Here is a 61939-nt window from a genome sequence, read left to right on the forward strand (position 1 = left end):
TGTGTACAAGTGTTTTGCCTTCATGTTTGTATGTGTGCCATGTGGCCACATGTGTACAACACTCTTGGAGGCCAGAAGAGGGCGAATCCCCTAGAACTGGAGTAACAGACCATAGTAAAAAGCAACATAAATGGTAGGAATCGAACCTGGGTCTTCTAAAAGAGCAGCACCTGAGCCATCTCTCCAGCCCGTCTCTGTCAACTTTGGGTCCATCGTCTGTGATCATATTACCCTTCAATATTGCCTTACCATCATTTTAGCTTTGGGACTTTGAGTAATCAATGAATAAATATTTACTTGAGCAAGATCCAAAGAGTACAAATGTGAATAAGTGGGGTTTTTTATAGATAGGGAGTTATGTATCAGAAGCTGGTCTTAAAATTACCATGGAGACCAGGATAACCCTCCACTTCTGTCCCTCCAGCCTTCAGTTCCTGAGTGCTTCATATGTGGTAAGCAAGCACTCAACCCACTGAGCTACATCTCAGGCTCTAATTACTTTTCACTTATGTGTTCTCAGCATAATATGTACATAATATGTATACATTTACATAAATACATGTAATTGTATATTAAGTTAATAAATGTAAGGCTTCTTATAATAGAGGTCTGAAGGAACAGAGCCCCTTTAAATAATCAATATAGGAGCTAGAGAGATGACTCAGTAGTTAAGAGCACTCATTGGCTGCTCTTCCAGAGGACATGGGTTCAATTTCTTTCTTTTTTTTTTTTTTTTTTTTTTTTTTTTTTTGGTTTTTCGAGACAGGGTTTCTCTGTGTAGCCTTGGCTGTCTTAGACTCGCTTTGTAGACCAGGCTGGCCTCGAACTCACAGCGATCCACCTGCCTCTGCCTCCCGAGTGCTGGGATTAAAGGCGTGCGCCACCACCGCCCGGCTTCTTTTTTTTATTTAAATTCATTTTTAAAATTTATTCACTTTACATCCCACTGGGTTCAATTTCTAGCATCCACGTGTTGCCTCACAACCATCTTAACTCCGGTTCCAGGAGAGACTATGCCCCCCTTCTGGCCTCCTTGGGCACTGCATGCATGGGGTGTACAGACACTGAAGGCAAAACACCCATACACATAAAATAAAAAATGAAGGGAAAAATTTAAATAACAAATATTGAAGCTGGGCGTGGTGGTGCATGCCTGTAATCTCAGCATTGGGAAGGTAAAGGCAGGAGGATCAGAAGTTGGTTACATGGGGAATTTGAGGCCAACCTGAACTAACTAGATCCTGCTCAAAATAGAAAACGAACGATTTCGTAAATAAATGAATGACCAACATCTTTTATTTTCTTCTTTCTTTATTTTTACTTATTTATTTATTTTGGCTTTTTGAGACAGGGGTTCTCTTTTATCCCTGGCTGCCCTGGAACTTTCTCTGTAGACCAGGCTGGCCTCGAACTCAGACTTCCACTTGCCTCCCAAGCACTGGGATTAAAGGCCTGTGCCACTGCCAGCTTGCTTTTCTTTTCTTTTTTAATGATTTACTTCCTTATTTTTATGTGCATTGGTGTTTTGCCTGAATGTACATCTGTGTGAAGGAGTCATATTCCGTGGAACTGGAGTTACAGACAGTTATAAGCTGCCATATAGGTGCTGGGAATTGAACCTGGGTGGAGAGCAGACAGTGCTCTTAACTACTGAGCCATCTCTTCTTACCCCTCCCTCAATATCTTTTCAATACCAAATATTTACTTGAACCCAGAGGTTTTTATTTTTACCATACAAGGAACTCATAGCACCTCAATTCTATCAATAGCAATACCTGAAAACCCTGGAAATACATATATATGCGTGTATAAGAAAAGGGGATTCAAACTAAACAAAGATCTAATTCCTACTCAATTATCACTGTACCCCAGGCATTGTGGTTAAAATGTTATAAGCCTAGATGTTTTCGTGTTCTGGAACACCTGGCACTTGCAATCTTAAGTACTAGAGTGGCTTCCTGCGGCAAATCTCTTTGATACTGTCTTCCCCCAAGAGCAGTGTCAAAATGAATATAATAGGCCAGCAAGATGGCTCAACAAATAAAGTGCTTGCCATAAAAGACTGACAATATAAGCCTGATTCCCCCAGAATGTACATAAAAGGTGGAAGAATCAGAGATGCCCTCTGACCTCCACATGCATATATCCACCCACACCTACATAACAATAATTAAACATCTGTGGTGGGCAGTACGCATGTCCACAGACCCACAGGAACACATACATACACAACATGGTGTATGTATGGTGGCACACACATGTAATCCCAGCACTCGAGGAGGCAGACGCAGGCGGATCTCTGTGAGTTCTGGTCACAGGCCAGCCTGGTCTACAAATTGAGTCCACCAAGGCTGCACAGAGAAACCCTGTCTCAAACAGGCAAGTAAGCAAGCAAACAAACAAAATAAAGCAAAACAAACAAAAAAGAGAAAAAAATGATTTTCTTTCTCCAGGTGCCCTACAATTTACAAGAACCCAGGATGCAGACAATTGGCAAACTCCAGATAAGGATGCAGAGTTCAGGAAACCAGAAAAACCAACCGCCTCTAGCCAACAGGGTGTGGCAAGGGAGCAGGAAGGTGCTAAGGGTCTCAGCGATCTGCAGGACGGACCAACTAGGATTCAGTCCAGCAGAGCACTGCCCAACTGCGCTTAGAAACACCTGCATGCAGAGGAGCTCAGGTCTAGTCAGGTGGCCACTGAGGCCAAAGGAACGAAAGGAAGGAAAATGAAAGTGTGGGTATGGATGCCCGAGCTGCGCTGCGACCAGGAGAGGGCGCCAGAGAACCGAGGAAACTGTAGATCTGAGTTCCCGGGGCATCCCTGTGCTCAGGCGGCCATCTAGAAGTGTATTCAAAACATCAACAGTGAGAACAAAAGCAAACAGACATTAAAGTGCTGCATTTGAACAAAGGAGAAAAAAAACCCCACAAAGCAAACAGTCTAAGTAGCAAGCAGAATCTGGTCACAAGCAAAGGCTTTCAATGTTCTCAGCACTTGCTGTGTTCCTTCTAAGTACACGTTCTTCATGGACTCACTGTGCTTGAATCCATTTTTGTCATATGATTTGTTTTTGCTTTTGGGTCTGAATCTCCTGCAGCCCAGGATGCCCTCAAACTCGCTATGTAGATGAGTCTGGTTTTGAACTCCTAATGCTTCTGCCTCCACCTCCCAGATACTAGGATTACCACTTAGAGCCAACACATCTGCCTCTGTCATAAGTACTCTTTCAAAATATATATTTACTTTATGATGTGTGTGAGTGTTTTGCCTGCGTGTATGTTTGTGCACCACATGTGCTGTAGTGTTGGTAGAGGTAAGAGTAAGATGTCAGGGTCCCTAGAACCGCAGTTAGAGATGTTTGTGAGCCACCACTGGTAATAACCCCGGTCCACGGAAAAGGCAACAAGTGCTCTTAACAACTGAACCACACTTCCCGCCCTTATAAATTATTTTTGATACTTAATTTGTCATCATGTTGGCCAGCGGGAATGCCTTCCAAAGGGGTTTTTGTGCTCTTTCCTATAGGCATACTTTTGAAATCTATTTTTATTTTGGGCTCCTTAAATCCCTTTCTCCCTTTTCCACCCCAATCCCTTCCAACACCCCACCACCAGGTAGGAGAGAAAGAAGGTGAGTGGGGAGAGGGGGCGTGGTTTTCCTGAGCTGCTTCCTGCTGTTCAGGGTCCTTGGGTTCCTTGGGGCGAGTCCAGTCCTCCTTTCCGGTCGTCTCCAAGTTCTTCTCGTCCAAATGCATCAGCAGCAACCAGGAGCAGCATGGGGGAAGCACCAGCAGCCCTCTTCTTTCTCGGAGCCCCCGGTCTCTCTCTCCCAGCTGACAAACATCACCACGTGCCCTCTCAGGAGCAGTTCTCAGCTGTGGACAGACTGGAGCCGCCCCCCATATCCCTCACCTGGGATTAAAACAAAACCATGTTTATACAACACAACTGAGTTTACAAAGAAACCAAAACTTCTATTACACTTGGCATCAGTTACTGGTGCAACCAAGATGCTTGCAGGCCACCACACATTTGTTTTGACAGACAGTACTAGAAATATGCATCTAATAAAGCAATTTACAAACCATTTTTAAAAAGTGAGTTACAACTGGAATTTCAAACTTCCAGTCTCTAGGGGAAGCAGTTGAGTTTATTGGGTTACTCCCAGGAATGTGGGTGACTGAAAGAGAGTTACACTACTGGAAAGTCTCCTGGGCAACTCATTGTCACTTACACTACTAAAAAGTCCCACCCATAGCCTTGGCGGTGGTGGCACACACCTTTAATCCCAGCACTTGGGAGGCAGAGGCAGGCAGATCTCCATGAGTTCGAGGCTGGCCTGGACTACAAAGTGAGTTCCAGGACAGCCAGAGCTGTTACACAGAGAAACCCTGTCTCAAAAAAACCAAAAAGAGTCCCCACCCACAACGAGTGACTCGCAAGAAGCTGTAACTTACATAAAGCAAAGTCCCCTCTACCAGTCAACTTGCTGTTGTGGTTAATTTATAAGTAGGGCCTAATAAATATTTATTGTTATACTAATTATTACTACAGCGGTATTTTCTAACCCAATATCTATCAATAAAGACCCAGATACCTGTTGTATTTTAAAGTCGCCTTGCTTCACCTGGGGCAGGGCAGATTTTAATCCCCTAAACTACCTTCCATATCTCTCTACCCTCATCCCGTGCCATCTGCTTCTAATAATTTCTACCAAGCTACCTCCCAGCCATAATCCCAAGTGCTTGCTAATGTTCTTCCTCTGGGCCAAATCCTCCACCCACGCCGGCCATGCGCTTCTTACCCCACCTCACCCATGGCGGTGACCTCCTTCCTTTTCTTCCTCTGCTCTCTCTTCTCCTTCCCAAGATCCTCTCTGCCCTCAGATCACAGGGACCTTAGCCACACCTATCCCATTTGCCCAGGTCTGTTGGCTTTTCATTGGTCAAACAGGAGTAGGATTTTAGGCAAGGTGACAGAGATCATTTTGGTAAATGAGTCTGCTCATTTGGGCAGCAACCAGAGCAGCCGCCACCAACAGAGAAGTGTACTGGAGAGTGTTCTCCCTAAACATGGTTTACTATTTCATTGTGATCACATGACCAGCACAGAAACTTCTCCATGTTAACCTGTCCTAACGGTACAGTTCTGTGGTGGCACATATATGTATGCGCAGTCACGACACATCACTGCCATCTGCCTGTCACCAGAGTCAAGTGAGACTCTGATCCCATGAACCCCAACTCCATGCTGGTCTCTCCTTCTCTCTGGGCCCTGGCATCCATCCTTCCTTATTTTTATGAGTTTGGCTATTCCAGGCACTGCATAGCAAATGAAATCCAATTGTGACTGACTTTGGAAAATACACCCTTTTAAAGAGCCTTTATAAACTAAATAGGAGATAGTAACTAAGGGGACATTCTGTACAATCTAAGGTTCAAGTCTTCACTAGATTGTAAAAATGGATCTAGTTTGGAATGTGACACTTCTTTCAAGCAAAAAAAAAAATGTGGCTAGCATGTGACTACAGTGTCAGTTCGGGAAGCTGGGGAAAGAAATAGGGCTGAACCCTGGAGTTTCAGGACATCCTGGACAACATAGTAAGACCCTGCTTCCCGAAAACTCAATTGAGAGCTGCCGAGATGGCTCAGTCAGTAAAATTCTTGCCATGCAAACACGAAGACAACACCAGTGCCCAAAGCCTAGCATGGCAGTGGCCAGCACTGAGAAGGCCAGAGGACCCCAGCTGGCCCAGCTGGCGAGCTCCAGCTTCGGACGTAGCTTGGTAGAAGAATATTTACACAGCATGCCCAGCTTCCACCCCCAGCCTCAATATCCATGTCAACGGCAGCGAGAGTCAGAAAGGGAAAAGAGGAGCAGTAAGTGCTCTCAGTCACCAAGCACCTCTCCAGCTCAAAGATCACTAATTCTGAAGGTCACGCAGCTGGGCCATTCACTCCCTTCTGAGCTGTGACTTGTGGGAACAGTTGCTCAGGGAGCTGAAGGCTCCTCATCCTGAAAGTGCTGTCTCTTTACTTGGCCTGCAGGTGTCTGTTAGGGTGGCTGGGGTCGGGTGACAAGAGTTTCCCACATCAATTACTAATCAAGAAGATGCCCCCACAGACTTACCTTACTTGCCTTTCTGATCGAGGCATTTTTCCAGTTGGGGTTCCTGAGAACTCCAGCTATGTCACGCTGACAAAACACAAATTCCAATCAGCACAGAATCCAAGCTTCTGCATCAATGCCTTGTTGATCAACACAAGGAAAAAAAAAAAAAACCTCTAGAGATGACTCAAAGAGGATTTTTGAGTGGGAAGGGAGCAAGTTGAAATTGTAGGTTAGATACTTCTGATTTTGGTAAGCCATGTTTTTCTAAAAGTTTGTCTATCTTACAAGTCAAATAGGCTAGAATAAAGTTATTTATACTAGTCTGTACAGTGAGGTTTGACAGAAAACTCAGTGTGAAGCGCACTTGCTTCTCTTTCTGAGGACCCAGGTTCAGTGCCCAGCACTTACAAGATGGCTCCCAACATATGTAACTTCAGTTTCAGGGGATCTGATGCTCTCTTCTGGCCTCCATGGACAACTGGGCATACACTCAGTACACATACACATATGCAGGCAAACACACACAGACAATGAAAATAAGTGATTTGTAAAACATGCACAGATGTTGAAAGATTATTATTTTAGTAAAATCAGCTGTTACTCCCTAACCAGCTTTATACCCAAAATAATCACACAGAAACACCAGGATTTATTTAATTGGCCTATAGCACAATGCTGTACAATAATTACTCCATCCTCGTTGGCTCTGCTCCTTAACAGTTAGGTTTTATTATGAATTTATTAAACAAAGGTATTTTCCTTACAATCCGACTACTCTAAGCAAGAAGGAAAGGAGGTTAAAAAGAATAAGAATAAACCTTCCAGATCTCAGTTCCATGGGATGAGTCCCTAGGCGTCTCTGGGCCTGTACACAGAGGTACAGTCCCCCCCAAGTCCCCCTTCTTCCAGTCTGTCCGAAACTCCCCAACTCCTGGTCTCCTCCTCTCTGGTTCCTCCCATCCATGGTCAATTTGCAAATACAATAGCCTGGCTGGAGTCCCCGGTCCCTTTTCTTTTTTTCTTCTTTTGTTTTGTTTTTCAAGACAGGGTTTCTCTGTGTAGCCTTGGTTGTCCTAGACTCACTTTGTAGACCAGGCTGGCCTCAAACTCATGGCTCCTCTCGGCCCATCCTAATGTTTATCTCAAAAAAGCCCACTAAGACTGCTTTCACCAGGGACCAAGTCACATTCCTTCTCAGGGCAATGTGCGCCAAGACTGCTTTCACCTTGGGCCCAGGCATATTCCTTCCACACTAAACCTCTATGCTAGTATACTTTCCTCCCATTCAGATTTCCCACTTTATACTTGCTTTTCACTCATATCGTAGGTTTGGCTTATTCCTCCTGGTGTTTCTGGGTCCTCTCCACGTGGATGCCTCCTGTCCTTCTCACTCTGTTCTTTGTTATTGCTCAGCATTGGCTAGTTTGTTTTTCATTAGCAACATGGAGAACAAATGGTGATAAGTTTATACAAACCTGAGACAGGAGATACTTAGACTAAACATCGCAATGCAGGGTCCTAATTGAAACCAGATACTGGGGTAGAGAAATCAGCATTTGAATGAACCAGGATAAACTGTACACGGTCCACAAGAACATTATGCCAACACAGACATTTGAGACAATGGCCTCTTCTCCCCTTTTTTCTCCATGGAGTCTCAATATTCACACCCTTCTCACATAAGCTAAATCTGAGTCACTTCTGGCCTTGGATTCTCCAGTCTATGAGTTACTCAGGCCTTAATGAGTTGCATACATCTTTTTTTTTTTTTTTTGTCTGTTTGCTTGCTTGCTGGCTTGTTGTCTCGAGGTTTCTATTGCTGCATTGAAACACCCTGACCAAGGGCAAGCTGGGGAGACAGGGCAGGAACCTGGAGGCAGGAGCTGATGCAGAGGCCATGGAGGGTGCTGCTTACTGGCTTGTTCCCCATGGCTTGCTCGCCTGCCTTCTTATAGAACCCAGGACTGTCACCACAGGGATGGCCCCACCCACAATGGGCTGAGCCCACGCCATCAATCACTAATTTAAGAAAATGCCCTACAGATTTACCCACAACCTGATCTTACGGAGGCATTTTCTCACTAGAGGCCCCTTCCTCTCTGGCGAATCTAGCTTGTGTAAGTTGACACAAAACCAACCAGTACACTTGATATTGTTTGTTTTTGTTCTTTGGAAGCTTTCATCCCTTTTCACCTCCCACCATAGCCTCTACTTCCTGCTATCTTTGCCCAGTCATCCATCCTGCTTATTGGCACTTCCTTCAAAAAGGCAAGATCCCCATTTCTGTGAAACAAACAGTATCCTTGTCATGGTGATTCAGGCATGACTACTTTACTCAAGGTCACAGATGTGGATGTGGCAACAGGCAAAAAACCAGTGCCTTACAAGGCTTTTATCTCACAGACTGGGGGAAATGACTGCTTCAAACTGAGCATTCTGGATAATACTGAAGATGCAGGTTGTGAGAACTCACACCAGCTGCTAAAGGCATGAGAAATCCAGCTGTTGTCAGGTTCTGAGATGAGCCATGCAGAAAACTCACAAAAATAATTAAATGATCCAGTCTTCACCTTTTTGTTTTTTGAAGTAGCCCAGGTTTACCTTAAACTGGATCTATTATCTAGGATGCCCTTAAACTCCCGATCTTCCTGCCTCTATTCTCCAAATGCTAGGATTAGAGGTATATGCCACATATGATTCTCTGTCTGTCTGTCTGTCTGTCTGTCTGTCTGTCTGTCTCTTTTTCTCTCTCTCTCTCTCTGTGTATAGTATGTATGTATGCATGCATGTATGTGCCTGTGTGTCTGTACCTCTCTCTTTTATTACTTTACTTGTTCTGTGTTTTTCAGTGTGTGGGGATCTTAGGGTAAAGGGTTAAAAAAAAAACACCAGATGCAAGGGGCTGAGACGATACCTCACCAGTAAAGTGCTTGCCATGCATGACTTTAATCCCAGGCATTAATAACCAAGTGTGGTGTTACATGCCTGTAATTCTTGTTCCCAGGAGGTCAAGAAGAGAGGATCCTAGGTTTTCTAGCCAGCCAATCTAGCTGAATTAGTGAATTCCAGATTCAGTGAGACACTCGCTTCAAAAATTAAGGTGGATAGAAACTTAGAAAGACACCAAACACTGACCTCAGTCTTCAACACACACACACACACACACACACACACACACACACACACACACACACACACTGTTAAGAACTGCTTTAGGCTTTAGTATAACTGTAGACATTTTGTCTTCAATCTCCATTTTGTCGTAAAGCAAAATTAAGTTCAAGTTCTTAGGCTCTGCCTCATATCTTGTTTTGGTTTCATTACTCAAACTTTGTATACCTTGTTGCCTTGATATTCTGTAAAGTCCCCTGCCAGAGCCCACTCTGGACGATATTGAGCAGGTCCTACACCAGGGAGTGAGGCTGAGAAATAAAAGAACAGAAACAAGAAACTGAAGCAAGAAATATTTGGAAACACAGGATAGATTGACGAGAGCCTGCAGTCAATACCAGACAACGCCTCAGCTTTATTCACCAGTTCAAGTGATACACGTGTCAGGCATGGGGAATCAAAGCAGAAGGTCGCTCTCAGGAGATAATGCGGACATTCTCACGGGAAAGGCGGTGTAAGCTCTATTGACTCTCCGCCTTGAGGCCACAGCGTACTTTTTCTGACAGTCTGAAGCCCTTGAGTGTGCACTTGGCAGAACATCTTGCCTAATCGTGGTCTAGCAATCTGTGTGATTCTTATGCTGCAGCAGAGAGCATGAGAGCAACGCTTATGGACAGAGAGCCTTGACAAGCAGCTCCCAACAGGCCCCAGCTGCAAGGCCAATCAAATTAAAAGTCAGTTAGAAATGCTTTCTCTAGGTAGTCAAAGTGATGTAATGCTGCCTTCCCCTTGATTCCTACACCTGGTTACCTGGTTGTTACCCGGTTGCAGTTTTTCTTATAAACAACCTGCCTTAGAAGCAGACCAGTATTGCAATTCAGCTGTGTAATGGAAGTTTTGGGTTCTTTGTAAACTCAGTCATGTTATGTAAATATGTTTTTGTTTTAACCCCGAGTGTGGGATTAGTATGGACTTTAGTTTGTCCACAGCTGATAATTGCCTCGTGTGGGGTATCGTCTCGATCCCTGAGGAAGATAAGTAAGAGAGCTTAGCAAGAGAAGGCGTCATGCGGTGGTGGAGTGGTGGCCTGTGGCAAGGCGTGTCATGCGGTGGTGGAGTGGTGGCCTGTGGCAAGGCGTGTCATGCGGTGGTGGAGTGGTGGCCTGTGGCAAGGCGTGTCATGCGGTGGTGGAGTGGTGGCCTGTGGCAAGGCGTGTCATGCGGTGGTGGAGTGGTGGCCTGTGGCATGCAGTAGTTTGGAGAGACCAGAGACCAGAGACCAGAGACAGACAGTGTGGTGGCTTAGAGATAGACAGAGAGAAACGTTTCAACACAGCAGCTCAGAGGAGACTGCTTGCTGCATTTGCTGTTGACGGAGATTGGTATTGTCCCCAAAGAAGGCAATTGAGAAAGGTATGGTGGCTCATGCCTTTAATCCCACCACTCGGGGGTTTGAGGCCAGCCTGGTCTACAAAGCAAGTCCAGGACTACAAGAGAAACCCTGTCTCGAAATACAAAACAAATTCCCCCCCCCCAAAAAAAAAGAAAGAAAGAAAGAATCAAACTGACCCTAAACAGCCAGGGGTGGTGGAAGGGAGGTAAAGGCTTTAATACCCCAAATAAAATAGAGTTTAAAAAAAAAAGTGTCAACAGGACTGTATCCTTGCTCATGATCAGCCTTGGGGTGTGAGTTCAATAACTCATCAATGTCTGACTGAGATCCGTGTGTGAGTGGCGTGTGTAGCTATTCTTGGACTATAACAGAAATTGAGACATGTACAAAATTCAATGGATTTAAACCTATTCCAAATTCAAAGTCAAGGGCAATGGATGAACCTTACAGACATGACGCTCAGTGGAAGAAACTAGGCAACAAATGACAAATATTGTATAATTTAATTTCTAGGAGGTCCCCAGAGCAGCCAAAGTCATATAAAGTAGAGAGATGGTTGCCAGGGGTGAAGAAAGGCAGAGCATTAAACACAGCAGCAATGTGTTGTATACATTTGCCACAATTTTGAAAACCAAAGGAAATTACCAAATGGTTTCTTGTCCTTTACAAAATCAGTAACTGGCTGTTGCTGATAAAGCCCCTGACCTGTGAGAGGGAGCTGAGAGCTGAGTGGAGGTGACAGGCGACCCCCCAGAACTCTCAATAAGCTCTCCTTTCTAGAGTCATTTGGAAATAGGCAGATTAGAGACACGTTTGACATCTAATCTGCCAGGCTTCCCGGGTACCAGCTGGCACCATCGTGGTGGATGGTGCTGGGGTGAGGCAGAGTGGAGGACATTGACATGGGACTTCGTTCTCTCCCCACCACCACCATTGCACTTGCTCCTCTGCACTCCCACTTCCTCCACCTTCGCCCTTCATCTCTCTGTCCAAGGCCCTTTTGCTTGCACCCAGCCTTCTGCTGGAGCCTGAGGGAGCTTTCGTTCCAGCTGGGGAGCTCACATGCTGTCACATATGTTTGGGGACTTTCTAAGGCAGTAATCGGCTTTAAGCTAAATCAAGACTTGATCTTCTGTTAGCCCTAATCATCAATTAGCACAGCTCACTGTCTTCCTCAGCCTCCTCATCCCCCTCCCACCTCTCAACTCATTTCCCAGTGTTTTGGGGGCACTACAGTGAGACGTCATCAGCATAATATTGGACAAGGGCAGGCAGGACAAGCAGAGGCAAGCAGAGGGCTCGCTCTGGAGCTCAAGCGAGGTTGGAAGCCTTTCCAGACACCAAACTCCTCTGCACTTAGGTAGCGCTTCGCCTTCACAAGGAGAACTTTTAGTTGCATTTTATTAGGACTTTTCTTGTATACATCTTTTATTAGGATTTCTAATGCCCGTCTCTTCCATTCAGCTCTCAAAATGAGATGTGGTTGGGTCCTAACCTACAAGAACAATCAATTGAAAGATAAGAGTTACGTGGTGGCATTTGTCCTGCTCTCTGAGTTGGATGACCATGGTGATTGTTATTTTCTAACCTGATTACTCCTAAATGACCCCACGAGACTGGACTTATTAGGACTTCTGGAGGATGCCTGCCACCCCCATTCAGCCCTCAGTTCCATCCAGAAGACTGACTATGCGACAAAGAATCACCTGACATTTTGCCGTTGACATCTCCATAATAGTGATCAAAACAGAATGGACAGTCCAGTGGGACTAAGCATCATCCTCTTGCTGAGTAGCTGTCAGTACTTGCAGCTTCAGAACCTGCTCATCATAGACAACTGAAAGGCTGCACCCATGCAACACCAACTCTCAAGTGTCCTATCCCCTAGCTCCCACCAATCAGCAGCCAACTGCTATAAACCTGGCTACTTTCAGGACCTCCTAGAACTCAAATATTTGTCTTTTGTTCCTAGTTTATTTCATGGGGCTTCGTGTCCTCAGGACCATTGATGCTGATGCATGGATCAGAATTCTCTTCCTTTTACAAACTGATATATAAAATGCCTCATTTAGCCATTCATCTCAGTAATGGAACATACCTATTCTCAGTAAAGAATGTTGCTGCTGTCAAGATAGTGGTACAAATTTCTCTTTGAAAGCCTACCTTCAAGTCTTTTAGATCACATGATGTTTCCATGTTTAAATTTTTTTCAGAAAGGGCCTGGGGCTATAGATCAGTTAATAGGGAGGGTACTTGCTTAGAATGCATGAACTGGGTGCTGTGATTATAATCCCCGCACTTGATAAGTAGAAGGAGCAGGATCCAGAGTTCAAAGTTATCCTCGGCTATGTAGCCAGTTTGAAATCATCCTGGAGACCATGTCACAAATCCCTAGTTCTTGCTGCCAAACTATTTTACACACTGGCACATCACCTCCATCTAGTCCCAGAACATTTGCATCACCTCCAAGGGATTCCCAGTACCCATTAGAGAATCATGTCCCAGCTGGCAAGATGGCTTAGCAGGTAAAAGCACCTGCCACTGTCCCTAAGACCCATATAGTAGAAGGAAAGAACTGACTCCCACAAATTGTCATATTGTCCTCCACATGTACCATGTGGAGGCATGTACCATCCCTACATAAGCAAAGAAAGAAATGTAATTGGACATTTAACATTTTTATTTTATGTGTATGAATGTTTTGCTTCTGCAGCACATGCATGCAGAACCCACAGAGGCCAGAAGAGGGAGCCCATTACATGCCCTGGAACTAGAGTCAGACAGTTCTGAGCCACTGTGTGGGTTCTTGGAATGGAACCTGGGTCTGTGGTCCTGTGGTCCATGCTGCTTCAAGAAAGCATGTAGGAGTCTATGATGCAGGCTGCCACTGGAAACTGTGTGGAAGTCAATGATGCAGGCTGGAAGCTCCTTTTGCAGTAGTATTGATGACTTCAGACTCATAACTGAGAACGAGTCATTGAAGGTTTCTGTAACAGCTCCCCGCCCCCAATACAAAGAAGCAGTCCAGACAGGAAGCTGTCGAAGAACCCTTAAAAACTGTGATAAGGACGCTGCAGTGGACCCCTTCACAGTTGGGGGTGGGGGTGGAACAGGGACACTCAGCTTTCTTTAAGGGACTGGCCACTGGGAGTTTGATCATGCCCCAGTGAGTATTTGGGCAACACAAATTGAACTTGGTGGGGGTTTTGGAGTGGTACAAAGGTGGGAGGGTGGTCCTGGGAGGAATGGGAAGCAAGTGATCAGGGTGCATTGAACAAAATTCCCAAATAATTAATAATAAAATATTATGTTTTGGGTTTTTTGGTTTTTTTTTTTTGTTTTGTTTTGTTTTTTTTTTTTTTTTTTGGTTCGAGACAGGGTTTCTCTGTGTAGCCTTGGCTGTCCTGGACTCACTCTGTAGACCAGGCTGGCCTTGAACTCACAGCGATCCACCTGCCTCTGCCTCCCGAGTGCTGGGATTAAAGGCATGCGCCATCAGGGCCAGCTTCATACACTTCTTAAGTGGTTATAACTCTAGTGCATACATTCAGGGCTTCCTAGTAAATTTGTCAATAATATAAATGAATGTTTTTCAAAATCCTATGCCACAAATGTCCTTCAATGGAAAAGATAGCCTCAATTTTGGCCTCCCCCAGGAACTTAGAAATAAAGATTAAATGTTATGAAAAAATTGCTCCCATCTTCCCTCTTCCCATAACCTGGTAATAACTTTACTTTCTGTCTCAATGGATTTGCTTTCTCTTTATACTTGACATCCTAGATTCCTATCTATGTGGCTTTTGGTGTCTTCCTTCTTTAATGTAGTATATTATTTCAAGGTTCGTTCACTTTGTAGCAGAGAAACCACTTCATTCATTGTGATAAATGGATGATATTCCTTCGTGTAAAGAGACCACATGACTCATTTATTCATTTGTCCATAGGCTTTTGAGTTGTTTCTCTCGGTCTCGTCTGGAGAGTGCTACGATGAACATTTATACAGCGGTGCATCAATTACTTCCAAGAGTCTTTCTTGGGGTGGGTAACTACAGAGGTTCTGCTTGGCTCCAAGCTTAAGGCTGGAGCCAGGAGGACTGAACAGTGACAGCATGGAGGATGGGAACAGTAATTCCACCAGCCCATGAGACTTTACTGAGCTCAACTCTGCAGGAGCCAACTTGAAAGAGATTCCTCAAGGCAGCTGGATTTCAGGACCAAGTAGAGAGAAGCTGGTGATAGCCTTAAAAAAAGATGTGCTTCCTGAGGACGCCCAGCAGGAAAGCAGGAGCCTCCGCTTAGAACTGTCTGTTGAAGGAATTAGTGGCTCCTGCTGCTATGAGCAAAGGCGGACACTGCAGCACCCTGTCTAGGCACAAGCAAAAAGCAGGCAGCAGCCAGGTAGAGCCCAAGAATAGATTGTACACTTGAATGTGAACACCTTCTTGGAAGACCTGGTGACAGTAAGAGCTGCAGCTAGCAGAGGTGGAGGAAGAAGAGGGCTGAAGCTGAACGAGAGATGCAGAGTCAGCACCTATCCCTTTCCCATGGGCCCACTGACAAACTCTGTCCTGAAAGGTTTCCAGGAGCATTCAGCAGAGCCAGAGAAGGGAGGTAGAGTGCAACTCTGAGCTGCTTCCTTGCTCACACTCTGGTCCACAAACTCCATCCTAGGGTCTGCCTTACCCATAGTAGAAGAAAGAGACAGAAGGAATGTAAACCAGCAAGGACGACAATGGCTCCCACAAGCTCTACTGCAAGCCAGGGATGGGAGGGTGGGAGTGCGCAGCATCTGGGTTCCAGTGCAGGCAAATGGCCTTGAGCCACCCCTGTAGATTGGACTCAGGAACAGGGAAGTGTGGGTAGGAGGGGTAATCTAAGTCCTGGGCCCAATTAAGAGATCAGATGGTGAAGGGTTTGGGAGCCCTTAAGGTAAGGAGGACTGGGCTGATCCTGAAGGCTGATATAAAGTCCTGTAACCCCAAAGGCAATGTGCCAATTCTAGCAGGTTCCAGAAACACTGTTTTCTACAGCCATGGCCCAAAGGCTTACAGGTGAACAGACGCTGGACCACTATGAGGATAGCACCCATGCAAGTGTCTTCATCTATACCAACAGCAACAGCACCAGAGGTGAGCAACAGGTGCACTGGAGGGTCAGTCACCAGACTAGGATGGCCATGCTAAAAAGCTACCAGCCGCCTCCAATTTCTCTCTTGTACATAACGCTATCTCCTTTAGCTTTAATGATGATGTCATTTTTGACAGATAAAAGAACACTTCTTATAAAACCACACACACACACACACACACACACACACACACACACACACACACACACACACACATTTCCCCTAGTCTCTGGAAATCTGTGTCCTTAGAATGGTCCATAATATCTCCCTCCTTAGAAGAACGGGGTCTGTCTTTGTACTCTCTAAAGCCACAAGGAAACTGAAGAAGTGGTCCGGAGCAGAGCACACACCCATTGAAGAAAACGGGAAGGTCTGAGGCATCTGAGTGTGCCTGGCCCCAGAGAGGGGAGGTGGGAAAGCTGTAGCAGAGGACAAGGACTATGGTAGAAGACACTGTAACAGCTACATTGTCCAACCCAGGTGCCAAGCAAGGCACACCACCCACCGAGGCTGTTCACTTCAGAGGAGGAGAGCTAGCAAGGATTCTTTCTGTCTTGAGCAGTCCTGGGAACTGGGGACTCTAGGGCTCCCTTTAGAAGTTATGTGTGCAAGGAGCTTTGCATGCGGGACTACCAAATGACTAACGGCAGGCCCTCAGCTCCCTTCGAGCGTCCCTAGAAGCTTCCACTGTAGGGACAGGGACCTCAGGCCAGACTAGGTAGGGTTCTGTACTTCACCTCCACAGGGGTGTTGTGGTCCGAAGCTTCAGTGACACGCAACACCCCTGTTTCCTGATGCCAGAAGCTTTGTTTTGTGCAAAGCTTCAAGCATATAACAAAGTTACTGGGGAGAGTATCGTGAACTCATGTCATTAGCCTTTAGCCTTTAACTTGCACAGGGTTTATCTTATTTCATCTGTGACCTTCCCACTCCCTTTCTTCCTGATTCTTTTAATTTGAGTGTGTGTGTGTGTGTGTGTGTGTGTGTGTGTGTGTGTGTGTGTGTGTGTGTAGAGGGGGTTCAGAGGGCAACTTGGGGACATACATGTAGAGGTCTGAGGATGACCTGAGGCAGTCAGTGCTCTCTTTCTACTATGTGGGACACAGGATTAAACTCAGTTTGTTAGGCTCGGCAACAAGCACTGTTACCTACTAACTGGCTCCTCCCAATTCTTAGACACAAATCTAACACTTCATATCCTTTCTTTTTTATTTTTTGTATTTAATGCTTTATTTATTCTTCTCTCATATATTACATCTTGGTCACAGTTTCCCCTCTACCACTCCTCCCAGTCTTTTTCCATGTAAGATGAAAGGACTCTACAAAACATAACTAGGATGCCATCTAAATACCAAAAGTTTAGGAATATTTTCTAGATACTATGCATTATCTTAGTTGATGTTAGAAATATCTTACTTTCAAATGGTCATGGCAGGTGCTTGAGAGTCCAGCACCTAGGAGACAGAAGTGGAAGAATCAGAAGTTCAGGGTACACATGGAGTTTGAGGCCAGTCCGTCATACGTGAAACCCTGTGTCAAAAAAGGAAAGTAGGCAGAAGTAATGGCGCACACCTTTAGTTCTAGCACCCAGGAGGCAGAGGCGAGTGGATCTCTATGACTTTGAGGCCAGCCTGGTCTACAGAGCAAGTTCCCGGCCAGTCTGGTCTACATAGCTTTCAAGACTTTGTCTCAAAAAGATCATCTTTTTGTTTTGTTTTTACATCAAATTTAGTTTTTATTTATCAGAGGTCAGAACTCGTAAGAGTAGTAAGTTCTCTTCTTCCACCGGGTGTGTTCCAGGGACTAAACTCAGACTGCCAAATTTGGGGCAAGTGTCGTTACCCACTGAGTTCTCTTGGCAGTCCCAGACTGCGTTGGAATGTTGTGTTTGAGTATTCATGGGCTTCTGATCTCTAGCTCATCACCTGCCTCAGCCTCCAGAGTGCTGGGGTTACAGGTGTGTACTACTACAACCAGAAAACAGCTTATACTTGTTTTAAGTTTATTTGAATCAAAGCTCAGATGACATGTGCAGATTCATGTTGATTACTAGATCAAACCTAAGGCCTCATGTACGCTAAGCAAGCACTCTACAGTGTATCTCCTTCCCCACCCCAATTGCTACATCTCTCACTTTCCTTGTACTTTTTTAAAAAAAATAACCATTTCCCCTGGGCTTTCCCACACTTCAAACATTGCTTGTGACTCACCTATGATATGATTTAACTTGATTCTCTGAGTTATACGCACTATCATTTTTTTCTGTAAATTAACAGTTGATCTGAAAGTCTGACTGGTATCAGAGGCATCTTTGGCACAAGTAATGGAAATAAGAGCTTTTGTGCAAAGCTTTTTTGGGATAGCAGCTCAAGCAGACCTCTCTCAACTTGAGCAGAAAGTATTCAGTACTAATTAAAAAAAAAAAAAGAGGGAGCGCTCTGCATGGTGGCGCACGCCTTTAATCACAGCACTTGGGAGGCAGAGGCAGGCAGATCACTGTGAGTTCGAGGCCATCCTGGTCTACAAAGCTACAAAGTGAGTCCAGGACAGCCAGGGCTAACACAGTAAGATCCTGTCTGGTGGGGGGGGGGGAAGGAGGGAGAGAGGCAAGCTTTTCTTTCTTTGCTGGAGTAGCCTGGAGATTTTCTCCTGGCTATAGCTGTGATCTCAAAACATTCTATTTTTCAGTTAAGACATTGGATAATTCTAGAAATCCAGGTACTGTTGCTTCTTTCATGATCTGGTGCCTCCAGTCATGGTGAGTGGTAGGTATCTGATGCCTTGAGAAGGGAGAAGACACTAATTGTGGACCAGGGAGAAGACAGATGCATCAATCCTTGTTATCTGACCCCAGCCACCCTAACAGACACCTGCAGGCCAAGTAAAGAGACAGCACTTTCAGCATGAGGAGCCTTCAGCTCCCTGAGCAACTGTTCCCACAAGTCACAGCTCAGAAGGGAGTGAATGGCCCAGCTGCGTGACCTTCAGAATTTGGAGGTGCTCGGTGACTGAGAGCACTTACTGCTCTTCCAGAGGACCCAAATTCAAATTCCAGCATGCACATCAGGTGTCTCAGAGCTGGAATCTATAGCTCAAGCTCCAGGGGATCTGACACCCCTATCCTCTGAGGGCAACTACAGTCACATGTACATACCCACACATGCACTCACATGCATGCGCGCGTGCACACACACATGCACAAACACACACATCTACATATAATTAAAAATAATAAAAATAAATCTTAAAAAAGAAGAATTAGCAACCTTGAAGTTAACTGAGGCCCAGCAAAGCTAAGACTCTTATTTAGTCTTCTGTCAGTGGCTAGAGAAGCATCTAACTGGTGTTTTGTGTCTCAGTGAAGACAGCTTTCAGAAGCATCTCTTGGGGAATCACAAGTTGCTGACACACAATGCCCAGACATACTATGCAATTGGGGATGCCAAGCTGACGCTTTTTGTTTGTTTGTTTGTTTGTTTGTTGTCTTTTGGTTTTTTGAGACAGGGTCTCTCTGTGTAGCCCTGGCTGTCCTGGACTCACTTTATAGACCAGGCTGGCCTCGAACTCACAGCGATCCCCCTGCCTCTGCCTCTGCCTCCTGAGTGCTGGGATTAAAGGCCTGTGCCACCATGCCCGGTGCCACGCTGACTCGAAATCATGCCCCTGTTTCCACCACTGGACTCTCCAGAGTTCAGCATGTGTGAAAAGCAGGATTTATGATGGATTCTGTCCCTTCCTTTGTTTTAAGGCAAAGCCTTCCTATGTAGCCCTGAATGGCTGGCCTAGAACTCACTATGTAGGCCTCAAATCAACGGCTTAGCCTCCTGTCACTGCCCCTTGAGTGCTGGGATTATGTGCATGCACCACCATGCCCAGCTCTCTACATTCCTCAAAAGTGATTTGGGTCACCAATGAAGGCAGTAGGCTTTCTATGCCTCTCATTTTCCTCCCTCTAAGAACTTTGTCCTTCAAGAATAGCGTCATACAAACAATAGCATAACTACTGGGTACAGGAGGTAAAGGCAGGAAAATCATGTGTTTAAGGCCTTCTTCAGCTAAATAAGCAAGTCAGAGGCCAACCTGGGCTATATATTTGTCTCTAAAAAGAAATTAAGGGCTAGAGTGACAACTCAACAGTTAAAAGCACTTACTGCTCCTCTCGAGGGCCTGGGTTTGATTCCCAGCATGCACATGACAGTCAAAACCATCTGTAAGATCCAGTTCCAGGGGACCCTCTTCTGGCTTCTGTGAACATTACCTTAGCATGCTGCACAGACATATATGCAGGCAAAACACCTACACACATAAATAAACTAGTTTTAAATTTTTTAAATAAGATTAGTAAAGACCTAACATTTTTACATGTCTTTTCACACTTAGGATATATATCACTAGGTTCTGTAGTTGAGACACTGTGCTTTCAATTCCTCTCTCTGGAGTAATTCCAGCAATGAGAAGAAAGAGGCAGGCAAATCTCTGAGATTTTTGAGGCCAGCATGGTGAGTTCCAGAAAATTTAGGGCTCCATAGACAGATCTGATCTTAAAAAAAGACAACAACAACAACAACAAGAATAATAATGTTCCAAAGGAAAATCTAGAACACAGGATAAGTTTGAAGACGTCCAACTTCCCTGACTCAATTGTTTCTTTCCCTGTATTCCTTACAAGTGTTTGCCTGGGGGCTGACTTTTGCTACCTTTCTCTTGCTCATTTCTTTACGAATCCTGTTCTACTATTACAGGCCTGAGAACAGAAAACCCTCAGCCTGTCAATAAATCTCCCCTGAGGAAGTCCAGCAGGTTAACTGGAGCAGAGTGGAGGTGGGGAGTAGGGGGTTACAGGGTGGAGGGGGGGGGGGCTGAGTGGTATTTGGAACCTCTGGTTTATAGACAAAGAGGTTAGAGAAATGGAATGTCACAGACTCTAAGCCAGAGCCCCTTCCAGGTGATAGACTACAAACCAGAGCAGTGACAAAGAGGAGCAGCAGTCAGGGAGGAGCCTGGAGGCCTGAGCGATGACACCAGAGCAGTCTGTTGCTCCTGGTTGTAACAGTACAACAGGATTCATAAAGAAATGAGTAGAGAAAGGTAGCAAAAGTCAGCTCCCGGGCAAACACTATTCCCTTCCGCGTGGAGCCCAAGACTCTACGAGTCTGGGGTTGTCCATGGCCTGTTCCTATGTCATATTAGGGGTCCTAGTAAGCTGCACAGGTTTCCTGTTAGAAACAAACAGGGCCTGTACACAGAGAGAAGCAGAGGTATCACAGGTGCGATTTTCTGGGCCCTCCTAGAACAGCCAGGACAGCCTTGTTTCCTTGAGCTACCTTGTGCTAGGTTTTGGAGAGGACAGTTGTTTGCTTTTTGTTTCTTATTTTTGTTAGTTTTTGTAATACATAGACTGGAGAATTCTAGCAAGCACAAGTCTCTTTGCATGTGCTTTCCTAGTGTAGCAGAGATTGGGGCTTATGACCCTGTCCTAGTATTCTGGCACTGGCAAATGTGTGTCACTCCCCCCTTTAAGAAAAAAGATTTATTTATTTATTTTTATGTATGAGTGCTCTACCTGCATGTACACCTGACCGCCAGAAGAGGGCACCAGATCTCATTGTAGATGGTTGCCAGCTACCATGTGGTTGCAGGAAATTGAACTCAGGACCTAACCTCTGAGCCATCTCCCCAGCACCCCCTTCTAAATGACCTCCTTTTATTTATTTGTTTGTTTGGTTTTGGTTTTTTGAGACAGGGTTTCTCTGTGTAGCCTTGGCTGTCCTGGAGTCACTTTGTAGACCAGGCTGACCTCGAACTCACAGAGATCCACCTGCCTCTGCCTCTGGGATTAAAGGCGTGGGCCAACACTGCCTGGCCATGACCCCCTTTTATAAGGACACAAGTCCTACTGAATTACAGCTCACATTAACAGGCTGATGCGCAGGACTCACATAGAGCAAGGAAAAGTAGGATCGAGATGCTGGTGCAGCTCCTCTTCTATCCTGTACCTCTTGCCTACAGGTCCCTTTGAAGGCCCCAATTATCACATCGCTCCCAGGTGGGTGTACCACCTCGCCAGCATCTGGATGATTTTTGTGGTCATTGCATCTGTCTTCACTAATGGACTTGTGCTGGTGGCCACCATGCGGTTCAAAAAGCTGCGCCATCCTCTGAACTGGATTCTGGTGAACTTGGCAGTTGCTGACCTAGTAGAGACCATCATTGCCAGCACTATCAGTGTTGTGAACCAAATCTATGGCTACTTCATACTGGGCCACCCTCTCTGTGTCATCGAAGGCTACGTTGTCGCCTTGTGTGGTAAGCTGAAGAAGACACAACCATACTGCAAACACAGTATGAAGGGAGATACTCACGGTAAAAGCCAGATTACAATCACCACAGGGGGTGGAGGAAAGGCTTACACACTTCTGAAGGCTTCCATCTGAGCACACATTTTCAACTCAGTTTTCTTCCTTTTTAAAATTTTAATTCATTATAGTTTATTCACATTCCATCCTGGTTGTTATCCCCTCACTTGTATCTTCCCATTCCCACCTTCCCTCCCTCTTCCTCCCTATTCCCCTCCCCTAGACCTGTGACAGAAGAGGACCTCCTCCCCAACCATATGACCACAGCCTATCAGGTCTCATCCGGGTAGACTACATCTCCTTCCTCTGTGTGCCCGCCAGGACTCCCCGCCAAGGGGAAGCGATCAGATCAGGGGCACCAGAGGTCATGTCAGAGGCAGTCTCCTCTCTCCACACAACTGTGGAGACTGAGCTGTCCATTGGCTACATCTGTACAGGGGCTCTAGGTTTACTGCATGCATTGTCCTTGGTTGATACAGCAGTTTGTGCAGGCCCCCCTGGGTCCAGATCCACCAGCCACATCCAAGAGGCCTAAAGAACACCAAATAGAGTAGACCAGAAGAGAACAACTCAGTTTTCTTGAGTCCAGCATTAAGACAAGCCCCAGTTTGGGTCCTTGGAGCTCTTGTGCAAAGAGATAGATCTTGAGACAGAGAATTCCAGAACCATATGACAGACATCTGGGCCCCTTGGATGGACTCTTACCTAATTCATGTATATGTGTGTTTTCATTCCATCTCTCAGGCTAATTAATGGTACTGGATGATCTGTTCCCAGAGAAAGACAGTTCCCAGAGTGTTGGAGATATTGGCTGGATTCTAGACACCTTTCTTTACAACCACCACTAAGGCTTGTTGGCTATGAGCTGCTTTGGTTAGGTAGCTAAGGCCTGTTGGCTATGAGCTGCTTCGGTTAGGTAGCTAAAGGCTGATGAACTGTGATCTGTAGGACCCACTCCTGAAAATTGTCTTCTAACACCCACATACGCACCATGGCTACACACATATACACATCCTAAAAAGTAGTAGTTAACAAGTACCGGTGTGCTAGGTTCTGTGCTGGAAAGGGCCCAGTAACTAGATGATGACAATACAGTTCCTCTGTTATCCCTTTCTTGCCTCATCTCTACATGGCTAAGAAGAGTCCAGGAATAGTAGCCAGTCTGGAAGACAGGCTCTGCTGAGCACATATGAGAAGGGAGGGTTTGAATGCCATGCATATAAGCAGAGATTTTGAGAGGTCCAGACTGGGAGTGGGAGACCCACATCTGGACATAGTTGGAACCCCACTTATCTAGCTGTGTACCCAGCAGATATCTATCAGTAGCTGCCCCTGCTCTTAGTTTCCTCACCATTGTCTTTTCTTGCCACTCACCCGTTTGGCAGATAAAATTCGGACCAGCGAACTCCTGGGCAGTATCCCAAAGGCATAGGGGAAGAGTACTCAGGAGAGATCAAGTAAAGGAAGTCTATTTCCCAGGCCCAAGTGCTTTCGGTTATAGCTGTGTGCCTTGGTGGTTACATGGCCCTTCCCAAGTGCCAGCCTCATATCCAGCTCTGCTTCTGCTACCCTTGCCTTTGTCACAGTGTGTTCTCAGTTCACTCAGGTATCAAGTAGCCAGCAAGATTTTGGTTCATGGAAACCTTCACCCTCAGGAATGTTTACAAATGCATAAAATGTAATGTGCAGCATTGCAAAGTCAGCCGGTTACATTGAAAAACAGTTATCAAGGTTTTAACTATTAATGACATAGTGTTTCATTTAAAATATAAGTATTGCTGGGTGGTGGTGCACGCCTTTAATCCCAGCACTCAGGAGGCAGAGGCAGGTGGATCGCTGTGAGTTTGAGGCCAGCTTGGTCTACAGAGTGAGTCCAGGACAGCCAGGGCTACACAGAGAAACACTCGAAAAACAAAGCAAAAGTATGAAACTATGGACTAAATAGGAGCTGTAGAGGTGTCTCAGGGACTAAGAGTGTCAGCTGCTTTTCCAGAGGACCTGGGTTCAATTCTCTAGCACCCACATGGAGGCTCACAACCATTTTTAATTTCAGTTCCAAGGAATATAACACCCTCTTCTGACTTACGTGGGCACTAGGCACACATGCGGTGCACAGGCATACATGCAGGCAAAACACCCATACACTCAAAATAAAAATAAATACATCTTTAAAATTATTCACTAAAAACATTAGCAACAGTGTTCTGCAGTAAAGTATTTCAAACAAGGATCTGATCTACCAGTAAAAATTCAGTGAAGTGACGATGAACAGGAATGACATTTTATAAAGTCTGCCACCTCTGCAAGGTAATGCGAGAGCATCTGTCACTTTTCTATCTAGCTGGCTGAGTCAGGGGATATCGCTAATACTGCCAAGTTCATAATAGAAGGTAGTGCAGAGTGTCCTTTAGAGGTTAGGTGAATGAAAGATGCATTTTCTCACCCTGATTCATGAGTCCCCAAGGCCCGTGTATACACCTTTGGGCATAAGAAAGACTGGGAACCTGTGTCACCCTACAAACAATTGGAGAGAATCTGAGCTGTCTGCAAACCCTTAGAGGGAGAGCAAACAAGCAGGAAGGGTATACATCACATGTTCTGTTTGTTTGGAACAATGATACCTCAATGTAGTCTTGACGGTATGCACATGGGCTTCCAGAATTTCCATCAATGGCATCAGAGGAAGACAGTCCCAGAAGCCGAGAGGACAAAAAGGGTTGTATGGCCCCTGCGGATACACAAGTACAAGACCACTAGCTACCGTAGCCCTTTCTTGTCTCCTTTTTGGTGATGAGGTATGCAGGCTGAGGTTGAGGAGAGAAAGCTGAGAGTTCTAGTTAGCAGCCTAAAGATTCTATGCCTCAGTAACTAAGCTGAGAACTAGGATATCCTCCTTCAGAGCAGAAGCAACTGTGTTTAGAAGGAAGGTGAGAAAGGAAATAGGAAGACAGAGGGGAAGAAGGCAAGACACTGGGTTTAGCATGGAAGTAAATCAGAAGAGCCTGAAAGAGATGGGGAAAGGAAGTGAGACACAGATGTCATAAAAATGGACTGAAAATACACATTCACCAAGAGGTCCACTGCATTCTGGATCTGAAAACATTCAGAGGATTTGGTGTGGCAGCTAAAAGATGCCGGCTAGTAGGAGGAGGGTGCAGGATGAACAGCCCTTCGTTTGGCCTGAAGCCCTGGTCTATTTCTTCCTCCCCATAGGCATCACAGGTCTCTGGTCACTGGCCATTATTTCCTGGGAGAGGTGGCTGGTGGTTTGCAAGCCCTTTGGCAATTTGAGATTTGATGCTAAGCTGGCAACTGTGGGAATCGTCTTCTCCTGGGTCTGGGCGGCTGTGTGGACAGCCCCACCAATCTTTGGTTGGAGCAGGTAAGAGTGTAGTGCTCTGCTAGTAAGGTAGCTCCTAGAGGACCAAATGCTTACCAGAAGGAGGGAGGAGTCTCTCCCCAAGCTCTGAGCACACATGAATGGATAGATATATTTGCATATGGCATCAAAGGGGGCCCTGTTGTCCACTCCCTAGACCGTGAAAAGTATTTATCTCAAGTATCCAAAATGCCCAACCTAGGGTTATAGTGCAAGCGAACACACGGTACATTTAGATTTCAGGGTCCTCTTACAACGTCTGTGCCACACCTTTCCTACACATTTTACCCCACCACCTTCAGTTTCTTAGAGGGTATACCAGGGCATAGAGGGTCTGTAGATCCTTGCCAGGCTCCTTCTTTGGTGGAAATATTCAAAACTGATGAGGCCTCAGATGTTTGGTTGGGAGGAATGAGACATGGGCAATTGATTTCACTGTTGTACGCTACAATATTGAGTGTACGTTCCTGTGGCATTTGGACAGGGAACGTTCTTTCTTTGGGAAGCTTCCATCATTCTATGAAATAAGCCTTGTAAAAAGCTTGTCTTTCTCCAGAACCACAACAACGGCTGCCAGTAACTAAGAATGCCCTAGTGCTGGCCCAGGTGGGGACTCAGATGGATAATCTCATTTCATCTCCATGGTCACTGAGTGAGCATGTCCCTTCATTACAGTCCTGCCATAAACTGGACTCAGAAAAAAACCAAACATATATCCATAGATGTTCCTAAAAAGTAAAAGGAAGAGGACACCTCCTTACCTCCTTATGAAAAGCAGATATTTTAGAACCAGATAGTGATGATGAGAATGTTCTGGAAGTACAACACTGTAGAAATGCTATTGACTTGTTCACTTCTAATTGTTTGATTTCTTCTCCATCTAAAAACCTTCTGACTCAAGTCAGAGGTATAACTTGGCTGGTTGGGGAGCTTCCACGTTGCCCTAGCTTGAATTAGGATGGGCTGCTTGCCCTTCTCTTTAGGTACTGGCCTTATGGCCTGAAGACATCCTGTGGTCCAGATGTGTTCAGCGGTACCTCGTACCCCGGGGTTCAGTCTTATATGATGGTCCTCATGGTCACGTGCTGCATCTTCCCACTCAGCATCATCGTGCTCTGCTACCTCCAAGTGTGGCTGGCCATCCGAGCAGTAAGCCCTTCACCCTTCTGCCCTCATCCCAAACTGGCAAGATGTCTCGGCAAGCTCAGAGACACACCTGGTAACTCTCCTGCCTCCACATTGCTCTGGTCCTAAATCAGTCAGTCCACCTGAGTCTCTTAAGCTACTTTTGTTTTTGAGACAGTCTCACTATGGGAGCCGTGACTGGCTTGAAACTTGATATGTAGATCAGGCTAGATTGCAACTCACAGAGATCTACTTGCCTTTGCCTCTTGAGTGTGTACCACCATGCCTGACTTACACTATTGTTGGGTTGTTTTTTTTTTTTTTTTTTTTTTTTTGCCCAGGTGTCTCAGTCACTGTTCTATTTCTGTGAACAGATACTGTGACCAAAACAATTCATAAAAGAAATAATTTAATTGAGGGCTTGCTTACAGTTTACAGGCTTGGTCCATTATGACCATGGCGGGACTCAGACAGGCACGGTGCTACAGCAGTAGCTGAGAGCTAAATCCTGATCCACAGGCAGAGAGAGGAATGCTGCTCTGGTGTGGGATTTTGAGACCTGATGCCCAGTGACATACTTTCTTCAACAAGGCCATACCTACTCCAACAAGACCACTTCTCCTAATTCTTCTCAAATAGTGGCATTCCCTGAGGACTAAGCATTCAAATGCCTATGGAGGGGCATTCTTATTCAAACTATGAAACCATACAAGCAGATCCCATCCCTATAAGAAAATATTAAAACTCACTGCTGTGGGAAAGAGGTGTAGCTCACTGGTAGAGTACTTGCCTAGGTGCACTGAAGCACCAAATAACCCGTATCCTAGCACTTAGGCAGGAAAGGCAGGAAGGATCAAAGGAGTTCAGGGTCATTCTCTGCTGACAGCAAATTCAAGGCCAGCCTGATATCTATGAGACCCCATCTCAAAAAGCAAAACAAAATATTGTGTAGTGAGAAACAGGAAGTTCCTTTGGAGGATAAATTTGAGGTTCTTTTTTGTTATTTAAAAACAATTACATACAATATGTATTGACCATATTCTTTCTCCTCTCCCAACTCCTCTCAGTTCTTCCTCACCCAACTCCGTGTGCTCCTATGCTCTCTTCCCTAGAGGTAAAAAACCATAAAGCAAAAAACAAAGGTCAGAATAAATTAACAAACACAAATCATTAAGATAAAATTACCAAAATAAAAAAATGCACAAAAACCCCAGAATGAAACAAACAAAGAAACAAATTAAAAAAAAAAAAAAAAACTAAACATGGAGTCGGCTTTGTGTTAGGCAGCTCCTCCTGGGCATGGAGCCTGGCCTGGAGTGTGCAAGATACACCTAGTGACATTGCATCGGAGAAAACTCATTGTCCTTCCCCAAGCAGGCATTAGTTGCAAATAACTTCTTGGTTAGGGGGTGGGACTTCTAGTTCTCTGTCCTGAAATTGTGTATGGCTTGAACTTGTGCAGGTCTTGTATGTATTGTCACAGCCATAAAACAGGATGTGTTTATCAAACCCCTGTCCTCAGGGCTCAGGGGTCTGCATAGAAAAGAGGTCAGAAAGGGTGTAAGATCTAGAGGTGGTGAAGCGCTCCAGCAAACTGGGGTCATCCAGACACAAGGACTGATAGTCATAAATGGAGTTCTTGTAGTCTCAAAGCCTGACTTCTGCAGCAGGGCACACAATTAACCCCAGCACTTGGGAGGCAGAGGCAGGTGGATCTTGGTGAGTTTGAGGCCAGCCTGGTCTACAAAGTGAGTCCAGGACAGCCAGGGCTACACAGAGAAACCCTGTCTCAAAAAAAAAAAAAAAAAAAAAACCAAACAAGCAAAACCCTGGCTTCCTTGTTCTACTCTAATGGGGTGGAAAGTGACTGCCTGCTAGAGGACTCAGTAAGGGAACAGAGCTGTACCTTTCCCCTGGCCCAGTACAGCCCTCCCATGGAGCATGAGCAACAGAGCACCTGCGTCCCTTTCACAGGTGTCTTAACTACTGTTCTATTGCTATGAAGAGACATCATGACCAAAGCCATTTCATAAAAGAAAGCATTTCATTAGGAGATGCTTACAGTTTCAGAGGGTGACTGGGACAGTTGTTGTGGGGCGCATGGCAGCAGGCAGAAGGCATGGCACTGGAGCACTAGGTGAGAGCGTACATCCTGAACTCTAAGTTAAAGGCAGGGAGAGACGCACTGACCCTGGCACGGGTTTTTGAAACCTCAAAGTTCACTGCTTGAGATACACCTTCACTAACAAGGCCACACCTCCTAATCCTCCAAAACACTTCACTAACCAGGGATCAAACGTTCAAATATAGGAGCCTAGAGGTCTCGCTCAAACCGCCAGAATGAGGTGAGGCTCTCGGGGAAGATCAAAAAGTGGACTCAGGAATGCCAATTTGCCCTCAGACCTCCTCTCCACTGTCCTGTGTCCGGTGCTCCATCTTAGGAAGCCGAGTCTGTCAGCAGCCCCTAGCTCATCACCATCCCTACTCAGGCCAGGCTACCACTGGTGATCTCCTACAAAAGAGGAGAGTAAGGGGATGGGTAAGCTGGGCACTGTATGCTGAGAGCTCTGTGCTCCTCCAATGGTCTCCCTCGCCAGCATAAATTGTCCCTTTGTCAAACAACTCCCTGATATTTACTTCATGTACCATTTGTTCAGTGTTGGGACCCTGTGCAGCACAGGTGACAGATAGTCCTTTCAGGTGGTACTTTGTACGGAAGACCATGAGCCCTACCAGAAGGTGCTGCTCACTTTAGTCTTTAGTGCCTTGTAATGAAGGCTGCAATTTGATTGCTCGTTGGTGGTGCTATAGCAGAGTCAGTTTAGCAAGTTCCCACAGGGCTTCTCTCCAGCTTCAGTAGCATTAGCTCTTAGCGAGCAGAGGCCATCACGGCTGTTCCAGTTCTTCCTGTATTTTAGCCCTCCTGGCTCCTTTTACAGCTGTCTACCATCAGCAAACCTTTCATGGCAGATAGTGGCTGGCCTCTGTCCTTCTCTAGAAAGCCTGGGGGAAGTGTGTGTGTGTTTGTGTGTGTGTGTGTGTGTGTGTGTATGTGTGTGTGTGTGTCTTGAATTGCCACTGGGCCCTTAGCAATTGCCAGACCTGATTTAGTTAGAACAAACTTAACTTCTGCCCAGGACTTCAGACTCAAACCTGAGCACAAGACTAGGTGTTCTTGGAAGGGATCAGATGCAGGCTAAGCTCAGCCTCCTTAGTGCTTCACAAGCTTCTTGAAACCAAGACAACAGTGTCGAAGGTCTGCTCTGAGGGTCGCCCTGAGCCAGGCCAGCTACTTGTTACCTCAAGGCCTACATGAACTCTTCCAAAGTCAGCTCCAGGACCACTCTGGCCCTCGAGTCAGGTCATTCTCTGACTCAGGGTGGGAGGCAGGATTGGGATACTGGGTGGACCATTTCCTATTCCCCATGGATGCCTAGGCTTCCCTCTTCTTGCTAGTGTTGTAACTTGCTGTTTGAACAATAGCAATAGTCCCTCCAGATACAGAGCCCTAACTGACTCCTCCCTTCACCATCCTTGTCTTCTCTAGGTAGCAAAGCAGCAGAAAGAATCTGAGTCCACCCAGAAGGCTGAGAAGGAGGTGACACGCATGGTGGTGGTGATGGTCTTCGCATACTGCCTCTGCTGGGGGCCCTATGCTTTCTTTGCATGCTATGCTACTGCCCACCCTGGCTATGCCTTCCATCCTCTTGTGGCCTCCCTACCATCCTACTTTGCCAAAAGTGCCACTATCTACAACCCCATTATCTATGTCTTTATGAACCGGCAGGTAAGCAAGAGCCTAAGCAGATCAAACTCAAAATGGCCTAGAACTCAGAAAAGGTTATCTGGAATCAAGTCGTCAATGGGAAAGCCTTATGGAGAATGTGCTGGTGGGGCTAATGATGATCCTCCAAGGAAATGAGTGCGGAAAAACTCCGCATGTGACCTACCCCGGCCATACCCACACTCAACCATTAGGTCTGGTATGCTTGCATTGTCTTCACATGAGCCTGGCACTTAAAGTGCGGTGCACTGCAGGCTCCTCCCTTCTGATGAGCCCACAACTAAGGACAGGAGTCATGTCTAGGTGGACCTTTTGAGTTTCATGACCTTCCGCGTGCCATTTGCCTTCCTCTTTCTTGAACACATCACATGCACTTAATTAAAGAATATCTACTGTGTGGGTTATTAGTAAGCAGAAGTGTTCTCTCGGGCCTCTTATTTCATCAGACTCAGTGAGTCCTTCCAATTGCCTCTTCTTTCCTCTCTCATCCCTCTTCCTCTGGTGCTTGGGATGGAACACAGAGTGCGGTGCATGGCATGCCAGTGCTCTATCCCAATCTCCTCTTCCATCTAGTGAATGAGATCCTTGTTGAAAGACAGGAAACAAGGGTGGGAAGTGAAGTACATTCTCCTGGCCAGTTGTATGAATTCTTCTTGCACTCGTTTTGCTATATTCCAAGGAAATTGCCACAGGGGATTCTATTCTTGTTCACAATCAGGCATGAAGTGAAAACTCAGTAAGTAGATGTTGAATGAATTTTTTGCTTTCTCTGCCAGCTTTTCAGACAAATTCATGTTATTCAGCCCATCTCTAGTGTTATCAATGTCAACACTTAAGTGTTTTCATTTTGAGACTTTTAATGTTAGAGGTAATGGAGACAGTTACAATATAGACCTGAAATTAGAGGGCACTTTTAGTTTGGGTTCTCAAAGCTTTGTAGCTGGGCTCCTTAGATGGCACTGGTGTTGGTCACTGCCAAACTATCCTGGGGCTAGCACAACAAATTCTGCGAACTTCATGGCTTACAACAACATAATTGTAGCTCAGTGGAAGAGTACTCACCTAGCACATACAAAGCCCTAGGCTAAGCATCGGTCTTGTGTCTTTCCGCATTATTCTACAGTTCATAGACACGTTGCTCCAAAATTATTCCTCACATAGCCCTTTCTCTGTATATGTAGAGTCATCTAAATCTTCCTCTCTTCATAAGAACACTAGTCGCTGGAGTAGTAACAATGCTAATCTAGTATGACCTCATTGTAATATACATGTGCAAAGACCCCTGTTCCAAAAAAAGCACATTCACAGGTTCCAGTAATCAGGCTTTGGCATACTTTTTTAAGGAGAGGTCACAATTCAACTACAATCACCATTAAGTACTAAACTAGATGGTTCATCCATCCTCAATCCGTATGTGTAAAGAATGAGCTGGGCCTTCCTCGTCTACGCACACTCCGAAATGGGAGGAGGGAAGGTGTACATCCACAAAGCGACAGTATGGAATGTCCCAGGCTTCACCTTTAGCACGGTGCACTAACCCTTTCTGCTTTGCTGAATAATGCTTTCTGTCCTTCTAGTTTCGAAACTGCATCTTACAGCTCTTTGGAAAGAAAGTTGATGATAGCTCTGAACTTTCCAGCACCTCCAAAACAGAAGTCTCATCTGTCTCTTCAGTGTCCCCTGCATGAAGTTGGCCTCCAACCTGTCCCATCCACCAAAGCTTTAGCCATGTACTACCTCCCTTCTCCTCCATCCTTGTGAAACAGGCATAATTTCCCCTTGCCCAAATCAACAAATCCCAAAGATATCTACAATTTGGGGCTATCTAAACTGCTGGGTGTTCAGGCACCAGATCTGTAGACAAAGAGAGCAGAACATATGGTGTTTCATCTTTAATCCAATCCCCATGGCTACAGATGCTGTGAAAAGATAATGGGGAACTGGAAGAAGGCATCTGCATACATCTCACTAGGCTCACAGTCCCAGAATGAAGAAGGTGAGAGCAATGAAGTAGCTTTCGGGGGGGGGGGGCTTATTGGATACCCTCAACATCTGGACGGAGGGAAGGAATGAACAAATTCAGGTGAGCAGCACTCCTTGCCCCTCAGTGTCCATCTAATGGAGGCTTAGTGTCCTTGAAGTCTGATCTCCACTTGAAGGGGACCCAGGCCTGCCAGTTCATGATGGAGATGATATGTCGCTTCTGCCAGGCCAAGGTCCCAAGACCAATCAGCACAAATAAAGTGAACACGCGCAGACGTGAGTTGAGCAGGGACAAGGGACAAGAACACAAAGTAGAGATCAAGACCAAGAGGATAGTGGTCAGGGTGAGAAGCCAGCTTATGAATCTGAACAAAAAGTCCTTGGGACGGGTTCTGAGGCTGGCCATCATCTCCATTTGGGTAGCTTGCTGTAGAGTTTCTAGCTTAGTTATTCTGCTCTTGAACGTCTCCATTACATCCTGTAAGCAACAAACACATACACTCACCAGAAGTCAAAACAGAAATGTGCTTATCTAATTTAATAATTTATTTACTTGGGGGGTGCTCAGGAAGTGCTGTTGAGATGGATCTTTTGATTTTCTGGTTCTTTCTTATTTATTTGAGACAAGATCTCCCTGTACAGTTCCAGCTGGCCTAGAACGTACTCTATAGACCAGGCTGGCCTCAAACTCACAGAGATCTGCCTGCCTCTGCTTCCCGAGTGCTGGGATTAAAGTCCTGTGCCACCACACCTGATGAACTCATGCCTTTAGGAAAGATAAGGAGAACTTCTAGGCCATGCACAACAGACACAGATAGTTGCTGTGGAGTGCTGGCTTATGGGGTCCTATCCACTGAGACTGAGGATCTAGGTGGGAAAGGGCTAACCAGGAACAGAAATAGGAGCTGTAAGTGTAGAAAGAACTGGGAGGCAGGAAGACAGACCCCAAGAAGAGGTTCCCAGAGGCTTTCCGTCTACTAGCAATGCAAACACCCCAGCATCTCTTGGGCTTTTTAGGCCTCACCCCTGATCTATAGGTTATAGACTCCAGGCTATGGCTCAGTGATTGTCCCCTACAGGATGAGAAGTACAGTCCAAAGTTCCCAGAGCAGCTTGGGTGCATGATGAGGAGTGGGGCTCACACACACAGGCAGGGTGAACACTGTTGGCCCTAAAGCAAAGGTACAGGCACATCATGTCATGCATAGCTAGAAGATCTACTCTTGCCTTGGTTTGGGAACATCCAAATAGATTTTTTTCATCCCCACATCCTTCTTACTAGCACTTTCTCCCTGGGGCCCTCACCCATATTTCCTTGGCTTTTTCATAGGACAAATAGGCCATTTTCTCTTCAGTACATGCCAGATGCTGTTTGAGATGGCAAATCTCATCCAGGTATCTCTGCAAGTGATAATTCGCCTGTTTTTCCATTATTGATTGTCTAGGAAGCAAGAGAGAAAGTAATATTCACGCTGTATCTTAGTGTTACTGCTAGCAGAGAGTACCCTGCAGCTGGATTTACAATAAATAAATAAATAAATAAATAAATAAAATAAAAACCCTCCCCACCTAGGATTGAGTCAAAGGTAGCTGCCTCCTTTACCTCTGCCTGGGAATATTTACACTGATAGATAGTATTTACAATTACTCTCTAGTAACAAATGTGCCATAGACTAGAAAGTATAGAAATAAAAATTTAAGCTATCTGTATATCCTATCAAATACTCCAAACATTCCCAGGAGCAGTATTGACGATGCAGTAGTTTCTCCATAAATGCTTCTTTATTATAGAGCATGGGCACTCACAAAAGACCACACTGAGTAAAGTTGCATTTGTACGCAATCCATAAACATGACTCAGATGAGTGGGTGTCAGGGGCTAGGAATCAGGATGACAAGGAGTGACTGCTAATAAGGTTTGTTTGTTTTTTTCAGGGAAGATTAGACAGTGGATTAACTCTGAATATACTAACCCCTGCCCCAATAAAATTGTATGATTTTGTGTGGATCAGACAGAATCTCACACTGTAGTCCAAGCTAGCTCTGAATTTGTGATCCTCCTGCTTCAGCCTCCTGAGTGGAGATCCTGAGTGGCAGACATGTGCCACTAGGCCAAGCTGAATTGTATACTTTAAATGAGTGAAATTAGTAGGCTGTGAATCATAATTCAATAAAGTTACTTAAATAAAAGCAAACATTGGATTTTATTTTTTTAAGATTTATTTCTTATGTATGCAGTACTCTGCCTGGATGTACACCTGCAGGCCAGAAGAGGGCACCAGATCTCATTATAGATGGCTGTGAGCCACCATGTGGTTGCTGGGAATTAAACTCTGCTCTGGAAGAGCAGTCAGTGCTCTTAACCGCTGAGCCATCTCTCCAGCCCCACATTGGATTTTATTAATAGTCACACAACTCAGTAAATTTAATGAAAACCATTGAAATGCAATTAGATGGAGCTTTTTATCACATGCAAACTAAATTTAAACACAGATGTTTAAAAAATAGAAGCAAAACATACTACCTGTTATGCATACAAACATAAATAAGAAAGTATTATAGGTGCTACATTCCATGCCCACAGCTCAGCCTGCATCCTCAGAGGCTTGTACCTACCTGGAACAGACAAGTGAGATCTCTATGTGCAAGCCCCCTGCCTGCTGGGTGCCCCTGGGCAAGCATAGCAGCGGTGAGCTACACTCTCCCCACTGCCAGCACCATCTCCCAGATCACAACCATACCTGCATTCCCAGAGGCCTGCATCAGAGACCAGGAGGGAAAATTCAACTCCTACCCATGCCAGCAGCTCCCCTAAAACACTCCCAACAAAGGTAAACCACATCTTCTCCCAAAGCTCTATTTTCTGGCCTACAACTCAACCTACATTACCTAAGGTCTGCCAATACCAGAGATAAACAGATGGCTAAAGGCCAATATAAGAACACAAACAAGAGCCTGGGCAATATGCCAACACCAGAACCTGAAGATACAATAAAAGAAATAGATAACATTAGTCAACGAAAATGTTTAATCTGAAAAATTCCTGGCACAAAAAAATCTAGGAAATCTTAGATAGTATGAAGGAATAGAAGAAGGTGAAAAGTCCCAGCTCCAAGGACCAGAAAATATTTTCAATAAAATCATAGAAGAAAATTTCCCCAACCTAAAGAAAAAGATGCCCATAAGTATGCAAAAGGCCTATAGAACACCAAATAGAGTAGACCAGAAAAGAAAATTCTCCTGCCATATAACAACCAAACCACAAAATCTACAGAACAAAGAAAGAATATTAAAATCTGCAAGGGAAAAAGTCCAAGTAACTTACAAAAGCAGGCCTATCAGAAAAGCTAAAAGGGCCTGGGCAGCCTCTAAGAGACCAGGATGTCAGTCCAGACTACTATACCCAGAAAAGCTTTCAATCACAATAGATGGAGAAAACAAGTTATTCCATAACAAACCAAATTTAAACAATATATATGCACAAACCCAGGCCTACAGAAGATACTAGAACGAAAACTCCAACCCAACAGGTCAACTGCACCCAAGAAAACACAGGATATAAATAACTTCACTACAGCAAAAAACAAAATAAGACAAACATAGAAGCACAGTACCACAACCAACATCAAAATAAAAGGACCTAACAGTAACTGGTCACTAATATCTCTCAACATCAATGGCCTCAACTCTTCAATAAAAAGATACAGGCTAACAGAGTAGATGCGTAAACAGGACCCGTCATTCTGCTGCATACACGAAACACACCTCAGCAACAAAAATAGACATTACCTAAGAGTAAAGGACAGGAAAAAGGTTTTCCAAGCAAATGTACCCAAGAAGCAAGCTGGAGTGGCCATTCTAATATCTAATAAAATAGACTTTCAACCAAAATTAATCAGAGATGGACAAATCCATCTCTGATCAAAGGACAAATCCACCAAGATGACATCTCAATTCTGAACATCTATGCAGCAAATATAAGGGCACTCACATTTGAAAGAAACATTAATAAAGCTTAAATCATACATTGAACCCCACACATTAACAGTGGGAGACTTCAACAGCCCACTATCATGAAGGACAAGTGTGGCAGGATATTTGATCCCAATGAGATCCCTGAGATTGTAAACTGTAAAAACCTGTCTTTGCTCCCATTGTGATCTCTGAGATTGTGAACTGTAAAAGCCTGTCTTTTGTTTGGTATGGTTGAGCCCTAGCACACACCTTTAATCCAAGAGCTCTCTGTACACAAGATTTAATAAGTTAACCCTAGGTCAAGAGGCGGAACAAGAGAGCAGCTGACAGGGACTTTGGGTTGAGGGGTGATTTAGACAGCGTGTGGAAGTAGAAAGAGCTCTTGGGCTCTTGCTTTCGGGATTTTAGCTTGAGCTCTCTCTTTAGCTCTTTAGCTTTTAGCCCATTGGCCTTTAGCTCTCTAGCTCTTGAGCTCCTCAGCTTCTTGGCCTTTGGTTTTTTTGGGCTTTGAGCTAGCAAGCCTTTGGCCTGAGGGTTTTGACCTTTCTTCCTGGGCTGTCAGCTGAGCTAGTGAGCCTTCTGAGCCTTTTCCGTTGGAATGTGAGCTGAGCAGGAAGGTCAGCTGGGTTCTTTCTCTGCCTCTCTAGCTAGCAGGGTTTTCACCACAGCATCTGTCTCCTGAGCCTTTATTTGTAAAATAGAACAATCTGGAATTTTCAATTAAAACTACATATAGGTCATCAAGACAAAAACTAAACAGAGAAATAATGAAACTAACAGATGTCATAAATCATATGGACATAACAGATACCTACAGAGCTCCTCACCCAAACACAAAAAATTTTACCTTCTCAGTACTTTACGAAGCCTTCTTCAAAATTGACCATATAGTCAGTTCGTCACAAAGCAAGCCTCAATGTATACAAGAAATTTGAAATAAACCCTTATGTTTTATCATATCACCATGGATTAAAGCTGGACTTCAACCACAACAGAAACAATAGAAAGCCTACAAACTCGTGGAAATGGAACAAATCTCTATGAGAAGAAATAAAAAAAGAAATAAAAGACTTCCTAAAAATCAATGAAAATGCAGGCACAACATACCCAAACTTAAGGGACACAATGAAAGCAGTGATAAGAGGAAAGTTCATAGCACTAAGCTCCCTCATAAAGAAATTTGGAGAGTTCTCATACTAGCAACTTAACAACACACCTGAAAGCTCTAGAACAAGAAGAAGCAAACATACCCAAGATGGGTAGGTGGTAGGATATAATCAAACTCAGGGCTGCAATAAATAAACTAAAAACAAATAGTACAATACAAAGAATCAACAAAAATCAACAAGATAAACTATTAGCCAATCTAACTAAAAGGCAGAGAGAGAGAGAGAGAGAGAGAGAGAGGGAGAGAGAGGGGGGAGGAGAGAGAGAGAGAGAGAGAGAGAGAGAGAGAGAGAGAGAGAGAGAGAGAGACAGAGACAGAGACAGAGACAGAGACAGAGACAGAGAATCCAAATTAACAAAATCAGAAATGAAAAGGGGGGACGACAGTCACTGAGGAAATCCAAAGAATCATTAAGTCTTATTTCAAACACCTGTACACTACAAAATTAGAAAATTTAAAGGAAATGGATTTTTTTTGTTTTTGTTTTTGTTTTTTCGAGATAGGGCTTGTTTGCACAGCTCTGGCTATCTTGGATTCATTCTATAGACGAAGCTGGCCTTGAAATCACAGAGATCTGCCTGCCCCTACATCCCAAGTGCTAGGATTAAAGGTGTGAGCCACCATGCCTAGCTCTGATTTTCTTGATAGATACCACTTACCAGCATTAAATCAAGATCAGATAAACGGATTAAGCAGTCCTGTAACCTCTAAGGAAATAGACACAGTCATCAAAAGCCTCCCAACCAAAAATAAGTCCTGGGCTAAATGATTTTAGTGCAGAATTCTACCAGACTTTCAAGAAAGAGCTAATACCAATTCTCCAAAAACTATTTTGCAAAATAGAAACAGAAGCAACACTACCAAACTCATTCTATGAGTCCACAGTCACCCTGAGACACAAAGACTCAACAAAGAAAGAATTTCAGACCAATCACCCTCATGAACATTGATGCAAAAATACTCAAGAAAATATTCACAAACTTAGTCGTGGCACACATCAAAGGCATCATCCACCATGATCAAGTAGGACTCATCCCAGGGATAGAGGGATAGTTCAATATATGAACATCTATCAATGTAATCCACAATATAAACAAATCAAAAGAAAAAAATTCACATGATCATCTCATTAGGTGCCAAAAAAGCATTTGACAAACCCCTTCAGGTTTAAAGTCTTGGAAAGATCAGGGCTATAAGGCACATACTAAACATAATAAAGGCAATATACAGCAAACCAATAGCCAACATCAAGCTAAACGGAGAGAAACTTAGAGAAATTCCACTAAAATCAGGGACTAGACAAGGCTGCCCACTTCCTCCATATCTCTTCAATAAAGTACTTGAAGTTCTAGCTAGAGCAATAAGACAACTAAAGGAGACCAAGGGGATACCAGTTGGAAAGGAAGAATTCAAAGTGTTCTTATTTGAAGATGATATGACAGTATACATAAGTGACCCCAAAATCCTACCAGTGAACTTTTATAGCTGATAAACACCTTCAGCAAAGAGGCTGGATACAAAATTAACTTTAAAAAATCAGTAGCCCTCCTTTATACAATTGATAAACAGGCTGAGAAATAAATTAGGGAAACAACACTGTTCACAATGGCCACAAATAATATAAAGTATCTTGGTGTAACTCTAACCAAGTAAGTGAAGATTTGTATGAAAAGAACTTCAAGTCTTTGAAATAAGAAATTGGGGAAGATATCAGGAGATGGAAAGATTTCCCATGCTAACAGATCAGTAAGATTAACAGTAAAAATGGCCATCTTACCAAAAGCAATCTATAGATTCAATGTAATTCCTATCAAAATTCCAATATAAGTCTTTACAGACCTTGAAAGAGCAACTATCAACTCCATATGGAAAAATAAAAGACCCAGAATAGCTAAAACAATTCTATACAATAAAAGACCTTTGGGAAGTAATCACCATCCCTGACACCAAGCTGTACTACAAAGCAACAGTAATAAAAACAGCAGGGCTGGAGAGATGGCTCAGAAGTTAAGAGCACTGATTGCTCTTCATAAAAGTCCTGAGTTCAACTCCAAGCAACCATATGGTGGTTCACAACTGTCTATTAGGAGATCTGGTGGCCTCTTCTGGCCTGCAGGCAGCACACTGTGTACATAATAAATAAATAAATAAAATCTTTTTAAAAAACAAAATAAAAAACCCCAGTGTGGTACCGGCATGGAAATAGGCTGATTGATCAATGGAATCAAATTGAAGACCCAGAAATAAATCCACACACCGATGGGCACTTGATTTTTGACAAAGAAGCCAAATCCATACAATGGAAAAAAGATAACATCTTCAGCAAATGGTGCTGGTCTAACTGGATGTCTACATGTAGAAAAATGTAAATAGATCCATATTTATCACCATGCACAAAACTAAAGTCCAAGTGGATCAGAGATCTCAACGTAAAACCAGACACACTAAATATGTTAGAAGAGAAAGTGGGGAAGAGCCTTGAACTCACTGGCACAGGAGACAACTTCCTGAACAGAGAACACCAACAGCCCAGGCTCTAAGGTCCACAATTAATAAATGGAACCTCATGGAACTGAAAAAGCTTCCATAAGGCAAAGGACACTGTCAATAGGAGCCTACAGACTGGGAAAAGATCTTCACCAACCCTACATTCAACAGAGGACTAATATCCAAAATATATAAAGAACTCAAGAAACTAGACATCAAAAACCAAATAATCTGATTTTTAAAATGGGATACACATATAAACAGAGAATTCTCAACAGAGGAATCTTGAATGGCTGAGAAGCACTTAAAGAAATGCTCAGCGTCCTTAGTGATCAGGGAAATTCAAATCAAAACGACTCTGAGATTCCATCTTACACCCATCAGAATGGCTAAGATGAAAAACTCAAGTGACAGCACATGCTGGCAAGGATGTAGGGAGAGAGGAACACTCCTCCACTGCTGGTGAGAGTGCAAACTTGCACAACCACTGTGGAAATCAATCTGGCACTTTCTCAGAAAAAATGGGAATAGTTCTACCTCGAGACCCAGCTATACCACTCGTGGCCATATACCGGAAAGATGCTCCACCATACAACAAGGACATTTGCTCCACTATGTTCATAGCAGCCTAATTCATAATAGCCAGAACCTGGAAACATCCTAGATTTCCCTCAGTAGAAGAATAGATAAAGAAACTGTGCTACATTTACACAATGGAATTCTACTCAGCTATTAAAAACAAGGAAATCCTGAAATTTGCAGGCAAATGGATGGAACTAGAAATGATCATCCCAAGTGAGGTAATCCAGACCCAGGAAGACACACATGACATGTATTCATTTATAAGTAGATATTAGGCATTAAGTACAGGATAACTATGGTACAACCCACAGACCCAAAGAAGCCAAGGGCAGCCCCGAGGGAGGAAATAAAATAGACATATGAAGTAGGATGGAGAGAAGGAACTGGGCGGGGGAGTGGGAGGAGGGCAATGGGGGCAGGGATGAGGCATGGGGAGAGTAGGAGAGGGCAGTAGGAAGGGGAGGACCAGGAGAGAGATTGGAAATCAGTGGCGAAGCATCTCTGAGATAGGTGAGGCCCCTGAGAGTCTATGGGGATGATGCTAAGGCTCCTAGAAGTGGGGGTTAAGAAGCCTGAAGTCACGGAAGGAAGGAAGGAAGGAAGGAAGGAAGGAAGGAAGGAAGGAAAAAAAGAAAAGACAAGAAAGAAAAAACACAAAGAAACTATTATAACATGCCTGGAAAATATTAGCACCCCGGAGAGTACCTTTGAATCTTTGTGTGAGTGCATGCATGCTTGAGTGTGTGTGTGTGTGTGTGTGTGTGTGTGTGTGTGTGTGTTAATGGGGATGGAACCTGGAGCCTCACACAAACTAGGCATCCCTGGTCATATGGATAGCTGAGTCTTTTGAAGTTTAATTTTTTAAAAAAAGATTTAAAGAGAATGTGTTGCAAGTGTTAAGGTTTTAGTTACAAAAGAAAAACATTTTTAAAGTTCCTCATCTGGACCCCATGAAGGACACCGCAGGGGCTGGAAAACTGAAGGCTGAGGTGGAGTGGGTGGCCAGGGAGTCACGAGGGTGGATGGAAACAATTCATCAGAAGTCTCTCTAGGAACTGATAGAATCCAGTAAAGCATGTGGGATGGCAGTCATGGACCCTGGATGCCTAATATCTCCCAAAGAACCGCGTGTGATGTCACACACCTCTGATTCCAGTACTTAAGAGGCTACAACAGAAGGATAATAAATTGGAAGCAGCCTGGGCTACAAAATGAGGTCTATCTCAAAACAAGCAAGCAAATGTCCAAGAAGCCTAACAGGCTTGGAAAGTGCTCTTCTAGAGGACCTAGGTTCAATTTCCAAAACCCACGTGGTAGCTCACAACTGTAACTCCAAATCCAGGGGAGCTGATGCCTCGCTGAAGATTCCATTCACACGATGCACAGGAATTCATACAGACCAAACAGTTATACACGTAAAATATAAAATAAAATCTAGCTTTCATTCCTCACTAATAAAGCTTCATTTTGAAGTAGATTTGGATCATTCCAGAAAGCCATAACTGGTTAAAATGTACAGATCACTGACTGTGGGTGCCTGCCCCCAACTAATGCATTTGCAACACAACTGTTACCCTTAAGGCTCAGGGAACAAAGTAGAAAAGGTAGCAGGAAGATTGTAAGAGCCCGAGGACTAAGACAGGTACTTCAAGACAAAGAAGACACAAAGGATCTGGGGAGTGCACCTAGGAAGAGTTGGGGAAAATAATGAGGAATAAATATAATTAAGGTACATAAATAACAGATGTGGTGGTGCACATCTTTTATGGTTGTGAGCCTAGCCTTTAATGGCTAAGCCATCTTTCCAGCCCTGGTGGTGCACACCTTTAATCCCAGCACTCGGAGGCAGAGGCAGGTGGATCTCTGTGAGTTCGAGGCCAGCCTGGTCTACACAGTGAGTTCTAGGACAGCCAGGGCTGTTGCACAGAGAAATGGTGTCTCAAAACGTAAAAAACAACAACAACAAAAAAAAACCCACAAATACATAAAATTCTCTAAGAAATAAGAAAAATATATAAAAAATAAATAAGTAGGTTTGGAGAAAATGGTTCTGAAAGCATTTCACCCTAAGATATAATATCTCTGACACTTCGTTGGACAGGTCACTGAATCAATTTGTGCTTTAATGGTTAAGAATAATAGTAATGAATAATATTAAATGATAAAAAAGCTTACTAAATTATAACAATGAAGTGGCAAGGTAAAAATCTCCGTGGGTTGATGAAGACTAAAGAACAGATAACACAGGAGTGAGAAATTCTGGTAGTTTAGGAGAGTGGTGAGAGAAGTCAGAGCTTGAAGACGCCAGACATAAGTGATATGATAGAGGGCTGGCAAGGTTTCTTCTGGGACTACGGGACAACTAGAATCTGCTGTCAGTTGACATGGAATAGAGGTAGCACAGTCTGGGTGAAAGGTCAAGGGCCATCTAAGGCTGTGAGACTGAATGAGCTGCAGAACTTCGCCGACTGAGGCATTCCCACTCGTAAAGGCCATTTAAAGTAGGAGAAAACAGCAAAAGAACAAGAATGAAAGCAAGGGATTCAGAGAAAGAACAGCATTTTAAAAGCATGGCTGAAAGCAAGTAAAATTATACACAGCATCATCCCAGCAAAACCAATGAACACTAAAACAGAGCAAGTTCAAGGATAGCCAGAATTATACAGAGAAAACTGTTTCAAAATAAAACTCTATAAACTGCAAGAAAGAGCCAGAGGATAATAAAACTGATCATATTCAAAACATCACCATCAAAACAACAGCAGCTAATGGACCAGCCTGGCTCCATCTTAAGACTAGAAGGCATCTTATTACAAGGTCAAAAGAAGGTCCTTTCTATTTTCTGTAAAACTTAAATTTGACCATGTCTTGACCCACTATACGCTGATCATACCCTGACTTCCATTCTGTTAAGACAAAATGTTTTGTCAAATAATTTTCAGAAGTACCCTTTCTGCCTCCTCTGTCACCATGGCACCCATGAAAAAGGTTGTAGTGAAGGAGGCAAAATAAATAAATAAATAAAATAGAAGAAGAAGAAGAAGAAGAAGAAGAAGAAGAAGAAGAAGAAGAAGAAGAAGAAGAAGAAGAAAACAGTGCGCCTTTGACTGCACCTGTCCTGTAGATGATGGAATCATGGATGCTGCCAATTTTGAGCAGTTCCTCCAGGAGAGAACTACAGTGAATGGGAAACCTGGGAATCTAGGCAGAGGGGTTGTGACCATTGAATGGAGCAAGAGCAAGATCACTGTCACTTCTGAGGTGCCTTTCTCCAAAAGGTATTTGAAACATCTCACTGAGAAATATTTGAAGAACAATCTTCAAGACTGGCTGTGTGTTGTCGCCAACAGCAAAGAGAGTTATGACTTGCACTACTTCCAGAGCAACCAGGATGCAGAGGAGGAGGATTAAGACACATCGGTCTGGAATGTTTTGTATTAATTCTTAAGTAAAATTTAGGAACAGCAAATTAATTTTCAGATGTTCTGCCAAGTTCCTGTGTAACCAAAAACCCTTAGAAACTCCCTAGCCTTGCACTTCTTTTTAAAGCTATATAAACACTACTTTCTCCTTTGAGCAATGGTATTCTCTCAACCCTCACTTTAGGGAGATAGGCTGTGTGACAGAAAATAAAGCTTGTTTAATTTGACCAAAAAAATTGGGTTGCTGGTCTTCACTCTCCTTCACTGGGATTAACATAGCCTTTTCAACAGAAGCATGAGAAGCCAGAATGGATTGTTTTCCATATGCATAGTATTTATAAGGAATAAATTCTAACCCAGAATTCTATGTTCAGCAAAGGTGTTCTTGAGAAAGACAATAAGGATAAGATGGTTGTGCAGGTAAAGGCGAGTGCTGCCATGCCTAACCACCTGAGCTCAATTCCAAAAGGTGGAAGAAGAACACTGACTCCTCGAAGTGTTTCTGTGACCTCCACATGTGCCCAAATACACATAGAAATAAATAAACATAGTAAGAACTTGTAAAGAACAAAGAGGATTGAGGCTGTGCATTCATCACTCTTTGCTTCCTGACTGTGGGTGACCTTAAGCTCCTTCCGCACTTGAAGAACCTGAAACGATGAACTTCACTGTCAAACTGTGAGCCAAGATAAGCTTTCTCCCTTAACTGGAGTTTGTCAGGATTTTTTTTTCAACACCGCAAGAAAAAGAAGTAACTAGTACATCAACCCCTTGGCAACGCTCCAGAATGAGGAAGCCAGACAGTTAAGGGAAAATAAAAGCAGTGCCTGTCACCCACACTGCTGTACTCTATACTGCTATTTGTTTGTTTGTTTGTTTGTTTGTTTGTTTTTAATGTGCATTGGTGCTTTGCCTGCCTGCATGTCTGTGCGAGGGTGTCAGATTCCCTGGAATTAGAGTTACAGACAGTTGTGAGCCACCATGTGGGTTCTTGGAATTGAACCGGGTCCTCTGGAAGAGCAGCCAGTGCTCTTGACTGCTAAGCCATCTCTCCAGCCCTACAGTGCTATTTTAACAAACACTTGATTCAAGCAATAGGATGATCTTGATCTTCTTTTTCCTCTCTCTTCTCTCTGTCTCTGTCTCTCTCTGTGTCTGTCTCTGTGTCTGTCTCTGTGTCTCTGTCTCTCTGTCTGTCTGTCTGTCTGTCTCTCTCTCTCTCTCTCTCTCTCTCTCTCTCTCTCTCTCTCTCTGTGTGTGTGTGTGTGTGTGTGTGTGTGTGTGTGTGTGTGTGTGTATGCTTGAACTTTTGAAATCCAGAAGCCAACCTTGTTTTGAGTTCCTCAGGCACCATCCACCTTTTTTGGTTTTGTGGGTTTGTCTGGTTTTTTGAGACAAGATCTCTCAGTGGCCTGGAACTGGCCAAGTAGGCTAGGCAGGCTGCCTACTAAATCCTACAATCCATTTGTGCCCATCTCCTCAAAGCTGGGATTACATTCAAGCTTGTGCCACCAGGCCTAGCAATTTTATATGGGTTCTGGGGATCAAACTCAGGTCTTCATGCCTAAAGTCAGTCAGTTTGCTGACTGAGGTATCCCTGCAGCCCTCTAAGTTCATATGGACACAGAGAAGATGGTAAACAGCAAAACAATCTTGAATTGGAGATATCACAACATCTAATCTCACATTGTATTCCAGAGTTAGACACAGGAATGGAAACAGAATTGTACTTGCACAAAACAGACCTATATATGGAACAGAATAGAAGATCTACAAATGAACCAACTTTGCCACCTAATTTTTTACAAAGGTGTCAAAAATATACATTGGAAAAAAGTTTGTTTAACAAATGATGTTGGGAAAATTGGAGATCCACATTGTGGTGATTGAATCAGAATGGCCTCTATAGGCTCATATATTTGAATGCTTGCTCATTAAAGAGTGGAGATTAGGGTGTGTGGTTTTGTTGGAGAAAGTGTGTCACTGGGGGTGGGCTTTGGGATTTCAAATGCTCAAGCCAGGTGCGCTCTCTCTCTCCTCTCTCTCTCTCTCTCTCTCTCTCTCTCTCTCTCTCTCTCTCTCTCTCTCTCTCTCTCTGTCTCTCTCTCTCTCTCTCTCTTCCCCCCCCAGTCCCTCCCTGCCTCCCTCCCTCCCTCCCTCCTGCCTGGGGATTAAGATGTAGAACTCCCAAGCTACTTCTCCAGTGCCATGTCTTCCTGCATGCTACCTGGTTGCCACCATCATGACAGTGGACTAAACCTCTGAACAAGTAAGCCCCAGTTAAATACTTTTCTCTATATAAGAATTGCTGTGGTCATGGTGTTTCTTCACAGCCATAGAACACTGGCTAAAACAAACATATACAACAATTAAACTATATTTCTATCTCTCATCCTATGCAAAAAATCAGCTCAGGAGCCAGTGAGATGGCTCAGCAAGTAAAAATACTTGCTGCCTGACAACGCAAGCTAGAAAACCTGAGTTCAATCTGGGGACCCACATAAAGATGGAAGGAAAAAACTGAGTCAACAGAATTGTTCTATGAACTCCTCATATGTGGCCCCATCATACAAAATGTGGCAGTAGTAAATAAAGTAAGAAAAACTCAAAATGAATCAAAGACCTTCATAGAAGACCTAAAACTCAAAAACTGTTAAGAGAAAACACATAGAGGAGCTGAAGAGATGGCTTAGTGGTTAAGAGCACTTGTTGCACAAATATGTCTGTCAGATATACTGGGCCAGAAGGCTGAAGATGATGCTCCACCGTTATAAAGAGTTTTGGGTGACTGTTCAGGTAATAAACTGCACTCCTGTACACTCGGGTAATAAATTTCATCCCTTCTCAATTCTCTGATGGAGTTGAAGACCAGATAGTTTAGTTTTACAATTAAGCTTAGTTGTTTATGAGCTAACATGTGTTTAGGCCTAGATAGATGTTTTAAGTTGATAATGACGAGAGCCGGGCGTGGTGGCGCACACCTTTAATCCCAGCACTCGGGAGGCAGAGGCAGGTGGATCGCTGTGAGTTCGAGGCCAGCCTGGTCTACAAAGAGAGTCCAGGAAAGCCAAGGCTACACAGAGAGACCCTGTCTTTAAAAAAAAATGACGAGATATGATAGATATTGATTTACATTCAGAATTTTAGACTCACCAACATAGGAAAGATGTTTTCTTCAAGGTTGTCAAATAAAAATGGCCAAAACACTAAGAATGCAACATTTATATAATTCCTGCTTGTTTTGTGGTTCTTTTTGCTGTAGGTAGTTTATTACATATAGGTATAATAATATGAATGCATATGTAAAAAAGATAATGGTCATTAACAGAAAAAAATTAATTTTTTTAAAGAGGCACTTGTTGCTTTTGCAGAGGACCTGGATTTGGTTCTCAGCACCTGCATGGCAACTCACAACTCCAGTTCCATGGAACGTACCCTTTTTTCTGGCTTCCACAGGCACCAGGCATACACAGAGCGCTTACATTCATACACATAAAATTAGAAAATAAGTATGTAAAAAAATATTCCATCTCTGGCTGGCAAGATGTAGGAGGCTCCAACTTTAATGAAATCAAGTCCAATAGAAAGGACAATTCTTGAGCCCTCTGACCAACATATTCTGAGAACACAACAGAAGGCAGCATAGTACCATAACAGTAAGGCAAAGCGTGATCTTAGCGGCTGGAAAGGCTCTGCTATAAATAACCTTTGATTTCTTTATCTCAAAGAAAATCATACCAGAATATTCCTGGGACAGAGGAGCTAGAGATTGAAAGTTTCCAAAGTCCTGGAATATAGAAGGGAAAGAAGCACACAAACAGAATATTCACTTCATAGAATTTTCAATCTGGTGGAAACTCATGTGCAAGATGGACCACGAAAAAAGTCCATGAGTGCCATCATCTGCAAATACAGTTAGAATGTAAAGCAAGAATGGTGTTCTCCATAAAAATATGCTAAAATATGACAGAGAACCAAAATCATGGGGGTAGTGTGGACACTGCGAAGTTGGTGGAGAGGAGAGGCAGGCGGAAGCGGTGAGGAGGCATTGCCCAAAGGAAAGAAGAGAAAGGAAGGTCAGGCCAACAGCCTGGCCAGTTCTTCACCCTAGGGCATTCTGTTGATTTTTCTACACTATTACAATATTAGTTATTTCCATTTTGTGAGCATTCACTTGGGGTCTAAACTCAAATATTGACCAAGCTAATTCTCACAACAGGCCCAACAACAGTGGAATTCTCAAACTGATTCAATTTTACAGACTTGGAAATTAGTATTGCTTTTAATCTGTGACTAAAGCTATTCAGCTCTAGCAGAGAGGATGCTAGGCCTGACCTAAATGCAGGATTCTCTAGAATCATCTATCTGACAGGATTAGTACAAATAAGACAGAAAGAGCTCTTATAACTCAACAAGACAAAGACAAACTAGACAGTCTGAAAATTATCCAAAGACTTCACTAGAACTTTGATAAAGAAAATATGTACAAATGGTCATGAGGCAAGAAAAAGGGCTTTAATATCAACAATAATTAGAAACAGAAATGGTAAGTTACATGCACTGTTTTCATGTAGTTAGCATAATGGTACTCAGTGAAAATCTGTCCCCCTATGCAATATTTGGAAATGCCTGGAGACATGTTTGCTTGTCATAAACTGAGGAGAACTGGTAGGCTAAAAAATGGTTCCCCAAAAAAACCAGCCACGTCTTAATCCATGGAAACTATACAGCCTCCAAAATTTTTTTCTAGAAATGACATAGTTAATGATACCAATATGTGGAGACTATACTGGTAGGCCCTAAATGCAATCACAAGTGTTCTTTTTCTTTGTGTAGTGTTAGGGAGGAAGCCTAGGAATCGTGTTTGATATGCAAGTGCTCTACCGTAGAGCATTAGTCCTCATGCTGTTTTAGGCAGACGGAGATTAAACACACATAGAGATGGCCTTGAGAAGACAAAGAAAGGAGAAATTGGAAGATCCGAGTGTAGTGGCACAGTCCTCTATTCCCAAAGCTTGGAAGGTGGCGGCAGGAGAACAACAAGTTCAGCGTGATCCTCACCTACATAGCAAGTTCAAGGCCATTCAAGAAATAAAAGTCAAAACAGGAAGTGAGAAGAGAAGAGAAAAGGTGACAGGAATGGAGAGGAGATACAGAGAAATGAAAAGCAATTTGAAGATGTGCTCACAAATTAAGGTACGTAGTAGTCACAAGGAACCAGAAAGAACCATGCATCCTTGCCTAGTGAAATTAATTTTAAACTTCTAGCCTCTAAAACTGTGAGAGAATAAATTCAGTGTGTTCCAATCCACTAAGTTGGATATTATGAGAGGCAACAAATGGAAACCAAGATAGGCTGGGTGCTATTGGCCTCTGGGATCTGGAGATCACATATAGTACCAATCACCTTATAGTGCCAGAGAAGGCTACGGGGAGGGTTTGGCTCCCTGATGCTTCCAGTCAGCACCCCTCACCTATAAGCAGTCAATTTCATCTGCTTCCTGCTTAGTTTTAGTTTCATCTTCTCCTTAGGTATTCTCTGATACACGCGCCCTGACGTCTCCCGGAGAGTGGCTCTTTAGCTTCTGGCCACTCTTGGTTTGGTTTGGTTTCATTGTGAGTCTTGCTATGTTGTCCCATCTAGCCTCAAAACCATCGCGATTATTTTGCCTGTGCCTGAGTTCTAGAATCACAGGTGTGTCCAACCACACCTGGCTTAGGACCACTGTTAACAGATGCCTAAAACCAGATTAGAAGCGGGGAAACAACTACAATGATCAACATTCCAGTAGCTGCAGTTGTGTGTGTTGTCAGGGGCCTATAAACTCTGCACTTAAAGAGGTAGAAGCGGAGGATCAGGTATTCAAGATCATCTTCAACTACACAGCAAGTTTGGGGCCAGTCCTAGATACATGAAATCCTGTCGTTAAAAAATTACAATATTACCAGGCGTGATGGCACACACCTTTAATCCCAGGATTTGAGAGGCAGATGCAGGCAGATCTTTGTAAATTCGAGGCCAGCCTGGTCTACAAAGTCCAGGACAGCCAAGACAAGGAAATCCTGTCTCAAAAAAAAAATAGTTACAATACCTCCTTTTGATTTAAAAAAAAAAAAAAAGATTTTTATTTATTTATTTATTTTATGTATATGAGTGGTTTATCTTCAGGCCAGAAGAAGGCATCAGGTCACATTACAGATGGCCGTGAGCCACCAAGTGGTTGCTGAGAATTGAACTCAGGACCTCTGGAAGAGCAGACAGTGCACTTAATAGCTGAGCCTTTTGGAAAAAAATTTTTCGAGATAAGGTTTCTCTGTGTAGCCTTGGCTGTCCTGGAACTCTGTAGACCAGGCTGGCCTCGAATTGACAGAGATCCTTCTGCCTCTGCCTTCCAGAGTGCTGGGATTACAGGTGTGCACCACCATGCTGGGTAATCAATAGTTCCTTTTGAGAACAGATTTAATTTTGTTAAATGTTACATAATTTTGTTTAAAAATCTAAGTAGGAGCCAGGCACAGTGGCAGTGCATGCCTGTAATCCCAGCACTCCAAGAGTCAGAGGCAGGTGGATCTCTGTGATTTTGAGGCCAACCTGGACTATACAGCCAGTCCAAGACACCCAAGGCTACACAGAGAAACCTTGTCTTGAAAAACAAAACAACACAAAACAAAAAGCAAAAACAAAAAAAGAGAGAAAGAAAGGGAAAGAAAAGAATAAAGAAATCAAGGCAAGGGCTGCAGAGATGGCTCAGTATTAAGCGCACTGGCTGCTCTTGCAGAGGGCCCACGCTCACACTGCCAGCACTGCCAGGGGGTCTGATCCCTTCTTCCAACCTCCATGTCCACTGCATATATATGGCGAGCAGACATATATGCAGGCAAAATATTCATACACATAAAAACTCTTAAAAGAAAAAGAAAGCTACTGGAGCATTAGGTCTTCAAACAAGCCAGAAAGCAGCGTTTTTCACGGCTTCTGCTTGGAACTCCTCCCTACACGCTTGCCCTGACTTCCCGCAATGATACGGACTCGGACTTGGAAATGTAAGCCAAATAAATTCCTTCTTCCTCTAGGGTGGTTTTGGTCACAGTGTTTTACTATAGCAACAGAAAATTAAGTTGAACACAGGGTCTGTCACTGAATCTAGAAGTCACTGATTTCGTGACACTAGCTGGTCACTAAGCGCCAATGATTCTCCTGTCTCTGTTCTCCTAATACCGGGCTGACAACTGTGCACCACCATGCCTGGATCTAAACTAAGGTGTTCATACTTGAACAGCAAATACTTTACCCACTGAGCCACCTCTCTAGGCCATAAAATAAGCAATGTCAACATGTGTATGGAAGTATGAACAATCCCGTATAGCCAAACAGTCCGGATAAAACAGAACAATGTTGAAGGCATCCCCACACCTGATTACAAGTCACGCACTAAGGCCTGTAGTAAGAAGAACAGCATGGTACCCGCACAGAAACAGGCATGTAAGTCAGTAGAATAGGATAAAAGACCCACATATAAACCCATGAAGTTATAGACATCTGATATTTTTTTAAATGCATGTCAGAGAAAAAAAGCCTTTTCAACAAATGGTGCTGCGAAAACTAGAACATTAAGACTAAGTCCTTATCTCTCTCTCATCCAGTTTTGTAAAAATCAATCTCAAATGGATCATAAAGCATTAGGTAAGGCCTGAAGTGCTGAAACTATAAAAGGAGGTCATAGAGACAATGCTTTAAGATATAGGCATAGTCAAGGACTTTCGGAATAAGGTCATATTAACTCTGGAAACAATAAATAATGCAAATAGCTGAAAAATGGGGGCACATGCCTTTAATCCCAACACTCGGGAGACAGAGGCAGAGGCAGGTGGATCTCTATGAGTTCGAGGCCAGCCTGGTCTACAGAGTGCGTTCCAGGACAGATAGGGCTACACAGAGAAGCACTGTCTTGAAAAATGAAAAGAAGGAAGGAAGGAAGGAAGGAAGGAAGAAAGAAAGCAACTGACAAATGGGACTTTTTAAAATTAAAAAGCTTCTATACAGCAAAAGAAGGAGCAATTGCGTGAAGAGATATCCTATAGAATGGGAGATCTTGTCTAAATATACGTCTGACAGATGATTAATATCTTCAATATACAATGAATTTTTTAAAAAACTCAATTGGGGCTGGCAAGACAGCTCAGTGAGTAAGCACTGTCTCCTGGATCTTTGGGACCTATACAGTAGAGAGAGGCCAGCCCTTGCAAATTGCCCTCTGATCTCCACACATGTGCTGTGGCATGCACATGTACATACACACACACACAGAATGCACAAATGGAAAACAGTAAAATAAAAACAGCTTAACAAATTGACAAATGAAATGAACAGATGGTTCTCAAAAAATGAAATATAACATACCATACAAACTAACAGACATAGAAAAAATGTTCCACCTCAATGCAAGTCAGAAGTCCACTGAGACTGTCAGAAAGAAAACCCAGGTAACATCAAATGGTGGTGAGGACTCCTTGGATACTGCTGCTCTGAATATAAACTACCCCAGCCACTCTAGGGATTATTGGTAAGGAGGATTTTAAAAAAAAACTAAAAACTAAAAATGCTGGGCGTAGTGGCGCATGTCTGTAATCCCAGCACTCGGGAGGCAGAGGCAGGTGGATCACTGTGAGCTTGAGGCCAGCCTGGTCTACAGAGTGAGTCCAGGACAGACAGGGCTACACAGAGAGACCCTAAATAAAAACCTAAAACATACTTAAAATCATGTATGTATATATGAAATGAAAGTAGAAACAAAATTGTCTATGTATATACACAACGAAAGTAATGAGTAATGGGACCTGCACTTCTCGGATTACTTAATGGCTAGCTTACTTAATAACGGGTTTCTTTATTATGCTCACTAATTTTTCCTTAGAGATTCTTAGACATAAATGCTCCTAAGAGTCCCTGTGAAAACGCAAGAGAATGGTTGCTGTTTGCCTCTTCCTCCTTGGGTGTGTAGGCACTAAAATGACTGCAGAATCCTTATTTTCATGAACACACTGAGAGTCTTGGATTACCGAAGTAACTCCTCCCTCTCATTAGGCTGTTGAGGGGATTTGTGACAGTGACATGAGACAGAGCAAGGTACCCAAGGCTGGTGGAGAACCAGAGAAGGGGTTCAATGGATCCACTAAGGGGTTTGATTTATGTATTTTCTTGTTTGTTGCTGTTTTGAGACAGGATCTCACTATGTATTGAAAACTGGCCTTGTAATCACTACATAGTAAATGCCTGGCTGGCCTCTTTTTAAGTTGGTGGACCTGTTTTGTCTTCGAGAAAAAGAAATAAATTAAAACAAACAAAGAACGAAAGAAAGAAAAAGGAAAGTTACTGTAATCCAAAGGAAAGAAAGAAACTCAAGCCACAGTATACTGAAGAGAGAGCGCTCACAAAAGGCGAGTTCAGACTTGATTCTTGACAAACTTTTCCAGGAAATGGGACATACGAGACATTTTCTCTCTCTCATACTAGTGGTATGCTTAGCCCCTGCTTCACCTGGCTGCCTCTATTGCGCCATCACACCAAGTAGACTGCCTAGCAGGCGCCCTAGCTATAGCCTATTTAGCCAGCAAAGGACAGAGGTAAGCACAGGGCAGTAAGAAAAGAACCTCTCACTCCACTGTAGGTAACAGCCACCAAGAGAAGCACAGACCTGCTCTTTTTTTTTCTTTTTTGGTTTTTCAAGACAGGGTTTCTCTGTGTAGCCCTGGCTGTCCTGGAACTCATTTCATAGACCAGGCTGGCCTCAAACTCACAGAGATCTGCCTGCCTCTGCCTCATGAGTGCTGGGATTACAGGCATGTTGCCACTATGCCCAGCCCAGACCTGCTCTTTTCAACTGTCTTCATCCTGACTGTGTCCCTGGCTCCTTCATAACCCTTCACAGTGGAAACTAAAATTATATCTTGACTGTTTCTTGTCTTGGGAGCCAAAGTGTAAGCAGGGGCTTTCCTCACCTGGTTTTCTTTTCCTGAAGTAACTCCAGTATCTCCGTCACATTAGCCCCGTGGCTTTCCTTGAGGCTTTGATGGGAGACCTGAAGGCTAGCATGGACCTTCTTGGCTTCCGTCAATTCTTCCTTCATCTTCTGCAACAGCAGCTTTTGTTTCTGGGCCAGGTATTTTTTGCCTGACAATTTCCTTTGCTGCATGCCTGACAAGTGACCATCCACAGCGGAGGGCTTAGCAGCGCTCGTGGGCAGGCTGTCCTTCCCGCCTGGCTTGGACAACTTGGAATATGAGATCCGTGCACACGGCTGCTTACTGCTGTCCGTGTCGCTGGCCACCTTCAGGGCCGAGCTTGTTGGGATGCTGCCCTCTTCCAGCTCCTTCAGCTGCAGGTGACACTGATAGAGCTTTCGTTCTATGTGAGCAATGGTGGCAGAGGTGCGCTGGTTCACCTTCTCAAAGGCCTGCCGGATGTGTGCGGCCTGGTGTCTGTCAGCTTTGGATACCAGCTTGAGGTAGCTCATAGTATTCTCATCCCTACTGGCCTTCTCCACTCTCAGCTGCTCTGAGAGGTAGAAGATTCGGTGTTTGACACCTTCCTTCACATTCCTGGCAAGCTCGCCATCTGAGAAGCTGGTGTGACTGCTGGGGCAATCATCACGGTTGGAGGGCGGGGACCGGCAGGAAGGCACATTGGAGGGAAGGGTTGCACTTGAGCTCTTGGCGCTTTCTACCTGCATTGGGAAACAAGAAAACATACAGCAGGTGCTTTGGGAGCTTCAAATAGAAGAATGGAGTCACTTCAGGAAAACACATGTATGTGTAAACAGTGATGTGTACACGATGTGTGTATTCAAGATGGGCCCAATGCAGACTGTGGGGAGCTGGGGTTCATTTTCTGGGCCCCAACTTTCTTCCTTTCCACGCCTACTCCTTGATGGTAACCTACTACAAACCTCAGATGGGTAGAATCTGCCCTCTACATCTGCCTCATCTAGCCTTGAATCTCTCTTCCAAGAATTACCAATTATGTCTCTCATTTCTTCTTATAAAGTAGCATTAATCATACGGCTTTCTGTATTGCTACTTCTGGGAGATAGGAAAAGAGGTAAGTAGAGAAATTTCTATGCTAACAGGTTTATCCATTCATTAAAAAAATTTTTAAAAGATTTATTTATTTATTTATTTATTTATTACGTACACAGTGCCCTGCCTGCACGTACATCTGCAGGCCAGAAAAGGGCACCAGATCTCATTATGGATGGTTGTGAGCCACCATGTCAGTGCTAGGGATTGGACTCAGGACCTCTGGAGGAGCAGCCAGTGCTCTTAAACTCTGAGCCATCTCTCCAGCCCCTCATTAAGTCATTTACCCCACATTTTTGTTTTGTTTTGTTTGTTTTTTTAGAAGAGTTTCTCTGTGTAGCCTTGGCTGTCCTGAACTCACTTTGCAGACCAGACTGGCCTCAAACTGATAGCAATCTGCCTGCCTCTGCCTCCGCCTCCCGAGGGCTGGGATTAAAGATGTGCGCCACCATGCCCGGGACCCCACATGTTATTTACTGAGCATTAATAAACAAGGTAGACAGGGAGTCAGATGAGGGTGATACACTACTACACAACAAAGGACACAAACTAAAGCCCTGAGGACTATGAAGGAATCTTACAAGCATAACGTTGAACAGAAGAAACCAAACAGAAAACTTCACATGGTATCTGGATCTGTTTGAATAATTTAATTTTTTTATTTAAATAATTTATTCAGATACATCTTGATTGTTGTCCCCTCACTTATATCTTCCCATTCCCTCCCTCCCTCTTTCACCCTATTCCCCTCCCCTCCCCTAGGCCTGTGACAGAAGGGGACCTCCTCCCCCACCATATGATCACAGCCCATCAGGTCTCATCCTGGTAGCCTGATTTCCCCTATCTCAGAAAAACACATATTTATATACGTGTTAAAAACAGATGGGAAAAACATATTACCTTTAAAACCATGACTTTTAGACTGCAATCTGACTTCTTGATAGCATCAATGAAATCAAGACTATAGCTGAATAGTATCTTCAGTACGTAAGGAATATACTGTTGGAGAAAAATAAATCAAGTCAGATTCAGCCAGGCAGTGGTAGCACACACCTTTAATCCCAGCACTCAGGAGGCAGAGGCAGGTGGACCTCTGTGAGTTCGAGGCCAGTCTGGTCTACAGAGCAAGTCCAGGACAGCCAGGGCTACACAGAGAGACCCTGTCTCGGAAAAAACAAAAAACAAACAAACAAAAAACAATCAAGTCAGATTCAAAGAATTGGAATTCAGAATGTCTTCAGACTTTTCAGCACAACTAGAGGACAATGAGGCTTGAAGGATAAATGATTTCCAACCTAGAATTTTATATCATTTACTTATAGCTGTAAAGGAGCCTTAGATGGTGGGGAAGTTAATAAATGTGGCTCTAGAAAAATTATTTTCTTTTCTTTTTTAATTAAAGGAAGATATAATTTAACAAAAAATATTAGCAACACCCAGGCTCCAACCATCCACTGTCCAATTTCTAGAATTAAACATTTTCAACACTTTCGTTGTTTCACCTGGCATTTGCCTCCAGTTATCTAAACGATCTGATTATGTGATTCTGTTTAATTATCTTTTGTATTTTGGTTATCACTCATGTCGAACATTCCACAGTCTTAGGGTTATGGTCCTAATCTTGCTCAGAAGAGATGAACAAGAGTGAGACTCAGCGTAGGTGATTTGGTACTTGATACTCTGGGTTGTGGCTGACCTAAGGGGACAGTTTTTTGGGTTTTTTTTTTTTTTTTTTGCTAGAAATAATTATAATCTATTTAGACTGTTTATTTGATTCTCACTGTGCCTTTTTGATCTTATTCAGAAATTGCTTGCATGTAATAAAGTTTGGTTACTATACAACATGAGAAATTTTTAATTAAAAATGGTGACTTTAAAAAAAGAGTTCAATTCTTAAAAGTGGGAGTGGGGGCTGTCTCTGAATCTTTTGCCTGCTTGTAGGACCCTTCTCCTCCTATTGGGTTTCCTTGGCCAGCCTTGCTGTGATGGTGTGTGCCTGGTCTTACTGTAGCTTGTTATGCTGTGTTTGTTGATGGCCCTGGGAGGCCTGCTCTTTTCTGACTGGAGGCAGTGGAGATGGGGGGCAGGGTCTGGGGGAGAGAGGCAGTGGAGGGGAGACACTGGGGGAGGGGAGGGAGGGGAAACTGAAGGAGAGAGAAACTTGTTTTTTGATATGATCCCAAGAGTGTGATGGAGAACGGACTTTGAGAGGAACCACCTCATGCAGGAGCTTGATTGTGAAAACCCGTGACCAGACTCTGGAGGAGGTATATATAGGAGCCCAAAATAGGAGGCCGGGGCTACTGTTCTGGAGACTTGGGATAGTTTTGGCTGTTCGTCGCTCCACTTCGAGAAGCTCCTAGAGAGAACAGCTCAAGGGAAGGCTTGGGGCTCCGGGCTAAGGCTGAGGCTCCGGGTTCTGGATGAGACAGGTTCCAGCAGAAGAAATCCTGCCGACTACACCAAGAGAATTGTTCCTTGGAACTGATACACTTAAGGTTTCATTATTGTGTTTTTTAATCTCCTTTTCCTTTTGCTTAGGTTAGTCGGGGTATAAGTAAGGTACACTCAGTTAATAAGTTTATAATAAAATATAATTGTTAAGAAAATTGACCCTACAGGAAACTGCAGTCAGAATGTAATATATGGGAGACTTTTTTAGAAAAGAAGTATGCTTGCTGGGCGTTTGGCTGGTAATCCCAGCACTCTGTGGGGGCTGGGCGTGCTTAAACTGTGTTCATATATACCTTTAGCAAATGAAGCTGTAACTAAGGAAAATAAATTTTTGCTTATAGCTTTTTCTGGAGGAACTTTATAAACACAATATAAATCTCAAAATTGAAGGAAAAATATGTCGGTGTAAGAAACTAAAGGTAAGAACTGAAGAGATGGTTCAGCGAGTAACTACAAAAGCATGAAGACCTGATTTCAGATCGTGGTACCTATTTTAAAAACTGAGAATGGGGTGAGCATGGTGGCGCATGCCTTTAATCCCAGCACCTGGGAGGCAGAGGCAGTTGGATCGCTGTGAGTTCGAGGCCAGCCTGGTCTACAGAGTGAGTTTCAGGACAGCCAGGGCTACACAGAGAGACCCTGTCTCAAAACACCAAAAAGAATTTAATCATTAACCACTAGAACAGAAACCAAATACATGACATGCAAAAAAAAAAAAAAAAAACAAGAAGGAACAAAAATAGAACAAAGCCAGATACGGGGGAGACACACAAGTAATCCTAGCCACATAGTAGTTTAGGAGCAGTGAGAGTTTCTATCAAAAAGAAAAAAAAAAAAAAAAACCACAGGCCAGCAAGACAGTTCAATGGGTAAAAGGTACTTGCTGTGGAAAGCTAACAATCTAGTTTAATCCCCAGAATTCACATAAAAGTTGAACAAGAAAACTGACTCCACATACTTGTCCTCTGACCTCAGTACATGTCCTGTGGCACATAACCTCCCAACGCACACACAATAATAACAAATAAAATAAATTTACATTTAAAAACCAGGCCAGTGAGATGGCTTTAGGGTAATAATGCTTGCCTGATGACCTGAGTTCCAAACACTAACTTATCCTTTGATGTGTGTGTGTGTGTGTGTGTGTGTGTGTGTGTGTGTGTGTGTGCGTGCGTGCACACACACGTAACTTTTTTTTTTAAGTGCTGGGGCTGTTGCTCAAAGGACCTAGCTAACACACTGAAGGCCCTGGGATATAAAGGGATTAATATTTTATCCCCATCACCACAAGAAAATAAAATATAAAATAGGAGCTAATAAAATGTGATTATTAATAGCTATGTATCATGATCTTGGGAAGACTAGTTGATATTTTAAATATCCCAGCCAGGGCTGGAGAGATGGCTCAGTGGTTAAGAACATTGGCTCCTCTTCCAGAGGATCTGTGTTCAATTCCCAGCACCTGCATGCCAGCTCAAAACTGTTTGTAACTCTATACCCAATGGTTCTGAGACCCTCATGCCAAAGAACATTAAATTAAAAATTTTAAAATCCCAGTCATATATATACTAGTTTCTATATTCCATGAAATGACAGTTAAAAATCAAATGGTACCATGTATGGTGGCAAAAAATATTTTTTAAATAAAAAATAAATCTCCCAGTCATATACATACTAATTTCTACATTCCATGAAATGACAGTTGAAAATCAAATGGTGCCATGTATAGTAGCACATACTTGCAGTCCCATCACTTGGAGGCAGCAGCAAGAATTCAAGATCAGCCTGGGCCACACAATGAGACCTTATAAAAAAAAACCCAACCAAATGAACAAAAGTCTAAGTGAGAATATCTTGTGAGTCTTAAATTAACTGATTTCAAAGATTAGAAAAGAAAATGCAAAGTATGAAGGAAAATTTGGGGGAAATACTAAATTAGGGTGTTAGGCTACTTTACTTTATCTACAATAATAGAATCCAGGCAGAATAAAGAAGTAAGCATAAGAAACACAACTATAAAAGCTATTAAAAGTATAATAAGCCGGGCGGTGGTGGCGCACGCCTTTAATCCCAGCACTCGGGAGGCAGAGGCAGGTGGAGCGCTGTGAGTTCGAGGTCAGCCTGAACTACAAAGTGAGTCCAGGACAGCCAGGGCTGTTACACAGAGAAACCCTGTCTCAAAAAACCAAAAAAAAAAAAGTATAATAAAAAGGGGGAGGCATGCTTAGCAGTTAAAAGCATTTGTTGCTCTTACAGATGTCCTGGGTTCAGTTCCCAACAGGCACATAGTGGCTTAAACATCTGTAACTCCAGTTCCAGGGATCTTACACCTTCTTCTGACCTACTCTGGCACTAGGCATCTATGTGGAACACACACATACATGCAGCCAAAACACTCAGACACATAAAATAAATTAATTAAACGGTTAATTAAAGAAAAATTAAAAGTATATAATAAATATTTTTACAATATTTTGTTGTTGTTTTGAGACAGGGTTTCTCTGTGTAGCCTTGCCTGTCCTGGACTCGATTTGTAGACCAGGCTGGCCTCGAACTCACAGAGGTCTGCCTGTCTCTGCCTCCCTGAGTACTGAGATTGCAGGTGTGAACCACAGAGATCAGCTCTTATTTTACACTCTTTAAATAGAAAAGACATTTCCTTTTTTATTATATTAATTTATTTATTTATGTATATGAGCGCTCTGTCTTCATACACACCAGAAAAAGGGCATAGATGGTTGTGAGCCACCATATGGTTGCTGACCTCTGAAAAAGCAGTCAGCGCTCTTAACTGCTGAGCCATTTCTCCTGCCCAGAAAAGACTTTTCTAAGCAATGTTCAGGCCTACATGCCATGAAAAAGAAAAGATTTACATGTTTTGTTACTTTAAAAGTCTTTCTTTATTTTTTGTTTTTTCAAGACAGAGTCTCTCTGTGTTAGCCTTGGCTGTCCTGGACTCACTTTGTAGACCAGGCTGGCCTCGAACTCACAGAGATGCACCTGCCTCTGCCTCCCGAGTGCTGGGATTAAAGGCCTGCGCCACCACCGCCAGGCATACTTTAAAACTCTTGTAGCCTACTGTATAGAAGGAAAAGTAAAACAAATTTAAATTTTAGGTTTTGTTTAACTTCTTACAAATAAAATATCTACTTTACCATTAAAAAGTAAAAACAGATATAGATTAAGGGGTAAAGACGAAATATATGTAGTAAAGGACTAGTCAGCATCATACTTAAGGAAATCATATAAATTAGTAATCTAAGAACAATCTCAGTAAATAAAACATCAAAAGACAGTATTACATACCTCAAATAGGCTGAAGTTTGGATAAACAGTAAACAATACTAAAACAAAATCAAAAAACTAGGAAGAGGGCTGGAGAGATTGCTCAGTGGTTAAGAGTGGTCAGATTCCCAGCATCCTAATGGATCCAAAGCCCTCTTCTGATTTCTTCTGACACTGGGCATGTACATGGTTCACATACATACATCCAGGAAAAACATTCATACACATAAAAATAAATATTTTTTTAAAAACTCAAAGATAGGGCCGGGCGTGGTGGCCCACACCTGTAATCCCAGCACTCGAGAGGCAGGCGGATCGCTGTGAGTTCGAGGCCAGCCTGGTCTACAGAGTGAGTCCAGGACAGCCAAGGCTACACAGAGAGACCCTGTCTCGAAAAACCAAACAACAACAACAACAACAACAACTGAAAGATAATGTGATCTTCAATGTGTAATTCAAATTGCTAAAAATTAAAAGTGCTAATAACATCCAGTAGTTATGAGACTATAAGGAAAGGAATACTCACCTACTATGTAAGTAAAATCAATTCAGATTCTTTACCATGCTAAATCAGGCAGCATCTACTGAAAATTTAAAGGCAGGAACCTTTTAACCTAGCAGGAATAACCAAGTCCAGTGGCACTTGGGTGACAATTTTCTAAGACACAGGAACTCCTAACTTTTTCCTTTTTTTTTTTGTTGTTGTTTTGTTTTTTGTTGGTGGTGGTGGTGGTTTTTCGAGACAAGGTCTCTCTGTGTAGCATTAGCTGTCCTGGACTCACTCTGTAGATCAGGATGGCCATGAACTCACGGAGATCCCCCTGCCTCTGCCTCCCGAGTGCTGGGATTAAAGGTGTGTGCCACCCCCCCCCCACCCTCGGCTGGAACTCCTAACTTTTATGTCCAGGTCCTGTACTTGAGACTTCTATGTTACTGAACCTCGGCAAACCTCTGAGTGCCGTACTGGTGTCAAGGGTTATCCCAAGTCTTTGAGACAAACTATGCCGTCTTTATGGAACTATAGCCCAGAAGTTCAAAGAAAAAGTCTAAACATTGGACCATCATGGAAACTCACCCAAGTCAGGCTCCGCAGTCAACTTACAGGACAGCTTTGGACT

At 43.6% G+C, this 61939-nt stretch overlaps 3 protein-coding genes across 3 annotated transcripts; 2 read left to right on the forward strand and 1 right to left on the reverse strand.

Annotated features, from left to right (window-relative positions):
- Window positions 1-15649: 15649 nt before the first annotated feature.
- On the forward strand, window positions 15650-32077 carry LOC127184886 (medium-wave-sensitive opsin 1). Its single transcript, XM_051141331.1, has 6 exons — window positions 15650-15746; window positions 21755-22051; window positions 25315-25483; window positions 26464-26629; window positions 30153-30392; window positions 31967-32077. The coding sequence occupies exons 1-6, from the start codon at window positions 15650-15652 to the stop codon at window positions 32075-32077; spliced, it is 1080 nt and encodes a 359-aa protein (XP_050997288.1).
- A 416-nt stretch (window positions 32078-32493) lies between these two features.
- On the reverse strand, window positions 32494-55994 carry Tex28 (testis expressed 28). Its single transcript, XM_051141330.1, has 4 exons — window positions 55983-55994; window positions 54006-54730; window positions 33678-33813; window positions 32494-32850 (listed from the first exon to the last, which is right to left on the reverse strand). Exons 1-4 carry the CDS (start codon window positions 55992-55994, stop codon window positions 32494-32496), a joined length of 1230 nt encoding a protein of 409 aa, XP_050997287.1.
- On the forward strand, window positions 43555-43995 carry LOC127184887 (60S ribosomal protein L22-like). The gene is made up of 2 exons (XM_051141332.1): window positions 43555-43585; window positions 43652-43995. Exons 1-2 carry the CDS (start codon window positions 43555-43557, stop codon window positions 43993-43995), a joined length of 375 nt encoding a protein of 124 aa, XP_050997289.1.
- Window positions 55995-61939: the final 5945 nt, after the last annotated feature.

This window comes from Acomys russatus, chromosome X, assembly GCF_903995435.1.
Source record: "Acomys russatus chromosome X, mAcoRus1.1, whole genome shotgun sequence".
Taxonomy (NCBI): domain Eukaryota; kingdom Metazoa; phylum Chordata; class Mammalia; order Rodentia; family Muridae; genus Acomys; species Acomys russatus.

Excerpts from the sequence above, each read along its gene's own strand:
- Tex28 (XM_051141330.1), bottom strand. Across the intron at positions 33,814-54,005 it reads CTTCAGGAAAAGAAAACCAG|ACAATCAATAATGGAAAAAC; the intron begins GTGAGGAAAGCC and ends CTTGCTTCCTAG. Across the intron at positions 32,851-33,677 it reads AAAAAGCCAAGGAAATATGG|GATGTAATGGAGACGTTCAA; the intron begins GTGAGGGCCCCA and ends TGTTGCTTACAG.
- LOC127184886 (XM_051141331.1), top strand. The coding sequence starts at position 15,650 with ATGGCCCAAAGGCTTACAGGTGAACAGACGCTGGACCACTATGAGGAT. Across the intron at positions 25,484-26,463 it reads CCAATCTTTGGTTGGAGCAG|GTACTGGCCTTATGGCCTGA; the intron begins GTAAGAGTGTAG and ends CCTTCTCTTTAG. Across the intron at positions 30,393-31,966 it reads ATGTCTTTATGAACCGGCAG|TTTCGAAACTGCATCTTACA; the intron begins GTAAGCAAGAGC and ends CTGTCCTTCTAG.
- LOC127184887 (XM_051141332.1), top strand. The coding sequence starts at position 43,555 with ATGGCACCCATGAAAAAGGTTGTAGTGAAGG. Across the intron at positions 43,586-43,651 it reads GAAAAAGGTTGTAGTGAAGG|GAAGAAGAAGAAGAAGAAGA; the intron begins AGGCAAAATAAA and ends GAAGAAGAAGAA.